Genomic DNA, 72,089 nt, shown 5'->3' on the forward strand with positions numbered 1-72,089 from the left:
ATATACATCTAATGATCCTTTTGGAGCCTACGATATTTTTGAACTTAATCGAAAAACTTTTAACGAATCCCTTTCAAAAATATGTCGGCTAAGGATGAAGCCGAATCTTTCTAGAATCCCATTAAAAATAATGCTAAAAAAACCAGTTCGCAACAACCCAAGTATAAGGCAAATGGTTCATCAAATAGGAGTATTTAGGTTAAAACGGTTTCTACGACACGTCTAAAAATATGTTGGCAGATAAAATTTGGGCAGCACTCTGATCGCCTCGTGTTCAAAGAAGAAAATCACGGACCTTTCCATGTTTTAAAGGGGAAGACGATCCATGAGCGCCAGATATCTCTCCTTGTAGGTGGAGAATATGTTCCTGTGATCATTCAATGGGCAGGCGTTTATCAAAGGGGCAATGTTCATACATAGCCTAAGGGGGAAACTTCATACTTTTATAACTGGACTCAGAGCTAATAAAAAATGGAATTTGATCCGTCTGCCCCACCTGTGCGGGAGTCCATGGTAACTTCACTTCCGTTTTCATGATTCCCAGAAGATATAAATCTAAGTTCCTTCAACATATATCCTACCTTCGCCAAGATCCAACATTTGAACTACATACTCACCCTGATCGTACAATAACCAAACAGCGCCTTTACCACTCTGCTGTAAGTGAATTACAGCGACGCCTTCTGAATGGTGAAAAAAATCTTCGCATTTGGAATTACAAAGTTGTACCAATACCGTTAGCCTCCAAACCTCATCGAAATGCTACACCACGTCTCCCATTTCCCCCTACTCATACAACCGGAGCTATCCACAAAGTACCTTCCCACCGAAACCATGGACACTTCAACTCTCAAAAACCTCAACAATTAGGGGTACATTCATCACCTACTCACTTTCCACCAAATCCCCAATGGTCCCATCATGCATCGCACCATCCTCAACACCTATCGAACCTCCCACTATTCGTCATGCCTACCATTCCTCAACCACACAGTTACTGCTCAACTATTTCCCCAAATTTTGTACCCTTGGGGTATGAACAATACTCACTCCCGTCGGCATCGTCCAACTCAGGGCAACAATGCCCCCCTCAACAATACTGACAAGCATTTCCTCAAAAAACCATACCGGCGCCACATTCTTTTACTCAAACAACAATTCCTGCATCACATTCATCTACTCAACCAACCATTCCTGCACTACATTCGTTTACTCAAATAACCATTCCTGGGCCACATTCATTTACTCAAACAACCATTCTGGCGCCACATTCGCACCCGATGGGTAACCTTCCTCCTGCGCCTTTCCCTTCCTCAAACTTTCTACTTTTAAACGCTCGAAGCCTCCGTACATGTGAAAAGCGAGGTGAGCTATCATTTTTGCCAACTTTACTAAATTGCCCGGAAACTGACTGGAAATCTCTAACTAACCCTGTGGATTCGTCCAAGCACGATAATGTTCTTGTTGCGGCTATTGATTCGACTCAGGATGGTTGTCTTCCTGCGGTTCCTGTAAATACTGCTAATACTCCTCAATCTTCTTGTCTGAACCCCCTTGCGGGGCTGTTTATTCCCAACTCACTGAGTGACTCTTCCCGACGTCAACCACTTTTGCTTCTGCTGACCAACCCCTGTACTCTAACCACCTACAAGACGTCGGAACTTGCCTCTATAATCTACACCAACCACGTCGATATAGTTGCTCTCACGGAAACTGGTCTCAAACCTGAGGTCTTTGATGGCGAACTGAGGCTGCCGCAGTTTACTATATTCCGCAGGGACCGCTCTGGTTCCCAAAAGGGAGGGGGTGTCGCTCTCATGTTTCCTACTTCCTGCACTGTGCTGCAGCACCATATCCTGTCACCATCTGACTCAGACACCCTCTCCTCCCAGTACGGGCTGGATTTCCTGATTTTTCAGTGTTCCGTCCCGGGACGTTCGTTCCTGTTCTGCTTTCTTTACCGGTCTCCCTCCTTTGACAACCACACTAAACTGCTAGACGTCCTACAAGCCACTCTCCGCTTCAATGCAACTCGTCACTCGGAGTTAATACTGCTGGGGGACTTTAACTATCCCTACGTAAACTGGTCCTTAGGACGCACTGTTCCCCCAGCTGATGCCGCCACTAAGCGTTTTTTCGAAATGGTCACTGACGCCAACTTAACACAGTCCATCTACACACCTGTTCGGTTGTACACATCGTAATTTTGTATAGTACATGTACCTATATTCGTTTTCAAATGTTTATATAGCGCACGCGCGCGTGAAAGTGAGTTTTTGGTTGCTGTTAAAAAAGGTGTTATTTTGCGCGTGTAAAAATAAATTAACGGCCAGTTCTGTTTTGAAATAAGAGGAAAAAGGTTTACCGGTTTTTATGTCGGAAAAGTTCGCGTCTTTTATTTCGCTGTTCACGACATTTTTTGGTCCGTCGAGCCGGATACATTCGTCAACTTGATTATGTTCCTCAACTAATCATCGGATCGGCTATCTTTCCGTGAGAGACAGTGAAAATTAGCGTGGATTCTCCGTTGGAAACCGTTTAAACCATCGATCATATCCCGATCGTAAACGAATCAACATAAGTCATCATGGATGTTCTGGTGAGAAGAAGAGCAGCTATCAAGGGACAGATCACCAGGATTGAAAATGCGGTGGGTCAAACAGCAACGAATCTATCTGACGTCGCCTTAAAGCTGTATGTAGACAAGGTGGAAAAACTATCGAAAGACTTGGATGAGGTTCACGATGCCGTAGTTGCAAATATCGATCCCGACGACGACGATTTCGCGGATCACGAAGATGAATACAACCCCCTAATCGCTCGACTCGAAGATCTGACAATCCTACTCGTCACTGAATCGAATGAAAGAGCAGCAAACATTCCAGTGAGACAAGTCAGACCAGCTAGTGATGTACGTTTACCGAAGCTGGAACTTCCATCATTCAGCGGTGGTTACGTCGATTGGCTTCCATTTCACGATCTCTTCACGGCCACCGTACACAACAACGAATCACTCACCGGAGCTCAGAAGTTTCAGTATTTGAAGTCATCGTTACGAAACGAAGCAGCGCTCCTAGTTCAATCTATTCCGGTAACTGACGCTAATTATCTGGAAGCTTGGGATATCTTAAACAATCGGTTCAACAATACCCGGGAAATCATCGATGCACACGTAAAACGTCTCTTCAGTCAAACTAACGTCATCCAAGAATCTTCATCCGCTTTACGAACGCTCATCGATACCACCGCCGAATGCATAAGGGCGCTCAAGGTTCTCAAAGAACTAGTACAACATTGGGACTCCATACTACTTCATCTTGTAAAGGAAAAACTGGACTCAGAATCTCGCCGACAATGGGAACTTTCCCTGAGGGGGACCGAAAGACCAACTTTCGAGGATCTCGTTACATTTCTTGAACAACGGGCCAGAGCCTTAGCAGCAGCTCCGCCTACAACTACTGCAATCAAGTCGAAGCCTCCATTACATCAGAGACCGAGTACAAAGGCTCATCATGGTGCTCTGAGCGAGACGTGTCACTTTTGCAACGAAACACACTCTGTATACAAATGTACCAATTTTCTGAATGCATCTTCGGACGAGCGTTGGAACATGGTCAAGAGGAGTGCCATGTGTTTCAATTGCTTACGAACCGGTCATCAAAGCAATGACTGCAAATCTGGTCATTGTAGGAAATGCAACGCACGACATAACACACTTCTACATCAAGAGAAGGAATTAACGAAGACGAAGGCAACCTCCGGTGTAGTTTCATGCCCATCTCGTGAAATAATTGGATCAACCCAAGTTATCTTGGCAACCGCAATGGTCCAAGTCAAGGGACTTGACGAGCAACTTTATCCAGCCCGAGCGCTTCTGGACTCGGGTTCTCAAGCCAGTTTCATCACGGAACAATTCACGAGGAAACTAAGATTGAAGCGAACACGTTTCAACGTCTCAGTTGACGGAATTGGAGCAACCGGAATGAACACCTCTCAAGGCAGTGTCATGGTGAATATTCAGTCAAATATCATTAACACGTCGGAGGTCATCGTCGAGGCAATCGTCCTGAAAAAGGTCACGGATTATTTACCTAACAATCCGTTCGATCCTGGAAATTGTCTACACTTGAAAGGCTTAACACTTGCTGATCCAACTTTTCATAGCCCTGGACCAGTGGATATTTTACTAGGTGCTGACGTGTATCTAGAGCTCTTACAAGATGGCATTTGCAAGGGGAAAGAAGGTCTTCCAGGTGCCTTTAATACTCTTTTCGGATGGGCAGTTTCCGGTCCATTGCTGATGGCCGGAAGAAGTTCGAAAATAAAGGTCCACCATTGTACATTGGAAGCAGATTTGAAACATCTTTGGGAGCTAGAAGACATCCAGCCTCGAAGAATACTATCTCCAACAGAAATTCAATGTGAAAAGAACTTTGAAGAATCACATACACGTGACTCTACAGGAAGATTCACTGTACGATTACCAAAGATAAACGATGCACCAAAACTTGGAGATTCTAAACAAATGGCAATCCGTCGATTCTCTCACTTAGAACGACGTCTACGTGTTAACCCGAATCTCTATGAGGAGTACCGCAAGTTCATGGGGGAATACATTGCCCTTGGACATATGGAACTCATTCCCTCGAATGAAATAAAAATCGAAACCAATCCATCTTACTACGTGCCTCATCATGCGGTATTCAAAGAAGACAGTACCACCACGAGAGTTCGTGTGGTGTTCGACGCCTCTGCCAAATCTACAACTGGAGTTTCCCTAAACGATCATCTGCTAGTGGGGCCAAAACTTCAAGATGATTTGGTCAACCTCCTTATTCGCTTTCGTCAACATTGCATTGTAATGAAAGCAGACCTTGCCAAAATGTTTCGTCAAATTAGAGTACATCCAGACGACTCCGATCTTCAAAGAATTGTTTGGCGAAACAACTCACACGAACCCTTGCTCGAATACCGTTTGCTAACGGTTACATATGGAACCGCATCAGCGCCATACCTAGCAACTAAAGTCGTGAAGCAACTCGGCCATGACGTGAAAGAGACACTTCCGTTGGCATCTTCGGCTTTACAAAATGACTTCTACATGGACGATCTAATGACAGGAGACGAAACGATTGAGAACGTTTTAAGACTTCAGTCAGAAATCATTCAAGCTACATCTCAAGCAGGATTTGAAATAAGGAAATGGGCGTCGAATGAAGCTGCATTATTGGATACACTACCAGCCAACATGAAGGATTTACAAAAGCCACTATGCATCGAGAACGACGAATCAGTCAAGACTCTCGGCCTATATTGGACTCCTTCGGCTGATAATTTCTCGTTTATGGTTACTTCTCCAGCGTCAAGAAGTTCAATCACTAAACGTACGATTCTTTCGGATGCAGCAAGGATATTCGATCCTCTGGGACTGTTGGCACCAGTAACCGTTCGAGCGAAACTGATGTTACAGGAAATGTGGCAGCTAAAATTGAATTGGGATGAGCAACTTCCCCAACCACTTGAAGCTAAATGGAGGTCGTTTCGAACCGATTTACCAGAAATTGAAAACATTACGGTTCAACGGCACATTTCGCAAGCTAATGCTACAGACATTAGCCTGCATGGATTTTGTGACGCATCGGAGAAAGCGTACGCAGCTGCCGTATACCTGAAGACGGTGAATAACAACGGACAAATCAAAATACAACTGATCGCTGCGAAAACAAGAGTCGCTCCGCTCAAACAAATCACACTTCCGAGACTGGAATTATCTGGTGCATTACTTTTGGCTTCTCTGATTCAACTGATCAGGGAGTCATTGAGATTGGATATAGCTGATGTTCATTGCTGGTCGGACTCAACAATCGTCCTAGCTTGGTTGAAAGCTCCACCGCAACGTTGGAAAACGTTCGTAGCCAATCGAGTGTCAGAAATCCACGAGAAACTACCGAGAGCGCAATGGCATCACATTTCAGGAGACAGCAACCCTGCAGATTGCGCTTCTCGAGGAATATCCGCTAGCGAACTGGGAAATCATGGTCTCTGGTGGCATGGACCGCAGTGCCTTATTTTCGCCGCAACAACGCAAGAACTACATGAACTCTCAGAGCCAAATGAATGTTTATCCGAGGAAAGACGAATTATTTCTTTAGTAACACATCATCAAATGGATTTCACGCTCCTTTCCAAATTTTCAGCGCTTAAAAAACTCATTCATATCACCGCCTACATTCTACGTTTTGTCTTCAATTCGCGAAATGCGACAGAATTGAGGATTACTGGACCTTTATCGAAGGAAGAGAACGATAAGGCGCTATCCCATTGGATTCGGGTCGTCCAAAGCAAGAGTTTTAACGAAGAGATAGCTTGCCTTAAACAAAACAAGGAATTACCACGGAAAAGTAAAATCCTTTCGATGCGTCCGTACATCGATCAAGATGGGATTCTTAGAGTTGGTGGCAGACTTTGCCACTCCAACTTACCATACGAACAAAGGCATCCGGCACTGTTACCGAGACAGAGCAAATTAACAGAACTTCTAATACAACACGAGCACGAAAAACATTTTCACGGAGGTGCTCAACTACTAACTTCTGTCTTACAGAAACGTTATTGGATCGTCGGTCTTCGTGATGCCATACGTTTCCATATCAGAAGATGTGTTTCATGTGTACGACAGCAGGCAGTCACTGTAAAGCAACTTATGGGCGATTTACCACCAGCGAGAGTAAATCCTGCTCGGCCATTTTTGAAGTGTGGAGTCGACTACGCAGGACCATTTACCCTTAAACTAATGAAGGGACGAAGTCACTTCAGGTTTAAGGGATACATTGCCGTCTTCGCTTGCTTTACCACAAGATCAATTCATCTTGAACTTGTCAGTGACATGACCACCGAAGCATTTCTGGCAGCATTGAAACGCTTTGTTGCTCGACGAGGAAAATGCGCCGATATTTACAGCGACTGTGGAACCAACTTTACAGGATCCGATCGAGAGATGAAAACATTCATCAAATTCATAGTCTCTACAAACAACAACGATCAAGTGTCACGATGGCTCGCAGACGAAGGAATTAATTGGCACTTCAACCCGCCTGCAGCGCCACATTTTGGAGGCCTCTGGGAAGCCGGGGTGAAGTCCGTCAAGTATCATCTGAAACGAGTTCTTGGCACCATGGTTCTAAACTTTGAAGAAATGCAAACGCTTCTTTGCCAAATCGAAGCTTGCTTAAAATCACGTCCTTTAACGGCGTTAAGCTCGGATCCAAACGACTTCAATGCGTTGACACCTGGACATTTCCTAATCGGAGATGCGCTCACCGCAATACCCGAACCAGATCTCACTTCTGAAAACGTCAACCGCCTGTCACGTTGGCAATTGGGCCAACAAGTACTGCAGCACTTTTGGAACCGTTGGCGAAATGAATTCCTCTCTCGCCTTCAACAACGTCCAAAGTGGACTACACCAAAACCGAATCTACGAGTCGGCGACTTGGTCTTGCTCAAAGATGAAGATTTACCTCCAACCAAGTGGAGAATGGCAAGAATCACTGAACTTCATCCAGGACAAGACAATCAAGTTCGCGTCGTAACTGTCAGAACCTCTGACAAATCACTGAAAAGACCCGTAGTTAAATTATGCCAGTTACCACTAGACTGATTTAATTGTATTCAAACTGTTTACTAAGGGTTATTTATGTATGCAAATGTAACTTTTCGGACTTTTACTATCTCATTTGAAATTCGTTATTTCAAGGCGGGCGGAATGTTCGGTTGTACACATCGTAATTTTGTATAGTACATGTATCTATATTCGTTTTCAAATGTTTATATAGCGCACGCGCGCGTGAAAGTGAGTTTTTGGTTGCTGTTAAAAAAGGTGTTATTTTGCGCGTGTAAAAATAAATTAACGGCCAGTTCTGTTTTGAAATAAGAGGAAAAAGGTTTACCGGTTTTTATGTCGGAAAAGTTCGCGTCTTTTATTTCGCTGTTCACGACAACACCCGTTTGGGATATGTCTTCCAGCGCCCTAGTACACTGGACCTTGTCTTCTCTATTGAAGAACACCTTGTCCACGATGTCAAACAGCTTCCTCCTCAATGTCATTCTCTTATGCATCGCCTGCCCAACACCATCGGTGCCTCACCGCCAATGTCGTGACTTCTTCAGAGGGGACTACGACTCGTTCGGTACCTTTATCTCCCAGGTCGACTGGCGAGCTGAATTTGGCTCTGGCGATGTTGAATTCTGCTGGTCCCGTTTTTCGGCCATCCTTCATGACGGTATTCAGCGTTTTGTTCCTCTTCGGGTCATCCGTCCTCTTCGTCCGGCTCATTTCTCTGCTCGTTTCCAGAAATCTTTACATTTTAAAACCACTACCTGGGCGCAGTACGTGCGTTCTAAACGCCGTGGGTACTCCCAATCTCGGGTTGAAAAGGACTACGCTGCGTACAAAAGTGCCAGGAATGCCGTAACTAATGCTAGTCGGAACTTTAAGCGCAAATTTGAAGCTGACCTCACTGCGCAAATTGCTTCCAATCCGAAGGTCTACTACAGTCATGTTAATAGATTGCGGCGAACTAAATTCACCATTACAGCGATGAGGGCCTCTGATGGCCAACTTGTCACTGAACCTAGTTTGATGGCTACTATCCTCACTGACCATTTCATCTCTGTTTCCATACTGTCAATCAATCATTTTCGCCCTCTTCTGTGCCTCCCACACCTTGCAGTACCCAGCCTTCTCTCGACTCCTTTTCTTGTACTGCGGCTGATGTACACAAACAACTGCTGTCGTTGAACTCTACCCAATCTGCTGGCCCCGATGGGCTATACCCGTTCCTGCTTAAACTCCTAGCCAATGCGCTCGCCTCTCCGTTATGCATCATGTACAATATGAGTTTCACTACAGGGATTGTACCCCAGCAATGGAAGAGTGCCAACATCTCTCCGATTCATAAAGCTGGCGCCCGTGACAACCCTGCCAATTACCGCCCTATTGCCAACACCTGTCACGTTGCTCGAATTGGAGAACGCTTGGTTGATAAACCCATCCGTGCCTTCCTGGAGGCCACCAGTTTTCTCCATCCGTCTCAACATGGATTTCGCGTCTAACATTCTTGCACCACTAATCTCTTGTCCGCCACCAACGACTGGATCACCTGGTTGGATGAGGGGAAGCCTGTCGATGTCATTTATCTAGACTTCAGAAAAGCGTTCGATACCATTCCCCATCCTGAATTGATTGCTGCTCTGCAGAAAGCTGGTATTACGGGAGCTGCTCTCACATGGCTCTCCAACTTCGTCATCGGGCGTCGGCATTCTGTTGTCCTTCAAGGGTATGCTTCACCACCACAAACTCCTCTCACAGGGGTTCCCCAGGGGAGTGTGCTTGGTCCGATCCTTTTCACCGTTTTCATCAATTCCATGCCGCAGGTGGTCCAGCACTCTCGACTCTACTTATTTGCCGACGACTCAAAATTAGCAAACCAGGTTTCCACCTCATTAGATCAACAGCGCCTCAATCAGGACCTCCAGGCGGTGGCGGCCTGGGCTAAAGCTCACAAAATGGAATTTAATGTCTCTAAATGTGGAGTGAACCACCTTGGGCGTTCTAATCCCTGTGCTTCGTACTTTTTGGGTGGTTCTACTATCTCGACCAGTGATTCTCCGGTGCGCGATCTCGGAGTTTGGGTGGACTCCTCCCTCAACTTTAGTCACCACTGCACAAAAGCTGTTAAAAAGATTAATTCTATCACCGGCTTGACACGTCGCTCTTTTTATTTTCGCTCCCCACGGCTGATACGTACCCTGTACAACTCCCTTGTCTTGCCCTATATCAACTTTCGATCCGAAGTGTGGAGCCCGCCCCTTCAAGGTGACCGGGACAACCTTACAAAAGCCCACAACCGTTTTCCTAAACTCACTAAGGGCCTCGAGTGCCTTCCTCCGGTTGCGCGGAATGAGGCCCTCAAGCTGGACTCCCCGCTTCTCAGACACGCGATTAATGACCTGGTGTGTATCTGGAGCATGTGGTCCGGTCAGTCTGCTCTCCAGTTGTCCGCTTTCTTCAAATTAGACACTCTTCGCAAGACCAGGGGTCATGCAGCAAAAATATTCAAACCACGGGCCCGGACCAAACAACGTCAATGGCACCTTGCTTTCCGTGCTATCCAAACTTGGAACTCCCTCCCCGCAGATGTACTTTCTGCTCAATCTCGTTGCACTTTCCGCAGCTGCACTCGGGAGTTTCTCCATTCTACCGTTTAATTTTTTTTTCTTGCTTTTTCACTTGTGGGTTATATACAAGCTATTCTAGCTTCGTAACTTGTATTTTTCTTAATAATAAATAAATAAATAAATATTATCCTCCTACAAGTAGACACAAACTAAGATCATATACACATATCATTCTTGTCAGCGGAGAGTCTATCCTTCTTGCCGGCGGTGAGTCTATAATTCTTGCCGGCGGAGGAGAGTCTATCCTTCTTGCCGGCGGAGAGTCTATCCTTCTTGCCGGTGGAGTGTCTATCCTTCTTGCCGGCGGAGAGTCTATCTTTCTTGACGGTGGAGAGTCTATCTTTCTTGACGGTGGAGAGTCTATCGTTCTTGCCGGCGGAGTCTATCTTCCTTGCCCGTGGAGTGTCTATCCTTCTTGCCGGCGGAGAGTCTATAATTCTTGCCGGCGGAGGAGGGTCTATCCTTCTTGCCGGAGGAGAGTCAATCCTTTTTGCCGGCGGAGAGTCTATCCTTCTTGCCGGTGGAGTGTCTATCCTTCTCGCCGGCGGAGAGTCTATCCTTCTTGGCGGTGGAGAGTCTATCCTCCTTGCTTTCGGAGTCTATCTTCCTTGCCGGTGGAGTCTATCTTCCTTGCCGGTGGAGTGTCTATCCTTCTTGCCGGCGGAGGAGAGTCTATCCTTCTTGGCGGCGGAGGAGAGTCTATCCTTCTTGGCGGCGGAGAGTCTATCCTTCTTGGCTGTGGAGAGTCTATCCTTCTTGGCGGCGGAGAGTCTATCCTTCTTGCCGGTGGAGAGTCTATCATTCCTGACGGCGGAGAGTCTATTTTCCTTGCTGGCGGAGTCTATCTTTCTTGACGGCGGAGAGTCTATACTTCTTTCCGGTGGAGAGTCTATCATTCTTGCCGGCGGAGAGTCTATCCTTCTTGCCGGTGGAGAGTCTATCCTCTTTGCCGGTGGACAGTCTATCCTCCTTGCCAGCGGAGAGTCTATCCTTCTTGCCGGCGGACAGTCTATCCTTCTTGCTGGCGGAGGAGAGTCTATCCTTCTTGGCTGTGGAGAGTCTATCCTTCTTGCCGGTGGAGAGTCTATCCTCTTTGCCGGTGGACAGTCTATCCTCCTTGCCAGCGGAGAGTCTATCCTTCTTGCCGGCGGACAGTCTATCCTTCTTGCTGGCGGAGGAGAGTCTATCCTTCTTGGCTGTGGAGAGTCTATCCTTCTTGGCGGCGGAGAGTCTATCCTTCTTGCCGGCGGAGTCTATCTTCCTTGCCGGTGGAGTGTCTATCCTTCTTGCCGGCGGAGAGTCTATAATTCTTGCCGGCGGAGGAGAGTCTATCCTTCTTGCCGGAGGAGAGTCTATCCTTCTTGCCGGTGGAGAGTCTATCCTTCTTGGCGGCGGACAGTCTATCCTCCTTGCCGGCGGAGAGTCTATCCTTCTTGCCGGCGGACAGTCTATCCTTCTTGCTGGCGGAGGAGAGTCTATCCTTCTTGGCGGCGGAGGAGAGTCTATCCTTCTTGGCTGTGGAGAGTCTATCCTTCTTGGCGGCGGAGAGTCTATCCTTCTTGCCGGTGGAGTGTCTATCCTTCTAGCCGGTGGAGAGTCTATCATTCTTGACGGCGGAGAGTCTATTCTCCTTGCTGGCGGAGTCTATCTTTCTTGACGGCGGAGAGTCTATACTTCTTGCCGGCGGACAGTCTATCCTTCTTGCTGGTGGAGGAGAGTCTATCCTTCTTGGCGGCGGACAATCTATCCTTGCTGCTGGCGGAGGAGAGTCTATCCTTCTAGGCGGCGGACAGTCTATCCTCCTTGCTGGCGGAGAGTCTATCCTTCTTGCCGGCGGACAGTCTATCCTTCTTGTTGGCGGAGGAGAGTCTATCCTTCTTGGCGGCGGAGAGTCTATCCTTCTTAGCTGTGGAGAGTCTATCCTTCTTGGCGGCGGAGAGTCTATACTTCTTGCCGGTGGAGTGTCTATCCTTCTTTCCAGTGGAGAGTCTATCATTCTTGACGGCGGAGAGTCTATTCTCCTTGCTGGCGGAGTCTATCTTTCTTGACGGCGGAGAGTCTATACTTCTTTCCGGTGGAGAGTCTATCATTCTTGCCGGTGGAGAGTCTATCCTTCTTGCCGGTGGAGAGTCTATCCTCTTTGCCGGCGGACAGTCTATCCTCCTTGCCGGCGGAGAGTCTATCCTTCTTGCCGGCGGACAGTCTATCCTTCTTGCTGGCGGAGGAGAGTCTATCCTCCTTGCCGGCGGAGAGTCTATCCTTCTTGCCGGCGGACAGTCTATCCTTCTTGCTGGCGGAGGAGAGTCTATCCTTCTTGGCGGCGGAGGAGAGTCTATCCTTCTTGGCTGTGGAGAGTCTATCCTTCTTGGCGGCGGAGAGTCTATCCTTCTTGCCGGTGGAGTGTCTATCCTTCTAGCCGGTGGAGAGTCTATCATTCTTGACGGCGGAGAGTCTATTCTCCTTGCTGGCGGAGTCTATCTTTCTTGACGGCGGAGAGTCTATACTTCTTGCCGGCGGACAGTCTATCCTTCTTGCTGGTGGAGGAGAGTCTATCCTTCTTGGCGGCGGACAATCTATCCTTGCTGCTGGCGGAGGAGAGTCTATCCTTCTAGGCGGCGGACAGTCTATCCTCCTTGCTGGCGGAGAGTCTATCCTTCTTGCCGGCGGACAGTCTATCCTTCTTGTTGGCGGAGGAGAGTCTATCCTTCTTGGCGGCGGAGAGTCTATCCTTCTTAGCTGTGGAGAGTCTATCCTTCTTGGCGGCGGAGAGTCTATACTTCTTGCCGGTGGAGTGTCTATCCTTCTTTCCAGTGGAGAGTCTATCATTCTTGACGGCGGAGAGTCTATTCTCCTTGCTGGCGGAGTCTATCTTTCTTGACGGCGGAGAGTCTATACTTCTTTCCGGTGGAGAGTCTATCATTCTTGCCGGTGGAGAGTCTATCCTTCTTGCCGGTGGAGAGTCTATCCTCTTTGCCGGCGGACAGTCTATCCTCCTTGCCGGCGGAGAGTCTATCCTTCTTGCCGGCGGACAGTCTATCCTTCTTGCTGGCGGAGGAGAGTCTATCCTTCTTGGCGCCGGAGAGTCTATCCTTCTTGCCGGCGGAGGAGGGTCTATCCTTCTTGCCGTCGGACAGTCTATCCTTCTTGCTGGCGGAGGAGAGTCTATTCTCCTTGCTGGCGGAGTCTATCTTTCTTGACGGCGGAGAGTCTATCCTTCTTGGCTGTGGAGAGTCTATCCTTCTTGGCGGCGGAGAGTCTATCCTTCTTGCCGGTGGAGTGTCTATCCTTCTTGCTGGCGGAGTCTATCTTTCTTGACGGCGGACAGTCTATCCTCCTTGCCGGCGGAGTCTATCCTCTTTGCCGGCGGACAGTCTATCCTCCTTGCCGGCGGAGAGTCTATCCTTCTTGCCGGCGGACCGTCTATCCTTCTTGCTGGCGGAGGAGAGTCTATCATTCTTGCCGGCGGACAGTCTATCCTTCTTACTGGCGGAGGAGAGTCTATCCTTCCTGGCAGCGGAGAAGGGTCTATCCTTCTTGGCGGCGGAGAGTATATCCTTCTTGCCGCCGGAGGAGGGTCTATCCTTCTTGCCGGTGGAGAGTCTATCCTTCTTGGCGGCGGAGGAGGGTCTATCCTTCTTGCCAGTGGAGAGTCTATCATTCTTGGCGGCGGATAGTCTATTCTCCTTGCTGGCGGAGTCTATCTTTCTTGATGCCGGAGAGTCTATACTTCTTGCCGGCGGAGAGTCTATCCTTCTTGCTGGCGGACAGTCTATCCTTCTTGCTGGCGGAGGAGAGTCTATCCTTCTTTCCGGTGGAGAGTCTATCCTTCTTGCCGGTGGAGAGTCTATCCTCTTTGCCGGCGGACAGTCTATCCTCCTTGCCGGCGGAGAGTCTATCCTTCTTGCTGGCGGACAGTCTATCCTTCTTGCTGGCGGAGGAGAGTATATCCTTCTTGGCGGCGGAGAGTCTATCCTTCTTGCCGGCGGAGGAGGGTCTATCCTTCTTGCCGGAGGAGAGTCTATCCTTCTTGCCGGCGGACAGTCTATCCTTCTTGCTGGCGGAGGAGAGTCTATCCTTCTTGGCGGCGGAGAAGGGTCTATCCTTCTTGGCGGCGGAGAGTATATCCTTCTTGCCGGCGGAGGAGGGTCTATCCTTCTTGCCGGTGGAGAGTCTATCCTTCTTGGCGGCGGAGGAGGGTCTTTCCTTCTTGCCAGTGGAGAGTCTATCATTCTTGACGGCGGATAGTCTATTCTCCTTGCTGGCGGAGTCTATTCTCCTTGCTGGCGGAGTCTATCTTTCTTGACGGCGGAGAGTCTATACTTCTTTCCGGTGGGGAGCTATCATTCTTGCCGGCGGAGAGTCTATCCTTCTTGCCGGTGGAGAGTCTATCCTCTTTGCCGGCGGACAGTCTATCCTCCTTGCCGGCGGAGAGTCTATCCTTCTTGCTGGCGGACAGTCTATCCTTCTTGCTGGCGGAGGAGAGTCTATCCTTCTTGCCGGCGGAGAGTCTATCCTTCTTGCCTGCGGAGGAGGGTCTATCCTTCTTGCCGGCGGACAGTCTATCCTTCTTGCTGTCGGAGGAGAGTCTATCCTTCTTGGCGACGGAGAGTCTATCCTTCTTGGCGGCGGAGAGTCTATCCTTCTTTCCGGTGGAGAGTCTATCCTTCTTGGCGGCGGAGAGTCTATCCTTCTTGCCGGCGGAGGAGGGTCTATCCTTCTTGCCGGAGGAGAGTCTATCCTTCTTGCCGGCGGACAGTCTATCCTTCTTGCTGGCGGAGGAGAGTCTATCCTTCTTGGCGGCGGAGAGTCTATCCTTCTTGCCGGCGGAGGAGGGTCTATCCTTCTTGCCGGAGGAGAGTCTATCCTTCTTGCCGGCGGACAGTCTATCCTTCTTGCTGGCGGAGGAGAGTCTATCCTTCTTGGCGGCGGAGAGTCTATCCTTCTTGGCTGTGGAGAGCCTATCCTTCTTGGCGGCGGAGAGTCTATTCTTCTTGCCGGTGGAGTGTCTATCCTTCTTGCCGGTGGAGAGTCTATCATTCTTGACGGCGGAGAGTCTATTCTCCTTGCTGGCGGAGTCTATCTTTCTTGCCGGTGGAGTTTCTATCCTTCTTGCCGGCGGAGAGTCCTCCTTGCTGGCGGAGTCTATCTTTCTTGACGGTGGATAATCTATACTTATTTCCGGTGGAGAGTCTATCCTCCTTGGGGCAAAGATTACGCGTGGAAAGGCGGAGGGGCGTGGTTTTCTTCCGGGAATCACGAGGCAAACAGCGCTGGTGCTGCTGCTCACATGTTCTCCGTTACAATGAGTTTATTCTTTGTAAAAATAATGGCCGGATATATTACTCGTAGTTTCAAATTTATATTACTCCGATATCGTTAACGTCTTAACTGAAATATGTTTCGATGGCAAATACAATTTCAGCGCGGCTAACGACAAATTAACATCGTTAAATCGTTATTTATCCTTATAGAATCCAAGCGTCTTAAGAGCGGACGTTGAGTTATTAAGGAGACTCTTACGTACAATAGAAGTTTCGGAAAAGTGGAGATTCCATTTTGGGGTAATTAGAAGGCGGCTATAGTTGTCCTTACTCCTTATTGGAGAATCTGCCTACACAAGGCGGACATTAGATGCCCTTATTCGTACACAGCCACTCCGTTCTGAATCGGCCCAGAAATAGAGAGATAATTTATATCCACCTTTGATTTTCCATTACTACTAAAAGCGAGCGTGCAGCCGAATATAAATCCTATACGATATTAACTCACGCATAAAGTGCAAGTTAGAACCTTAGAATGTATTTCACTTCAGCGTAAAAAATCTCGCGCTAAAAATTAAGCGTGTGGAATATATATTAAAATCTGTCGAAATGCACGATTACTGATTGACATACTTCATTTTATTTTCACACGTGTTATAAACTTAAATTTAAATTTGAGCTCTATCAGGAAGTAGTTCATCGGTAGGTCTAGTTACTTTCAAAATTGCCTTCAAATCGGTGAAATAGGCCTACGATAATGGATAACAAATTTTTACAGGGAAAGCCAGGGTCAAAATAGGTCGTGATTCTACAGGGAAATTTTATTTAACAAAGAGCTTAGAATTTACTTCTCAGTCAAGCTCGGGAACAATGTCCATGCGTTACCTGGTGTTTCTCTTGCGTCAGAAGATCAATCGGAATATCGCCACCTCTTGTTTTTCTTATCAATTTGATTTTGAACAATATTTATTTCACCTTTTCCAATTTGAAAGTGTTATATTTTATTTTATTTCGACAAGTTTAGTTCAGTACAGATAGTTTGAATTTAAAATTAATAATTTAACATTTATTCTAGACCAGAAGTATATAATATATCACTTACAGATAAATATAAAATATGGGAATCGTTTTTAACTATTTCATTGTTTTTGTTAATTACTTTGTATTTTTAAATATTTAACGATAGAATTAACAATCAAACCATTAGTCCTTCTTGGCTCGCGCTGACTTCAGTATACCGTTGCACAATGAAAAAATCTGGTTTCTAGCCGATGACTTCGTTGAGCAACAGTTGAGGAACATGACGTCGAAGCCCGGGTACCATACATTAAGAAATCGAACTCAACGTTTACCCAACGGTGAAGAGCCTTAGATTTCACTAAGATTATTAGAAGTTTAGATATAATAATAATCAGCTAGGCTAATACCCAAGGCACCACCTTAGGCCCAAGTCATCGAGCGACTTTTAATGCATTTAAACAGGTGGCCGGGTTACAATGCGTAGGAGGGTGGTGACAAGCCCTTCATGCCACGCGAGCCAACAGCTACACTCACTATTACCGTTTCGGCATATATTATTAACAAACATTTTACTACGACGTTACACTCAAGCTGGCCAAGAAAACGTTGCGTGTTAAAACAAATAGAAAAATTGCTAGTCTTGTTATCATACTATTTAAAACGAGGAAAATCAGTATTTATTGGCGAGTGTTACTTAAAATAATAGACCATTTTTATTATGATACCTTTCATTTAATGTTTATACAAACACGCCATTTCCTTTTTCGTATAATGCCAGTTGTGAAAGACCTCACGTATGACGCGTGTGATTCAGACAATTTTCATTGCACAAGAATTCTCTCACAACCATAATATCAATGATGTAGCCCAAATATTGTAATTAAAAAACCACCCTTTACCTATCGACTGGATTAACTGATTTGAATCAAGTTATTTTTGGAAGAAAATCATTGATTTAAACCACCTATTTGTATTTATAAACATGTAAAACAAGAAAAAGACGCCAAAACCCTTAAAAAGTCAATGAAATAAAAAATCAAATAAAATCAATAAAATTAAAAACATCAAATAAAATTAATAAAATTAAAAAATTAAAAACATCAAATAAAATTAATAAAATTAAAAAATTAAAAATTAAATCAATGAAATAAAAAATTTAACAAAATCAATAAAATTAAAAAATTAAAAATTAAATCAATAAAATTAAAAATCAAATAAAATCAATAAAATGAAAAAATCCAATAAAATCAATAAAATGAAAAAATCATATAAAATAAATGAAAAAATCAATTAAAATAAATAAAAAAATTAATAAAGTCAAACATAAAGGGGGGTAAACTGTCCATCCCGGAGCGGCCCCTCTTTCTACTATAGTAGAACTCAAAGTAAAAGGAAAGAAGGGGGTAATAGTCGGAATCTCATATTGTTTAAACGGGGAAAGCTATATCTGGTGCCCCCAATATTAAAGGTACTAACCAGTATAATTGGTATAACTATAAAGAAAATTATTAAAAAAGCATGGGAGGTGACAATTACGTTGAAAATTTGTTCATTTTCCATCATTGATCCTTGTTGCCCCAATTCAACGCGAATTAGAATTCCTAGGGCTGAGCCTACTATTGCGGCTCATACCTAAAAATTATGTAGTGCCCCGATATCCTTATGGTTAGTTGAACATAGTCATCGCGGTAAAATGTCTGAATATAAAGAGGTAAATTGTAAATTTATTAATGGACTAGTCCTTTTACTAAAGTTTTATAGTTTAAGAAAAATTTAAAATTGCAAATTTTAAGATATAAGCCATTAAAGCTTAATTTTAACTTTGAAGGTTTATTTTTTTTAACTTAAAGCTTGAATAGATTAGAATAATGAGAGGACCAAGTATGAGGAATACAATCGAGAGTCAATTTTGTTTTTTTTGTGAAGATTAAAAGGGCTTTGGTTGGAGACGGTCAGTATATTGTAAGTTACCCGCATATAAAAATATAAGTTAACTATTGACCCGAGGACTATTAAGAGAATTAAGAGGTATCAGGTATTTGTAAGGATAGAACTAAGATTTTTGGGAAGAATCCAATCATAGGGGGTATTCCCCCTAGTCTTAGTATTACTAAATATAGTGGCAGTCTTGATCCTTTATTTATAACTATAGTCTTGTTAAGTTAATTAATATTATGTTCATTTAAAAGATTTGACAAAATTGCTAGCGTGATTGCATAAACGAGGAAATAAATTTAAAAGACTTTTAAGCTTAGCTTGAGAACCACGAGGAGAAAGGCTAAGTGAGAGATGGATGAAAATTCTAAAAAAAAATTGTGGCTATTTGATTAAACCCACTTAAGGTCCCAAAAATTAAGGATAATACAATGTAAAATAAAAGATTTCTTCTTGTTATTAAAGTAGTTAATAGCAAAGGAGTTAATTTTTGCCTTGTTAGGATTATGAATATGCTTAACCAATCTACTCTTTCTAAAAGAGTAGGCACCCAAAAATGTAGGGAGCTGCTCCCATTTTAGCTATTAAAGCTAGCAGTGTAAGTGGTGAAGAGAAAAAATTCATTTCTAATTGTATTGATCTGATGATAAGTATGAAAGAGGCTACTCCTTGCATAAATAAATATTTTATAGCTACTTCTGAGCTCCCAATATTATCCCAATTAATGATTAAAGGGATGAGTCCAATTAAGTTTATTTCTATCCCAAACCAGACTAAAAATCAGGATGGTGCTCTTAGGGAAATTGTTGGTCCAAATATAACTATCACTAGAAAAATTAGATTAGCAGGTTTTATAGTTATAAAATCAGTCATTCTCATCGTTAAGTTATCGGCCTAAAAGCTTAATTTTAGCTTACTTTTAAGTTTTGGTGTCGTCGCAGAGTGCCTTTTGAAGACACAGGAGATAATTGTCTGATTCCCCTTATTTTTTCCTAATTCGGGGGAAAAGGCCTGTAGCGAATTTCGCTATAATAAATATATCCAAAATAAAAATATTTGAAACGTTAATATATTTATAAAAATTTAAGATGTAAAACATTGTAAAAGAATTACTATATATTTGAACTGTATTGAATAGTTGTGTAAATGTATCACGTGCTAATATTTATTGTTATGTGTCGTATACTTTTGATTAGTAATGTATTTGACGAAATTGCGCGGAATAATTGTTTAAGTTTGTGCGTGAAACTTTTTCACTCCACGCGCACAAAGAGGATTTGAAAATTCTATTTTGTCAGTTGAGAATTTGTTTTGAAAGGAGTGAGACGGTCGATCAAATTGAGTTTTTTAATATATTGAGAGTTGAGTTATTTAAACCAGATTAAACCGAGTTATAGTGAGATTTATAGTGCAAAGTGTCAATTATTAATTAAAATAGGAAACGCGCTTTTTCAGTCGGCCGCGATTCACCAAATAAAAAGTCTCTTCCAACCACCGAACCATATAGAGATTGTTACATTATCGCAACCGTACCAAGGCCTTTCCATAGATATAAGAAATGTACATAAAGGTCTAGATAAATTTCGGGGCGTCTAAGCCTAACATAAAATACGGAATTGACACCTAGCAGACACCGAGGAAGTCACGTGACCAAGAGCGCGAGCTCTCTTAGCATTTTAGTACTAAGCGCTTGACCTTTCCGCAGGCCGTAGTCTTTAGACACCATCTGTTGGTGACTTTTAGTATAATTTTAAAGCAGGAGACAATGGCTCTCGCGACGATAGCACGCGCTTTCTTACCGATAGATAGTGCCTTATAAGGATAGCCTGCAGAAATTACGCGTTTCTGCTAGCTGTCACCTCCGTATTCACTCCCTTTGAAATATTTTATCTAGACCTTTATATACGTTTCCTATATCTATGGGCCTTTCTATTAAGTAACATTGGCCTTCTTGTTTAGATTTATCAAGCGCGTCACTCGTGACGTAGAGTTGACGTTTCACTATGATAGCCAATAAACGTCAGCATACACTCTATTTATGTCTTATTCAACTTGTTTAAAAGGTCCACGCGCGCCTTTATATTTTAGCGTAAATGGGCTCGAGAGATTTCGCGCGTGCTCCCTGAAATAAAAAAATGCCCGAGCCTTTTTCGTTAAAATATTAAAGAGTGCGTGGAACATTTTAACAAGTCAAACAAGACATGAATTGAAATTCGACGAGCCCCCCTTTTTATAAAATTTTACCTTCAAAACTGAGCTGAACTCCCACGTATAACCTTCAAAATATTTATATCGACCTTCAAAATATTTCTCTCGACCTTCAAAATATATCTCTCAATCTTCAAAATATATCTTTCGACCTTCAAAATATATCTCTCGACCTTCAAAATATATCTTTCGACCTTCAAAATATATCTCTCGACCTTCAAAATATTTCTTTCAAAATGCCGGTCTCTTAAATTGTAAATTTGGACACCACTGTCCGATAAACGCCGTTCAATGTTGAGAACTCCTAGTTTAATAACCTCCTGGTATTAATATAACCTAACTTGCCCTTAGCGCAACCCAACCCTACACCTTTTCTGGTAGAAACTATATAAGAGGAGAGATAATTTTAGTCCGCAATGTAGGTCAGAAAGCTATTTCATATATCTGGGCAACTGGTCGTTGCTTATGGGCGGTCCTAATATACTGGGCGAAACTTGGCTGAATATCAGAAGGGACAAGTCGCGCTGCTGGGCTGCCGGTAATTCCCTCGTTTCTCATTAATAGCGGGAGAGGGCGCTCGATATATCTAGCAAGCACGCGGCGAAAAGAGCGACTCTCGACGCAACTCGACCATAAAACCAATTAAGTATCGATTAGGCCGAGCCCTGTTTCCAAATACGAGCCCGGGGACTTTCGATCTGTCCCGAACATCTGGTGACACCTATCGACGAGCGTCGCAACCAAAAAAGAAAAACTTCGCGCAAATCGCCTCGAAACAGTTCCCCAAGGTGAGGTTAGCCATCTTTTCGACGACACGAAAATTCGTCAGCGATAAATACGTTTAAAGGGAGTATATAGATTCAGATTGAATCTGCTCATTTCACTTTTCGGCCACCGGGATTAACAGAAACTTTTGGGGTAAATATTTCAATTTATAATATACCCCGTTTAATATCATTACCCGAATGATACGTTATGATTACATTGTTGTTTAACTTCAAAGCGAGTATGATATTTCTGCCACCAGGTTGAAGTTCCATATTTATGATAAACCACCTAATTTCACATTTCTACCAGCAGTTATCACGCTTTAGTCCCATTCGACCGAAATCCCATTCGACCGAAGGCGGTTTTTGAGGTGTCCCATTCGACCGAATTCCGCCGAAACGTGCGGTTTTTATGTGTCCCATTCGACCGAACGCTTTTATGTGTCCCATTCGACCGAACGCTGCTATATAAATTGGCTTTTGCTATGTTTTCAATTTAGTTACTGAAGTCGTTTGCAATGGAGCGGATAGCTAATAAAGGAGGGTATTTATATATCAATAATAATTATTTATTCCGTCTTAATAAAAAGAAAGATACAAATTGCTATTTTTCTTGCCGAAACGCGATGTGTAAAGTAAAAATAGTAACCTAACCTAACCTAACCTAACTTAACCTAAACATGGATCTTCGATAGTACATACCTTATAAATAAAATACCAAATCACCCCGCCAATTGGGCTACATTTTAAAATTCTTTCGGTCGAATGGGATTCGATCGAATAGGATTTCGGTCGAATGGGAATAAACGGTTATCACACCTGGAACATAACCACTAGTATTTCGGCCGCGCGCCAATTTCGCCAAAGGTACAAATCTTACTCCAACACTTTTGACATTTTCGGAGTTGCTTATTGGGTTGTTGCGAATGGAATAACTAAATAATGTTTCGGTCTTCGTAAACAACGGTCTGGAGGAAATATTCCCTTTGAAGGCTAGTTTTAACTAGGGTATAAACGCCGCTACGGTTTTCACTATCACGCGTAACGGAACGTAGCACAACCTTGGAATGTACAAAGTAAAAGTTTTCAAGCACGCAAAGAAAAATGTATTAATTTGAAGCGCCCATGACACTAGCACCATGAATGTATTCATTTCAAACATGGTTATCAAACTATATCATTATCCTTTCTTCCATCTGGGGCTAAGATAGGCGGTGCCTTTCCGCGTTTTACGTAATCAATTGAGCCAATTGCCCGATTTCAAAATTACGTTTTTGCGCGTGACAGTACCTTTACATTATGAGGTATAGCAGGCTTATTTACCTGCTTTAATACCCTAACATGACGGCGTATTTTCACGCGCAAAATGAATTTTAAGATCCCCCAATCGGGAGACAGGCGTTTGTCGTTGACTCGACCCACGAAACGTTTCCGGGATTTACCCGGCGAAGAAAATGACTGATTCATACAAAAAAAATACTTGATAATCATAAATAAAGGAATTTATTATTAATATAATTACCTATTTTCGTTCAATCAAAAAGATGTACTAAAATTTTAGAAACTAAATTTCGCGCTAAGCCTTGGCACTGAAAGCTAGTCCAGTTTCAAAAAGTTTCACTTCAAAACAATTTTTGACCAACGTCATAATAACTAAGCCCCTGCCATCCTAGCGACTGACCTCATGCAGTTCGATATTCATGGTTAAATCGTGGATCAAGAATCAAGTGGGACTCACTGTTTAGGCTTTAAAAAGCACGCCTGAATACTGAGAATAGGAAATTCACGAATAATTTTAGTTCAATGTGGATAAACTGGGCGCCGCTGAAGTAGATTTCCGTCGTAGTTTCATAGAAAAGCTGGAGAGTTCATGTTCAATTTTGACAAAATGGTGCCGTTGTTGTCGGTTAAATGATTAGGCTTAGCAAGTTTTTGACCTTTTATTTTTGAAATTGGGCCTTTAAAGGTTTAAGTAATGGTATTAACCATTGATAAAAATATAAAATTGAAGACACCTGTGTATATTTTAATAAGAATAAAAATAGCTACTTTATTTACCTGATGATGCCTCTGAATAGAGCGCGAAACTAGTCACCGTGTTGTACTTTTAAACTTTTACTGTGTAAATAAAGTAGCTATTTTTATTATTTTTATTCTTATTAGTATTAACCATTGTTTTAAGTAAAACTAACCAGTAAGCCGCGTATGGCTGAGGTTTTTTAAACAATTTATTAATGGAATTCATTTCATTTCTAAACTTAACATATTTAATGAACTAAGCCTAACCTAACTTTCTCGCAGAGTCGCACGTTGTCTCAAGGAGGATAGGAAGGGAGGCGAAGTAGGAGGGATGAACGCGCCAGTGACGTGTTGCCACCATTTTTCCGAAATTTTCCCGCCGAGCGCGCGCTAAACTTCTTACAAGGATGCTGGCGCGTTCATTCCTCCTACTTCGCCTCCCTACCTATCCTCCTTGGTTGTCCCAACTCGCAGTGATAGATGAACAGAATTCTTGAGGCGCTTCAAAGCGGCTGATGTATCTCAGTAAGCCTTCCGATTTAGGCCACGCCTACCGTGTCAAAATATCCCCTTAAATTCTTGGTCCATGGTTAAATGAATACATTCATAGAAGAACGCGTGAAGTTAATCATTAAAGCTTAGTTTGCACTAGCGCGCGTAAAATAAATTAATCCAACTTTGGGTCCGAACAATCGTTTTTCGCGCTTAAAAAATGCATAAAGCTTTGTTTCCACCAACGCGCGTAAGAGCGCGTCATAATGTTAATTTTTTGACGCGCGTAAGAACATTTGCACGTTTCAAAGCTGAGTGTCGCTTTTTGACGCGCGCTGGTGGAAACCAAGCTTTACGCAAATGTAAACCAAGTATAAAGCTTGTTTTCCACTAGCGCGCGTCATAATGTTATTTTCTTTACGCGCGTAAAAACGTTTGAACGTTTCAAAGCTGAGAAACGCGTCGTTGCGCGCGCTAGTGGAAAACAAGCTTTGTAGATTTTTTTCGCGTCGACTCTCACCGTCCTGCCTGGAATTTCTTCCTTAGTCAAAACAAGACTTAAATAACGAATAAATTAAGTATGGTTAAAAACCCTCCTCATAAGCCTATAATTACGTTCCATAAGTGTGTCATTTAGTCGAAATAATTACTGATAGCTATTACTGGAGTGACGTAGTATTGACGTCAAATAGATAAGCTCCTATACCTAGAAAAATACGCAACAAATTATCTGAATAAACCTCGAGACGGTTCCCTGTACGCGCTCACGACTTAGTTCCACCAGAAGTATATAAATGAAACAAGAAGTGTACGAAGCTTAATTTTTAGCCTTCCCCGTGCATTCCATGAAATTTTTTAAGCAGACGACGGTAAAATAGAGGTCACCAATGAGAAAATAGGTTAGAAAAAGTAGTGTTCCGAGGTCAGTAAACAAAAATGGCGTCACCCGATACGAATTTTCACGCTTTCCGGGTTTCAAACATTTTGTATTAATTTTAATCGCGATTTAAAGCAAATTTTAAAAAATAGCCCTAAAGAAATAGCATTCAGTAAAGATTTCAAGTTTGTTTTAAACGCTATTTCTGGTATATTTGAAGACATATACCTTGCAAAATACTTTTATTCCCAAAACTCCGACCTCAAATTTCTCAATACGTTCTACGCTCTTGAGAACACAGCCAACTGGCGCAGTCACTAGATGTCATAGCAATCTCGTGAGAGTCATTTTGCCCCATTGAAGTTTCTTATCTATATACGAAGTTATTTTATCTATGGGGGAGGCAAACGAAATTACATGGCGCACACTTCTTGTTTCATTTATATACTTCTGGTTCCACTAAAAATGTCTGGTCATTCTAGAAATAGCTCTTAGTAAAAATTTAAAATTCGGATCAAAGTCAAAAATCAATAAAATTTTTATACACAAAAAGTTAATATCTTCTATTTATTACATCGGTTTATATTAAATAGTTGGTTGTACTGTTAGTTCCTGGTAAAATATTACATTAAATTCTTAGTTTTTTTGAGCGATTCCTGACGTCAGGGGTAGCGTAAATATTTTTTGTAAGTCGCAAAAAATTATATTTTTGTTCGAGGTTATATTTGCTAATTAAAACGTTCAACTGTTTAATTAAACCCAAAATTATATAACACTCCTATTTTATTCAAACCAACGCATTAACCAACGTTTCTGACTTGTAAAATATCCTCCATACCGTGGTATCGACTCAAAGTCTTAAAAAAAAAACGATACACCTAATTAAAGACCAATTCAAATTATACCATAGAATATAGAAGAGGAATAGCAACTCGATTTTAAATACCATTTTGGGATACTTTAGGCCTATTAAATTCCTGTAATGTTATAACTTAAGCCTTGGCTATTTAAACCTTTTTCAAAGCTAGAGTTGCTATTCCTCTTTTGTATTTTCGTGTGAGGATATAAGTTTTATAATTAGGGCTGTGCGAGTAGTGGTTTTAGGCCATCGAGTTGGCTATCGAGTATCGAATTTTTAATATTTTTAGTATTGAAGTCGAGTAATCGAGTACATGATTAAGGGAAAGCTTTCTCACATTTGAGTCAAGTAATTATGAAATTAAATTTAAAAGGAGTATAAAGTAGCTTTCAATGCTAAAAAATATTCATTTAATTTAAATGAACCACAGTTTCCATAACTTGGTAGGTACCGTTAATTGCCCCCCAAAAAGTTATAAAAACCCCTCTTTGAACTTTGAAGCAACGAGGATAGAAAAAAACAAATACTCGACGAGTTTAGAGAGCAGCTTATTCGAGTAATCGGGTAACCGAATATTCAATTTGTTGGTACTCGGTAATCGAGGGGCAGGTCACTTCCATTTTGGGTGCGTCTTAATCATAGTAAAATGATTAAATCAGGGTAATCGTGATTAAATCAGGGTAATCAAGATTAAAAAATCTAATCACGATTTAAACGAGATTTAATCATTCTAATCATGATCTAATCATTTTAATCAGGATTTAATCATTTAAACGAGATTTAATCATTCTAATCATGATATAATATTTTTAATTAGAATTAATCATTTTAATTAGAATTAATCATTTTAATTAGATTTAATCATTTTAATCACGATTTAATCAATATAATCGATCGAACAGAGAATTTATCATTAAAATCAAAACTAAAGTACGATTTAATCATACTAATCACGATATAATTTTTTTAAACAGATTTAATCATTTTAATCAGATTTAATCATTTAATCATGATTAAATCAGATTTAAACATTCTAATCATGATTAAACGTGATTTAATCAACTTAATCGTGATTAACTTGAATTTAATCAAAATAATCACGATTAAATCGGATTTAATCTTTTGAGGGGTGCGTCGTTAATCAAGGAAGTGACCTGCCCCTCGTCGGTAATCGACGAGTATTCTCCAATTACTTATTCGAGGTCGAGTTCGAGTACTCGACCTTAAAAAAGGCCGAGTACCCAATGATGTTCGTGTACTCACACAGCCCTATTTATAATCCATCACAACCGCTATTAAATCACAAATAGATCTCACTTGTAAACTCGTTATTTTTTTATCGTATTCGATTTTATTTTCGGGAAAGTCGGGTTGGGCAAAATAGTCGTCGGCCGAGACCATCACTTTGATTGACTTCAAATCTTGACACAAATCTGAAGAAAGAAAATTAATCGTGTTAAGCAAGGATTAATTAATACAGGGACGTTTCGGCTCCCATGCTTCTATTTTTGTATTTATTTATTTATTTACTTGGAAAGCCTCAGGGGCTTATGCCCAAGCTTCGGAATACAAGGAGTAGGAAAAAACCAACAATAATATAACGACACTACAAAAGCGAGATACTTCCGGAAATATGCGATGAAGCGCATTGATTGATCGTTGTTAACTAGCGCCTCCTAATTAGTCTTTCTATAAAGTCATTACGCTTACCGAACATGTTTTAATATATCGCTTTCGTCACGAGAAACGTAGGAGTTCAGTTCAGTTTTGAAGTTTAGATCTTTTTAAAAAGGGCGACTCGTCGAATTTTAATGCATGTCTTGTTCAACTTGTTAAAATGTTCCACGCGCGCGTCTTGATATTTTAGCGTAAAAGCCTCGTGCGTGGTTTTTATTTCGGGGAGCACGAGCGGAAACGCTCGAGCCCATTTGCGCTAAAATATCAAGTGGCGCGTGAAACTTTAAACCAGTTGAATAAGACAGAGTTTATGCTAGCTAGGAGCAACAAACACAACACCCCACACACGGAGAACGCAACCCGTCAAAAGTTGTGGATTTTCTTGTGTACGTTTTTCATTGGCTAGACGCTTTAGCGCCTGCTGCCGTCGGAAGGGGAAAATTCGGAAAAGGGTGACTTAGTCCATTAAATATTTATGTCTAGAAATGAAATGGATTCGCTTAAATATAACAATAATAATAATAATAGTAATAATCAGCTAAGCTAATACCCAAGGCCTGGCAAGGCACCACCATAAACCTAAGTCAACTTCAGGTGACCGGGTTACAATGCGTAGGAGGATGGTAATAAGCCCGTCACGGCACGCGAGCCAACAGCTCCCTAAACTAACTATTACCGTTAACCTCGGCGAGTTTTTATGGAAAGGGGAAACGGAAGCTCTCAGGGGGGAACCCCTTTAACCAGTGGGGTGAAAACTTGCAAACTCAACGTGGAAGGAGTTGTTCCGAGTTTTCACCCAGCGCTACAAGCTGGGATCTCCAATACTGCCGAACCCCGTACGAGCATGCTGTCAGACATTTTGCAACAACTTTGGCATTATACCCAGAATTTCCTAGTGCGTTTTAAGAATTGATTGGTAGTCAGCATCGACTTAACGGATAAACCTAGCTTCGCATAAGGAAAATCACTCATCGAATTTCTCGTTTTTCCCGCTGGGAGCGCTGTTGTTTGACTTTTAGAGTGTAAAGTCTGTAGGAGCTTCTATTCCTACTGTTTTATGCAATTCAAAGAAGCTACTCATTGTGTCAAATTCAGGAAAAATACCTATCGTAATATCCCAGAAGTATAATTAATACCTACAATTCCATGAAACTTTATACTCCATTTAAGTTTAATTAAAGAATAATTAATCGTGACAAGGAATTCCCTTTGTTAGTTTCAGACTACTGGCGCCAAAAATCGAACCATTTAAAATAATCTTCTCCATTGTCAAATATGTATCGATCTATTTTCTAAGTTAGTATTTCAATTTGAAAATTGCCTTTTAAGACCTAAATCAGGTTTAGTGCAATTATGGTTTCATTGCCTAAAATCGAATACTCGCTTTTCAGTTGGAGAATGGCTTGAGGCGACATGGGCGTGTGCGTGAAATAGGCGGCTCTTAAATGTCTCAGTCCGACTTCGGCCAAGGCCTGGATGGCCGATTCCTCCAATTCACCGCAATGGTCGAATTCCAGGACTTCCAAATTTTGGCACTTCCGAACTGCCAAAGATAATACGTAACCCTCAGTACGCTTGTTCGATAAAATTAAAACCATGATCTTTTTATAGAGAGGTCCGAGCAATTCGCTGACAAAGTGCATTGAGAAAAAATATTATGATGTCTCGTCGCGCCATCTAAAGACCGCTAGTTTAACTGATCAGATTTTTAGTTATTTAAGAGGTTACCCAACGGCGAACACGTTTTTAAATCATGTAGTTTTCGTTAGTGACATCTGATGGCCAAATTCTGTACGTATGTATTGCAGTAGGTGGTTTCTTTTAGCCTGTTCTAGGACAAAAAGTGTACTCTTTTTACCCTAAAACGTTTTATTCGCTTGTTCCGGGGATGAGAATTACTCCGCCCCACAAACTATTCACTTGTTCCGGAGTATTAGGGCTACTCTTTCTACTCCTTCTGAAAAGGAGGTGTAAAGGAGTAAATCGGATTTTTGCATCTGCTAGCCAGACTTTATCTGCTAAAAAGGCCACAGGCAGCCATTTTGGAATACAGTTTTTACTCTGATTAAAACTATTCGCCGCCACAGAATCGGAGTAAAATGACGTCATTGCGTTACTCTTCTTACCCTACTCCAAAATCTTGGAACAAGCGAAAAGAAACCACCATTGATTTCCACTCGCAAACCCGTCGACTATATACTACTATGCGCCATTTATTAAATCTAAACCTTTCATTTCGTTACATAATTTATATTTAAACATTAAGATATAATAAGAAATAATTAATAATGCCAAATAATAATATTGGTACCATAAAATAATTTGCATATTTTCTTGTTGTTTAGGCAGAGAGTACAACAACAAAGCCACAAAAATTAAGTAGATGGCGCAAAAAGCCGTATCTTGTCCCGTATTTTGCCAACCTTTCCACCCACCCCACCTCGATTCTCTGGCTTCTTGGTTGAGAACCCCAAAAGATCTGGCAAAACGACTCCCGTTCTGTACTCCCTGGTTTAGGCGATAAACAGCACAGTGAGATTTTTCCGGACGGGTTGCCCAAAATCTCTTGAAATGCACTGACCTTTCCATTATAAGATCTACTTGCCTATAGCCAATAGCCCTTTCAGAGTGACGGAGGTTCCTCCAATGCACAGTATTCTTAACTGTGGCCAGCATTTAGCGACGGTTGATAAACAGCGATCCGAAAACCTATCCGGGTGTTTGCTAGAAAATATTTCAATATCGCCATTGGTTAATTTTTTTGCAACTCGCAGTTGTCCAACCCGAATCGCAAACCGGAGCTAAGCCATAATTTTTGAATTCACTGACGGCCAACACGGATCGCAAACCGGAGCTAAGTCATAATTTTTGCAACTCACTGCTGGCCAACACGGATCGCAAACCGGAGCTAAGTCATAATTTTTGCAACTCACTGCTTTCCAACACGGATCGCAAACCGGAGCTAAGCCATAATTTTTGAATTCACTGACGGCCAACACGGATCGCAAACCGGAGCTAAGCCATAATTTTTGAATTCACTGACGGCCAACACGGATCGCAAACCGGAGCTAAGCCATAATTTTTGCAACTCACTGTTGACCAACACGGATCGCAAACCGGAGCTAAGCCATAATTTTTGCAACTCACTGCTGGCCAACACGGATCGCAAACCGGAGCTAAGCCGTAATTTTTGCAACTCATTGTCGGCCAACACGGATCGCAAACCGGAGCTAAGTCATAATTTTTGCAACTCACTGCTTTCCAACACGGATCGCAAACCGGAGATAAGCCATAATTTTTGCAACTCACTGTCGGCCAACACGCATCGCAAACCGGAGCTAAGCAATAATTTTTGAATTCACTGACGGTCAACACGGATCGCAAACCGGAGCTAAGCCGTAATTTTTGCAACTCACTGTCGGCCAACACGGATCGCAAACCGGAGCTAAGTCATAATTTTTGCAACTCACTGCTTTCCAACACGGATCGCAAACCGGAGCTAAGCCATAATTTTTGCAACTCACTGCTTTCCAACACGGATCGCAAACCGGAGCTAAGCCATAATTTTTGCAACTCACTGCTGGCCAACATGGATCGCAAACCGGAGCTAAGCCATAATTTTTGCAACTCACTGCTGGCCAACACGGATCGCAAACCGGAGCTAAGCCATAATTTTTGCAACTCACTGCTGGCCAACACGGATCGCAAACCGGAGCTAAGCCATAATTTTTGCAACTCACTGCTGGCCAACACGGATCGCAAACCGGAGCTAAGCCGTAATTTTTGCAACTCACTGTCGGCCAACACGGATCGCAAACCGGAGCTAAGTCATAATTTTTGCAACTCACTGCTTTCCAACACGGATCGCAAACCGGAGCTAAGCCATAATTTTTGAATTCACTGACGGCCAACACGGATCGCAAACCGGAGCTAAGCCATAATTTTTGAATTCACTGACGGCCAACACGGATCGCAAACCGGAGCTAAGCCATAATTTTTGCAACTCACTGTTGACCAACACGGATCGCAAACCGGAGCTAAGCCATAATTTTTGCAACTCATTGTCGGCCAACACGGATCGCAAACCGGAGCTAAGTCATAATTTTTGCAACTCACTGCTTTCCAACACGGATCGCAAACCGGAGATAAGCCATAATTTTTGCAACTCACTGTCGGCCAACACGCATCGCAAACCGGAGCTAAGCAATAATTTTTGAATTCACTGACGGTCAACACGGATCGCAAACCGGAGCTAAGCCGTAATTTTTGCAACTCACTGTCGGCCAACACGGATCGCAAACCGGAGCTAAGTCATAATTTTTGCAACTCACTGCTTTCCAACACGGATCGCAAACCGGAGCTAAGCCATAATTTTTGCAACTCACTGCTTTCCAACACGGATCGCAAACCGGAGCTAAGCCATAATTTTTGCAACTCACTGCTGGCCAACATGGATCGCAAACCGGAGCTAAGCCATAATTTTTGCAACTCACTGCTGGCCAACACGGATCGCAAACCGGAGCTAAGCCATAATTTTTGCAACTCACTGCTGGCCAACACGGATCGCAAACCGGAGCTAAGCCATAATTTTTGCAACTCACTGCTGGCCAACACGGATCGCAAACCGGAGCTAAGCCATAATTTTTGCAACTCACTGCTGGCCAACACGGATCGCAAACCGGAGCTAAGCCGTAATTTTTGCAACTCACTGTCGGCCAACACGGATCGCAAACCGGAGCTAAGTCATAATTTTTGCAACTCACTGCTTTCCAACACGGATCGCAAACCGGAGCTAAGCCATAATTTTTGAATTCACTGACGGCCAACACGGATCGCAAACCGGAGCTAAGCCATAATTTTTGAATTCACTGACGGCCAACACGGATCGCAAACCGGAGCTAAGCCATAATTTTTGCAACTCACTGTTGACCAACACGGATCGCAAACCGGAGCTAAGCCATAATTTTTGCAACTCATTGTCGGCCAACACGGATCGCAAACCGGAGCTAAGTCATAATTTTTGCAACTCACTGCTTTCCAACACGGATCGCAAACCGGAGATAAGCCATAATTTTTGCAACTCACTGTCGGCCAACACGCATCGCAAACCGGAGCTAAGCAATAATTTTTGAATTCACTGACGGTCAACACGGATCGCAAACCGGAGCTAAGCCGTAATTTTTGCAACTCACTGTCGGCCAACACGGATCGCAAACCGGAGCTAAGTCATAATTTTTGCAACTCACTGCTTTCCAACACGGATCGCAAACCGGAGCTAAGCCATAATTTTTGCAACTCACTGCTTTCCAACACGGATCGCAAACCGGAGCTAAGCCATAATTTTTGCAACTCACTGCTGGCCAACATGGATCGCAAACCGGAGCTAAGCCATAATTTTTGCAACTCACTGCTGGCCAACACGGATCGCAAACCGGAGCTAAGCCATAATTTTTGCAACTCACTGCTGGCCAACACGGATCGCAAACCGGAGCTAAGCCATAATTTTTGCAACTCACTGCTGGCCAACACGGATCGCAAACCGGAGCTAAGCCGTAATTTTTGCAACTCACTGTCGGCCAACACGGATCGCAAACCGGAGCTAAGTCATAATTTTTGCAACTCACTGCTTTCCAACACGGATCGCAAACCGGAGATAAGCCATAATTTTTGCAACTCACTGTCGGCCAACACGCATCGCAAACCGGAGCTAAGCAATAATTTTTGAATTCACTGTCGGCTAACACGATCGCAATCCGGAGCTAAGCCATAATTTTTGCAACTCACTGTTGGCCAACACGGATCGCAAACCGGAGCTAAGTCATAATTTTTGCAACTTACGAAATCGAGTTGAAAACTGTTCGTAAAAACGTTACTTCGTGTGAATAGCCTTTTAAGACCGAGAACAGAGCGAATATAAACTATATATGAACTATAATCCAGTACTCAATATATTGACGAGTGACAAATTGATTGACAGCTCTGACAAATTGATTGGCAGCTTTGAAAACTTGCTTGTCAGCTCTGACAGCTTTAGTGACCACTCGGACAATTGTGGATATTGTAGCTTAGCTCCTTTTTTTATGCTCATTCTGTGTATTCTATTTTGGAACAGTCTGAGCCGTCGGTCAAGCTGTGCACGCTCTCACTCCTCAAGAAATCGACAAGTTCTGGCACGTGGGGTCGAAATTCGCGCACGATAAAATTGAATCTCCGTTCTTGGCCTTTAAAGCAAGTGGCCGCTCTCCAACCTAGTGTAAGCTTATAAGTGGATAATATGACACTTCCTATTCAACCAATGCAAATTTTCTTATGATAGTCTGTTTCGCCAATGACAACGTAAACCATTACGCACCGACGGACTGACAGCTCTCCGCGAACTGCTCCTAGTATTTGGAGGAAGCACGGAAAATCGGCGACGGTCCGCCGGCAGCTTTTTCGACAGACCAGCCAAGGCCTATTGAAAATTGAAATGCTTTGAAAAATAAATAACGCTTACTTTTGGAAAATAATGGCGAATTATTGAATCGGAAGATAACAAATTACTATTATAAACACTGGCTCCATTTCAGAAGTTAGTTTTTTCGAAATTTAAACCTAAACTATTTTTCCAACTGAAAGAGTAGGAAGGGACGAGTTTCCTATTCGGAAACTTCCATTTTCGCAATCACTCCACGACAGACTATCATTAACTGAATTAGTTCTGTGCCATTCTTATCTTTATTATCCACTTATGGAACTATAGTATCTAGATTTTTTCAATTGAAAAAAATAAGTAAAAATATGGAAAGGTACACACCTACATTTAAGTATTTTTTTAAAGATATGGGTTTATTTTCTTCGTTGGGTGATAAAATTAAATATTTATAATAAATTCGATAGATGGAGATATGTTTTTGGTGAAATAAAGAGCTGCCACTTGCTTTAAAGGGCAACGCAAGGGGCCATGTAGGGGGGCGCTTGGTTTGGAACTATGTTTTCTTCTACAAGTAGTAACTTGGTTTTCCAAGGAGTATTTTATACAGCGCGAAAACGTATTATCCTTGGAAAGTTGGAATTTTTTCATTTTGTTAGCTCACCACCAACAAACCCAGAATTTTAGGCTTAGCTTAATTTTTTATTATGGAGAAAAGAACTGAGTTCGTTCCCGAGAGTTTGACGTTGATATTTTCGATTTAAAAATGTTTTGGAATAAAATTATTTGCCAGTTTAATATTTTTAATTATGGAGGTTGAATCATTAGGCCTTGGACGCGGTAAATCTCTGCCACATAGCCGCTAGCATCATACACTTGGTCCTATATCCCGTCTCCCTTAACAATTTCCCAATCGTTATACCAGAACAGAATATTTATCTTTGTTTTGTTACATTTCTTTTGTGTAAAGGATCCGATTTGTCGGTAAGCTCGGAAACTTCACTTTCCTCGGCCATTTTCGCGACTATAGAACGCGTGTATTTTGCATAAAAACCGCGAGAGGCGCATTTATACAAAATAAATTCTGCTTTTTTTAAAGAGGGAAAGGCTATGTCAGATAGCGCATGCGTATTCGTTCTTTTTAACTTTAAGATAATTTACCCCCTGCATGGAAACGCACGTTGCCCTTTAAACTAAAATGTGTGTCGAAGTTATTATACTTAGGATAAACGGCTGGGATGATTAACGTTCGAATCTTCCTCGCACCGGCTCCCAAAGACCAAATGGCTTCGGCACTCGCTGGATAATCCGCGCTGATGAAGGCGAACTCTTGCAGATAGGGACAGTGGCAACTGGCCAGCCATAAAGTCCTTTAAAATTGATGCCCCATCAGTAACATTAAACCTAACATAATTTGACTTTACCACCTTTCGGTCAGATGCACTCCGCAATTGACGACTGAGAACGACGTTATCTTTCGCTGGGAAGAACGAAGCACCGCCTCCAATGCACCTTCGAGGCCACCTCTAGATATTAACGTTTGACAATTAACCAATGACATTGGTTTACCCCCATTTCGCCCAAAATAGTTCTCCCAATTCCAATTTCTCCCAATCCCATTTCTCCCAATTCCCATTTCTCCCAATCTCATTTCTCCCAATCCTATTTGTCCCAAAATAGTTATCCCAAATCCCATTTGTCCCAAAATTACACTTGGTATAAACATGAATCTAAGTTTTATATTAATATGCAAGTACATCAAATTTTGCCCATTTCATTTTACATCGAATCCCCATTTTATCGCTTCGAGGAATTCTTCTGGGGTTTTGGATCCTAACCTAATCTAACCTAACCTAACCTAACGCCAAGTCAATTCACATATTCACAAAACGGTAAACTTACTTTGTTTAGCGATTCCAAATAATGATTGGGAGAAAGGGGAATCCATATTTTTGGGAATATTGATCGTTGGCAGAAATGGGAATCCATTTTTTTGGGAAACTTGATCGTTGGGAAAAATGGGAATACATATTTTTGGGTTAAATGAACTCCGGTTCGGAGAAATGGAATTGGGACAAATGGGACACCATGTTTTTGGGAGAACTGATAACTTTGGGAGAAGGTAAAATTGGGTTAAATGGGAACATACCATGACCATTAACCAATCACCATTAACCCAATCACCATTAACCAATCACCATTAACCAATCACCATTAACCCAATCACCATTAACCCCATCACCATTTACCCAATCAACATTTAAATAATCACCATTTACCCAATCACCATTTACCCAATCAACATTTAACTAATCACCATTAACCCAATCACCATTTAACTAATCACCATTAACCCAATCACCATTAACCCAATCACCTTTAACCCAATCACCATTAACCCAATCACCATTAACCCAATCACCATTAACCCAATCACCATTAACCCAATCACCATTAACCCAATCACCATTAACCCAATCACCATTAACCCAATCACCATTAACCCAATCACCATTAACCCAATCACCTTTAACCCAATCACCATTAACCCAATCACCATTAACCCAATCACCATTAACCCAATCACCATTTACACAATCACCATTTACACAATCACCATGAACCAGGGTATAGATTGTGCGTAATGACGCAACGTCTCCACTCTGGCAATTTCCGCTAACACGTTTTGTTGGGGTGGCTTAACTTGTCTATTAAAAGAAAAGGATCCAGTTTTGAACTTGGGTAAACTATTTCAAGGCTTTAAACAGGCAAAAATAAACTTTTTAAGTTTCCAAAAATATGTGGATTCTACAATCGTTCCATGGTTCAGATATCTCCGATTATAATTAAATTTAATCAAAAAAATTGACACCGAAACTGAAATAACCATATTAGAGCGTTTATACGTATTTGGTACGTAATCCCCCTTCAATTTTTCAAATTTCTCTGTACAGTGGCGCCAAACATTTCTAAAGAGCGGCCAGAACTGCAAACGTTGGTGCCCCACACCAAATACCTTAGGTTATATTCCCTTAAATGTAAATATTATTTATATTAATTATATGCTTGAGTATTTTTTAAACGAAAATTAGGTAATATTAGGAATAGCATGGTGCTGTGCTCGATTCTGCATCCATTTTAATGGCTACCACAATGGTAGCTAAAATAAGCGGTTACTTCATTCTCTATTTACTTCTGTTATTAATGAAATTAGACTAAATTGTAATTAAGAAAAGCTGCAGCAAATACTAACTTTTGCTTCTGTGTCCCTTTGAGCTCGATATCTGCAAAAGTTAAAATTAAAATTAATTTCTCAAAATCTATTGTATAATGCCATAAGTAATATCAGAAGTATATAAATACATCTTAGGAGGAAAGTATCCGTCTAGGTTATATAGATTAAACATTTACCTTCCCACGCTCAGTTTCCAATGGGGGCATTTTTCCTGTCCAACCGCGTAAGTATACACCGCAGATTTACCGGGTATATTAATCTGCCTAACGAGGTAAAATTTAAAAATAGCACTGCGTAGGGATATTGCCTTTTATAACCCCAATTTTTCTCCGAGTAATAGTTTTCTCAAATCACTTTAATGACTTTTTTGCACTATTTTTCTTGAAGGCCAATGTTTCAAGCAAATAACATTAGCAGGTTAGGAATATCTTCTGTCGTAAGATAATTACTTTATACTTCTTTTAACATAAAGAAACGTAAGAATGTCACAAGAATAAATCGTTCGTGATACTAAGAACGAATTCAGGCCTTTTCCTCGCATATTTCGTAGCGAAAGTTCGTCTGCTTTAGATTTGCAGACGATGGTGGTCATCTATGTTTACGTTTTGTGACTAAAACAGACCAACTTAGGCTATGAAGTACGCGAGAATATTACTAGGTAACTGAATTCAATTTTGATAATACATCAGATTTTCACGGTGACGGTAAAAAATGTCGAAATAGCGCCATGCAGTGGCAACTTCCTGAACTTTACCACCTTTCAAATTGGCGCTTAATAAACGACCAATAGGAACAAGGATAACAATCTTCGGTATCAGAAGTACGTAATATATCTCTTATGAGAGAAGTATGCACCTCCCTATACTGCTAAAAAATTTATTTGCTTGAAGCGTGTATCTTGGCAGGCTTCCGCTGATTTTACAATAGATATTTAAAAGAATAATACTTTGTGTTTTTTTACGATAATTATTATGATTTATAAATAAAAAAATATCCCTCCAATTGAAATTTCATTTTTACATGGATACTTATCTCGTAAGATATATATTATAAACTTATGCGAATATTTCATCAGCTGTGAAACATTTTAACATAAGCCTAAAGCCCAGTTCACACTATACAATTAATTGGGCCACTTAACTGAAACCAGCTAATTGTAAGCAAGAAAATTGAATAGTGTGAACAGAAAAATTGTAACCATTGTTCCAACTTTTTCTGTTCACACTGTACAATTTTCTTGCTCACAATTAGTGGGTTTCAATTAAGTGGCCCAATTAATTGTATAGTGTGAACTGGGCTTCAGTCACACTTACACCTCGAAATCGCTTCAAAGCGCTTTGAATCGCTTTGTTACGGTTTTCAACCTGTTCACACTTTACAGAAACCGCTTCAAAGCGTTTCGAAGCGGTTTCGACGTGTACGTGTGAACGCGGCTATTTTCCAGTTGTTGAAACTTCATGAATACGACTAGAGCTTAGCGCCGCCGATCCAACGCCGCCATCGCCGATATTTTCTCAGGCGCCGAATCGCCGCCGCCGAGTCATTTTCTTTTCAGCACGCCGCCGACGACGCCCAAATTTTGGTTTTTTAGAGATTTTATACGTAACTTTATTTTTTTTCCTTCAAAAACATTTTGGAATATTTTCAAAATTTTCGCGCCGCCGCTACCGAAACAATACAAAGCCGACACAAATCAAATCGGCGCATTGCTCTAAATACGACCACCTTAATTCATATAAGTTTAAGTAACATAAGTAAGTAAGTATGACGTTTGTAGCCATGTTCACTCATTTTTTCTTACTACCATCTGTCTTCGTCACTACCACCTTAGTAGTAGATTATCGTTAATGATAGTCTGTCTCAGAACAATTGCGTAGTCGCAAGTTTCGGAACAGGAAATATATATTACTTCCGGCTCAATTGATTGGATAAATTACAGTCAGTTTAATCCCAAAATTGAAAATAACTAGCACCAGTAACGATTCAATTATCCATCATAATTTTTCCAAAGTAAGAATTATTTTTACTTTAAAAGCGTTTAAATTTTCACTAAGCCTAGGTTGATTCGTTAAAAAGGTCGGTGACGACGACTGTTTGGCTAAAGAGTTGTCAGTATGTCCTTATTGGTGAAACCATAAGCCTATCATAAGGTCCCCATAAGCAAAGGTCTACCATAGGGGCCCATGTTAACGGCGTTGTCCTGGAGAGAAGAATATTAACGTACGACGATAGGGCAGTAGCGCCATCTTTGTTTTCAAAATTTCTACATCTAAATATTCTCTTACTTGGTACGCGTCTAAATCTCTAATTTGAAAAATAAATACCTTCAGAAACAAGTTCTCTTATTTCTAAAAGCCAGTTTTAGGTTCTGATGAATCATTTAGGTTGGAAAGTGATTAAATTGTGCTTAAGCCTTGGCTATGGTGCTGAGATTTCTCCGGCGTGGTTCTAAGTTTAAAAACGTTTGCGCACGCCTTCTGCGCATTCATCATGCAACGCGCGAAATTCATTTGGGGAAATGCCTAGTTGAGGATGTGGCCACTAGGAGGTGCAGATTTTGAAAACCTACCTCTTAGTAACGGGGTTGTGATCGTCAAAAATTTAGCCTAGACCTTTGCTTATGGGGAACTTATGATAGGCTTATGGTGAAACAGATATAAATTAAAAGATTTATTTTTGGGAAAACAGGAAGTGTCATACTTATATTATTATGCTACTTGTGGTAGAAGTATTGACAAATCCATAATCAGATAATTTACTAGTCTTTGTGGATTTCTGATCAAATTCGCGCCAGCCGGTTACACTGGGAAAATATAGGTTGATGTTGATGTGGAAAAATATTACCTCTAGAGACTTGGCGAGAGTTTATAACTATCGATTTTATCCCCGATTCCATAATTCATCATTATTTTGACGAATTAAGTGTTAGTTTTCATTTCGAAAACGTTTGAAATTTCTCTAAGCCTTGGGTTAAAGCAAGCGGACGCGATCACCAAGATTTATCAATATCTGGAAAGGTTAGAGTTCATGGACTTTCGAGGTTTCCCTGCTCGTACGATAATAATTAAAAAAAACGTCAATTTCGCGATTTTGACCCCACCTATAATTAATTTGCTAAAAGACTTGAAAATTCGGCACACCACGCCTTGAAAATTAGTTTTTATAATTTTGATTAATTGTAATAAAAAAAAATATTTAAATAAATTGGATAAAATTCATTGGTTGATGTATTTTGCCCTGCACTTTTTTTCGTCCAAAACGTATTTTGAAAAAGCCAACGGGAAACTAACATGCCCATTATAGGGACATAAATTAATGTTTAATTATTAATTTTAAATTTAAACCAGCTGTACTGGAATTAAACCTTTCGAAATATGATATTTAAATATAACTATATCAATTTTGAAAAAGGCGGTAAAAACGAATAATAATAAATAACTTAAAAAGTTTTTTTTATTTAAAATTTCTATGGAACATTCCTCGTGCAGGGGGACATTTACTAGAGTAAAATTTAATGACCTTGAACCATGTCTTCAAGGTCATTTGAGAATTATCTCATCTCGAGAACCGTTGCGGTGTACGGATTTGGTTCCAATTAGAAAAATGTAGCTCGCCATATTATTAGTTCAAATAACTTTGATTTGACCAAATTTGTCCAATTAGAAGCCCAGAAATTGAAGTCAAGATAATTATAAATAATAAGAGATGGCGCTATTGATATTCAGACGTAAGAGGCACAACATGTTATATTACGCTTGAACTTTAACCTTTTTAGATAGTGATTAACCTGGCTATTAAATTTTATAAAGTATAGTTAACGAAGTTGCTACGTTCGATATTTTTAAGTTTAACTGTGAAGTGTCATACCTCAAGTCTATAATTATTTTCACAAGTGTGTTAAGTTATCCAAAATATTACTGATCGTTACGTGTGGAGTGACGTAGAATGGACGTTGTATCCATAACGTTAAGCTCCTCTAGCGGGGAGAATAAACCAGGCTTAATGGCGTGATCCACCAAAAATGTGTGATCATCCAAGAAATGGCTTTCAATAAAAATTTAACACGCGGAAGATAGGGAACTGGCACACTTATGTAAAACATAATAATGAACACATCGTCAGATTTATGCTTATTTGTTACTTTGCTTAAGGTTTAAAAATTATTCATTAACGTTTTACCTTCGAGTGTTATCGATGTTAAATCTTGGCACCATTTGGCTATTATTTCTAAAAACTGTTAAAAAAAAGGTTTTTAGCGACCAATACAACAAATCGGTATTTGTGGTGGCGCCATCTACGGCAGTTTCTAGAAAGTATTTAAAGGGAGTTTTTAGTAAAACGAAAATCTTCTGCTAACACGTACTACGAGTTTTTTTTAACGTTACTAGCTCTAGTTTGCCCTAACTTTTGATGTGAAATTAGGTGATTCACCGAAAAGATGGAACTTTATACTCTCTTTCAGATGCGTAGAAACGCTGCAAAACAGACTACAAAGCATTTATCTTTCCGATAGTAGATGTCACTAGATTCTACCTTGGTTCCAAAACCAGCTAAATCGACTTAAACGAATTTGGCTTTCGTGATTATTCCTTCGTTTACAGTAAAATTTTTAAAAATATATCCCATATAGTTTTAATATTATTGATTTTTGCTTTGCACGAAAAATACTTGAATTTTTTACTCAAAATACTTTTTTTGAGATACGTGATTTTGGAGCCAAGGTTGCGATTATTGATGTAGTGTGTTCAAAATACCTGGGGCACTATTAAACAGTTAGTTAAAGTCAGCTTTTTCCAGTACGATGGTAATTCAACTATTTCCTTCCACGTTTTGCAAACCGACCTGCAATTCCAAAGACTCAAGTTGTCGACGTAGTAAAAAACTAATTTGAAAACTTCTCCGTAATTATGATAAGTTTTCGGATCACTGGATACTTGAAAATCGCGCTTAAATGGACGATTTATTTGCGGAAGTACTTCCGAAGGAAACGGATCTTTATAAGAATCCGCAAAACTTGCCAAAGACGTGTCATTTAAAGAAATAGGCGAAGGAGCGATCGAAATCTGATTTCGTAGATGTCTAATTCTGTTAAAAGTGTTCCTAATGTCCGATATTATACCGGGCGCGTTCGGAAAGTGGCGCGATCTGTCGGGAGACACGGGCGTAGGTATAAAATTGTCTTTGGCCACAATGAAGTTACGATCAAATCGTGACGCGAAATTATCTCGAAGCAAGTATCCGACGGAATGGCACGATTCGGCGTGATGACAAAGAATTTTAAAAGTCACAAAAGTCAAATCGCATTTGGGACAACGATATTCCAACATGGCGTCTTTGATTTAGATTAGTCGTTACAAAGAAAAACTTACTAACCTATGAGCGTATAGAATACATGGCCTTTATTACAAAGATTTAAATAACGCACGTGTAAAGATTTTAAAAAGAAACAGAAATAGAGCCCTACGAAAATGGAGATACTTAGATTTTTGTGATGATGCGTTGTCATGGAAACGCAGACGAAAACATCGCCACCTATCGATTCAGTGGTATAATAAAACCTTCAAACTTTTCTTTTTATATACTTTTTCCTTCTTTTAGAACTTAAGAAAAATGTTATGAAATTTTAAATAAGTGCTATATGGATTTTATTTCGAAGTTTAAAATATAAATCCACTTTTGTCCCAAAGATGTCAGCACCTCCCCAGTAAAGTTAAAAACGAAACTTCGAATATAGAAGAGCCGAATTTTAAATATTTTGTCTTCTACAGTGCTAAATTCTGCGGTCAATTAATTTAAATAAAGTGCAAAAAGTGCTAAATTTAATAACAATGAAAATATATAACCATAAATTAACTTTCGGGTTATTGAACGATTTTCCAGCATTAATGAATTATTTGGTCCGTTATTTACTAATATAATGTTATTTTCCATTATTTATCAAAATACCGTTATTTTCAATTATTATCCGAAATACCGCTTTTTCCATTATTTTCCATTATTTACCAAAATATCGTTATTTTCCATTATTTACCAAAATACCGTAATTTACTAATATACTGTTACTTTCCATTATTTATTAAAATTCCAAGAAAACTTTTGATTATTAAAGCAATTTTCGGAACCCTTGGATTAATAAACGCAATTCCTCGAAATAATTTGATTAATAATAACAATTAATTGAAATCCTTTGATCAATAAAAGAAATCCATCGAAATTCTTTGACCAATAAAAGAAATTCATCGAAACCCTTTGATCAAAAAAAAGAAATTAATCGAAATCCTTTGATCAATAAAAGCAATTCCTCGAAATAATTTGATTTATAAAAGCAACTTTTCGGAATCCTATAATTAATAAGTGGACATCCCTCGAAATCAATTGATTAAAAAAAGCAATTCTTAGAAATCCTTTGGTTAATCAAAGCAATTCCTTGAATTTATTTAATTAATAAAATAAAATTTTCGGAATCCTTTTATTAATAAAAGCACTTACTCGAGATTTATTGATAAATTATTAATGACAGCTACTTATCGGAATCGTTTGATTAATAAGTGGACATCCCTCGAAATCATTTGGTTAATAAGTGGACATCCCTCGAAATCATTTGGTTAATAAGTGGACATCCCTCGAAATCATTTGATTAATAAAAGCACTTACTTTAGATCCTTTGATTAAAAAAGCACTTATTATAGATCCTTTGATTAAAAAAAGCACTTATTATAGATCCTTTGATTAATAAAAGCACTTATTATAGATCCTTTGATTAATAAAAGCACTTATTATAGAATATAGATCCTTTGATTAATAAAAGCACTTATTATAGATCCTTTGATTAATAAAAGCACTTATTATAGATCCTTTGATTAATAAAAGCACTTATTATAGAATATAGATCCTTTGATTAATAAAAGCACTTATTATAGATCCTTTGATTAATAAAAGCACTTATTATAGATCCTTTGATTAATAAAAGCACTTATTATAGATTCTTTGATTAATAAAATCACTTTTTGGAATCCTTTGATTAATAAAATCACTTTTTGGAATCCTTTGAAAAATAAAAACTATTTTTCGGAATCCTTTGATTAATAAATGGACTTCCTCCAAATTCTATTATTTAAAATAGGATTTAAGGGGAAGTCCACTTTTTAATCAAAGGATTCCGGAAAGTAGCTTTTATAAATCCAACCAATTCCTCGATATTTTGGATCAATAAAAGCAATTCCTCGATATTTTGGATCAATAAAAGCAATTCCTCGAAATCATTTGATCAATAAAAGCAATTCTTCGAAATCCTTTGATTTATAAAAGCAATTCCTAGAAATCATTTGATTCATAAAAGCCACTATTCGGAATCCTTTGATTATTAATACTACTTTTCGGAATCCCATTATTAATAAGTGGACAAATCCCTCGAAATCATTTGATTAATAAATGCAGTTCCTCGAAAACCTTTGAATAATTAAAGCAATTTTTCGGAATCCTTTGATTAATAAAAGCATCTTTTTGAAATCCTTTGATTAATAAAAGCATCTTTTTGAAATCCTGTAATTAATAAGTGGACATCCCTCGAAATCAGTTTATCAATAAAAGCAATTCCTCGAAATCGTTTGATTAATAAAAGCAACTTATCGGAATCCTATAATTAATAAGTGGACACCCCTCGAAATCATTTTATCAATAAAAGCAATTTTTAGAAATATTTTGTTTAATTACAGCAAATTCCTCGAAACAGTTTGATCAAAAAAGTAATTCCTCAGAATCCTTTGAATAATAAAAACAACTTTTCGAAATCCTTTGATTAATAAAAGCGATTCCTTGAAATATTTCGATTAATAAAAACAACTCCTCGAAATAGTTTGATCAAAAAAGTAATCCTTTGAATAATAAATACAACTTTTCGAAATCCTTGAAATCATTTTATCCAGAAAATCTACTTTTCGGAATCCTATAATTAATAATAATAATCAGCTAGGCTACTAACCGAAGCATCACCTTAAGCCCAAGTCATCTAGCGACTTACAATGCCTTTTAACAGGTGGCCGGGTTACAAAGCGTAGGAAGCAAACCTTTCATGCCACGCGAGCCAACAGCTCCCTACACTTACTATTAATCTCTACAAGTTTTTATGGAAAGGGGAAACTGAACAAATCGGGGGAAACCCCTTCAACCAGTTTGGAGATAACTTTCAAACTGAACACAGAAGGAGTAGTTCCGAGTTTTCACCATAAGTTGAGATCGAACCCGACTCCTCTTGCTGCGAGGCAAAAGCGCTAACCATTCCGCCTCCCTCGAAATCATTTGATCAATAAAATAATTTTCTCGAAATAATTTGACCAATAAAAGCAATCCCTCGAAATCATTTGGTCAATAAAAGCAATTCTTAGAAATCCTTTGTTTAAACAAAGCAATTCCTCGGAATCATTTGATTAATAAACGCAATTTTTTGAAATCCTATGATTAGTAAAAGCAATTCCTCAAATCCTTTAAATAATAAAAGCAATTCCTCGAAGTCCTTTGATTAATAAAAGCAATTCCTCAAATCCTTTAATTAATAAAAGCAATTTTTCGAAATCATTTAATTAAAAAAGCAATTTTTGGAAATCCTTCAATTTATAAAACCAATTTCTCGAATTTCAATAAAATTAAATAATCGAAATACTTTGTTTAATAAAAGCAATTCATCGATGTCCTTTGATTTATAAACCCTATTTTTGGATACGTTGGATTAAAAAAAGGAAGTTTTCGGAATTCTTTAATTATTAAATGCAATTCCCAATACCAATACTGATAAAAGGCCACTATCAATTGATCTTGGTTAACATATCAAAGTCTAAAAATTTATTGTCCATGAAAAATTTAAAAATTACATTTTATACCTGAAAAAGAAACAAGATTAATAAAAAAAAACCTTTTTTAATTTGTACATGGCAGTGAAGGCCTTCAACAGTTTCAAATTTAAACAGGTCTCAATTTAAAACTTCGGACTTACAAGTTCGTGATATTGGAACAACTTTGGGGGAGGGGGAACAAAACTATGTTAAAAAAACATGCGGTTTTTCGACGTATAGGCGTTGCAGCCGAAAATATTCAATAAGTCTAATTGACTAATTGGAAAAAATTAAAACTAAATGCTAGAAATTAAACCACTCCAAAAAAAATCATGAAATAGGATTGTTCACAATACGTTTGTTGATCCGAAGGGCAGATCACTCTTCTTTCGGGTGCAGACTTAATCGTGATTAGTCATGATTTAATCGGTGTTTAATCGTGATTTAATCGTGGTTTAATCGTGACTTAATCATGATGTAGTCGTGATGTAGTCGTCATGGAGTCGTGATTGAGTCGTGAGGTAGTCGTGAGGTAGTCGTGATGTAGTCGTGATGTAGTCGTGATGTAGTCGTGATGTAGTCGTGATGTAGTCGTGATGTAATCGTGATGTAATCGTGATGTAGTCGTGATGTAGTCGTGATGTAGTCGTGATGTAGTCGTGATGTAATCGTGATGTAGTCGTGATGTAGTCGTGATGTAGTCGTGATTTAATCGTGATTTAATAGTGATTTAATTATGATTTAATCGATTTAATCATCTTATTCGTGATTTAATCAGATTTAATCGATCAAAGGTACCCAATCCGCTCTTGGGTATTATATAATAGAAATTTACGCAGTGAGTTGTTCAGCTGAGATTTATTCAAAAAGATACTACACTTTGATCTTATAAAATCGGTTAGTTATATTCTATCGTAACGTGATTGCGTAGTCCGAAAAACGCAAGTCATCGCTTTCCACTGTCTTTGTTTGCAAAATTACGGGCAGGTTAGTTCGAAGGCGATAAATACGAAATAAAACACGTTTTAAAAGCTCTTATTTCATAAATTGGTTGACATAATTTCCAAAGATAGAGCGGCCCTTGGATATCTGCAAACTAACTTGTAAGTGCCAGGGTATAGAGGGCTTCGTTGCTGTTTGTTCTATAAGGATACTGAGCCTTATAAACTAGTGAGGCTACGTGTAAAACTTGAAAGCGTCATTTCAGAAGCAAACAAATAATAAATTCAAATTAAGTATATAATTATTTTTAAAGTCAAATTAAGAAATAAATTAATTTCAAAGTCAAATTAAGAAATAAATTAATTTCAAAGTCAAATTAAGAAATAAATTAATTTTAAAGTCAAATTAAGAAATAAATTAATTTTAAAGTCAAATTAAGAAATAAATTAATTTCAAAGTCAAATTAAGAAATAAATTAATTTCAAAGTCAAATTAAGAAATAAATTAATTTTAAAGTCAAATTAAGAAATAAATTAATTTTAAAGTCAAATTAAGAAATAAATTAATTTTAAAGCCAAATTAAGAAATAAATTAATTTTAAAGTCAAATTAAGAAATAAATTAATTTTAAAGTCAAATTAAGAAATAAATTAATTTTAAATTAATATTAAGAATTAATTTAATACTAGATTAAAATTAGGATTTTATTTAATACTAGATTAAGATTAAAATTTAATTTAATATTTCATTAAAATTATGATTTAATTTCATATCACATTAAAATTAAGAATTAATTGGATATTACATTAAATTAAGAATTAAATTTACATTACATTAAATTAAGAATTAAATTTACATTACATTAAATTAAGAATTAAATTTGCATTACATTAAATTAAGAATTACATTTACATTACATTAAATTAAGAATTAAATTTACATTACATTAAATTAAGAATTAAATTTACATTACATTAAATTAAGAATTAATTTGATATAACATTAAAATTATGAATTAATTTGATATAACATTAAAATTAAGAATTAATTTGATATAACAATAAAATAAAGAATTAATTTGATATAACATTAAAATTAAGAATTAATTTGATATAACATTAAAATTAAGAATTAATTTGATATAACATTAAAATTAAGAATAAATTTGATATAACAATAAAATTAAGAATTAATTTGATATAACATTAAAATTAATAATTAATTTGATATTACATTAAATTAAGAATTAATTTGATATTACATTAAAATAAAGAATTATTTGATATTGCATTATAATTAAGAATTAATTTGATATTACATTAAAATAAAGAATTAATTTGATATTGCATTATAATTAAGAATTAATTTGATATTACATTAAAATAAAGAATTAATTTGATATTGCATTATAATTAAGAATTAATTTGATATTACAATAAAATTAAGAATTTATTTGATATTACATTAAAATAAAGAATTTATTTGATATACATTAAAATTAAGAATTTATTTGATATTACATTAAAATTAAGAATTAATTCAGTATTTCTTTAAAATAAGGAATCAAATTAATTTAATATTGCATAAAAATTAAGAATCAAATTAATTTAATATTGCATAAAAATTAAGAATCAAATTAATTTAATATTGCATAAAAATTAAGAATCAAATTAATTTAATATTGCATAAAAATTAAGAATCAAATTAATTTAATATTGCATAAAAATTAAGAATCAAATTAATTTAATATTGTATTAAATATAAAAATTTAATTAATTTAAGATTGCATTAAAATTAAGAATTAAAATAATTTAATATTGAATTAAAATTAAGAATGAAATTAATTTAATTTTTAATTAAAATTAAGAATGAAATAGATTTAATTTTGAATTAAAATTAAGAATTAAATTAATTTAATTTTGAATTAAAATTAAGAATTAAATTAATTTAATTTTGAATTAAAATTAAGAATTAAATTAATTTAATATTGAATTAAAATTAAGAATTAAATTAATTTAATATTGAATTAAAATTAAGAATTAAATTAATTTAATATTGAATTAAAATTAAGAATTAAATTAATTTAATGCTTAATTCAAATTAATTCAAATTCCTGTAAACGTTGGTTGCTCAGTAGAAAACGTTTGGCGGCGGCGAATTTCTCGGACATCGTTACGCGTAAAGTTCCAAGGACTAGTAAAAACTAGCAAACAATTGACAGTTAACGTTATGATGAAATTTGGTCAATGGTGAAACCAACTAGTATTAAAAAAATAACGTCAGGATAATATTTAGAGCCATACTTATCTTATGATGCTACTTATAATTATATATATACCACGTAATAGAACTTTATTAACAGAAATGTTACAGAAATGTTTGACATAGGTTAGTGATGAGAGTCCTATAGAACGTGTCACACCAAAAGTGAGTAATGGATTAGTAATTTTATTTGCTAAAAACATAAACGCCTCTTTTTCAAAATACGCTTCGTCTGAAAAAACAGTACATGAAGAAATACGTTGAATAGATTCTTTCTGAAACAATTACATCCGGAATACATATTACACATGCATTTTCAACCTTCAAAATGTTGATCTCCAAAATATATTAAAATCTTATTACAAAAAATAACTACTACAAACAGAGCGATATCGACTTTCATAACGGCCATTTCGACCTTCAAAATGACAATACTTAAAATTATAAATTTGTGCACCACTGACCTCCATTAAAGGGGAACGGCCAAGCTTTTCCAAATATGGCCTTATATCCGTATCAAAAGATTAACAATACGTTCAATATACTAACACGTACCTTTTTTCGTCTTGAAAAAATAGCTTTTGGCCCAAAACGTTGAAACGAAAAATAACGCCAGGTTTTTGGGTTTGAATTTTCGCCGCCATGTTAGGGGCTACCGCCAGCGCCCCTAACCCCGTATGAGCGATTTGCGAACTATCCAAACTTTTAAAATCGCGCAATTTAGGCTTAAGTCTCTTAAAACTGGAACGCGCCGCGCGTGAAAAACAATTTTTTTTTGCGTCTTCAGCAGCGCGCGTTTTTACGTTGTTTTTCTGTCTCACCGACTTCTCACCAGGAGTCACGGCGGACGCGCGCTTTTCGATTTCCCGAAATTTCTTTATTTTATTAAAAATTAACCACTTAATATTTTTTGACGCGGTTTTCGCCATAAATTTTAGTTTTTAATGGGCTATAGGCCTATCTAACTGGTTAAAGTTTAACCGTTCCAATTTAATATCTTCTCGTCATAATTATGTTTATTACGTTAGGTATGGTATTAAGAAAGATAACTCAACTAATTACCTAGGATTTTAAAATTGGATATCTTGACCTTCAAAATGGCAATATTTTAAATTATAAATTTGGGAACTACTAACCTACATTAAAAACCCTATATTTTCTTGCGTTACTTACGGTATTACGAAAGATAACATAACTTGAACTTTCCAAAGGGTGATTTCAACCTTCAAAACAGCAATATTTTAAATATGGGTTGAAAAGCTCGGGTCATACTTCTTAGATTACGTTACTTATGGTATTAGGAAAGATAACATAACCAACTATCTTGAACTTTCCGAAGGGCGATTTCAACCTTCAAAACAGCAATATTTTAAATTTGGGTTGAAAAGCTCGGGTCATACTTATGAGATTACGTTACTTATGGTATTAGGAAAGATAGCTTAACAACCAAAGGTGACGGAGATTCCGAAATAAAAACTACATCGTTTCGATGCAATGTCACTTTGGCAGAACGGCGATGACACATCCCAAGCGCTGATGGAAGGGTTACTCTCGCGCTATCATTTTGTCTCACGGGCTCACTTCTATGTATACATTATTTAGTTCCGGCCACATTTCCTTCCCCCTCGCCTCGCCCGTCCAATTTCCTCCACCCGTCCACAACCCCCTCCCCCGCCCCCCGGCTGGGCACACACTGACAAATATCCGTTTTAGTAGGGTTCCTATCGATATTTCAACAGCTCCTCTCCACACTCTGGCAAAGACGTGTTTGCCAACATTCATTTATTTGCCATGACGCGTAAAATTAACCCTTTGTTGCCTTAAAGAGTTAAAAACTGCTTTCTCTCCTCACCTTATTCGCTTCCGATGTATTGTAAATGGATTAAACAAAGCCAGTCCATCAATCATTTCCATCGTTCTAAATTGAAAGGAGGGCTGATTTTATCTTTTTAAAACTATCCCGTTCTGTAGACTTCGTTTATCGCCATAACATGGGTGCCACCATGGCTTCTATTACCGTTCTCTATGGGTACATTTTGTTACTGTACGATTTTTCGCGTTTCCAATGGGCATCCGATGCATGATGCAGTGTTTTTTGATGTCTTGACGTCAAACGCGTCGACGTTTACAGTTAAGCTGGCGGAGGATTTAAAATTATATAACTGTAGTTTTAATCAACAATTCTTCTGGTTTGGTAAGCCCTATCATTTAATTGGAATGCCTCAGCTACGGCAATGGCTGTTTTCACTTTTTTAATAAAAGACTGATCGTTGCAAAAATAAAGAATATTGTCGTCAACAATTTCGTCATTAATTATTGAAAATAATATTTTTCACTTCCTCTGATTTTCGGGCCCCGTAACATTTATAGCCGCCATCTTTAAAAACAGCTCTGACTAGAAATAATACCATTCAGTAACTTCTCACGTCACTATGACGACAAGCGATCATCATGCAAACATCAAGTAAAAACCGATTTTTCTCTTTTTCGAGTATGAAGTTTTTTATTAAATATGAGTGCGAAAAACTTTTCATGTATTAGCTAAATTTTTGACCAAAACTTTTTAATACCAAATCTAACGATATCTCAAAGTTTGTTTTATTATTCCACTTATAATAGTTTAATATTTCGAACAAAATTCAAAATTCCCGTCGGTGCTCTTAATATATATACGAAAAATCGACCTCTTGGCTGGCTATTAAAAATTACCAAATTAGATAGAACCTTTCTTGCTGTTACTAGACACAAATAAAACATACTGCCAACCTAGAAACAACCGTAATAGCCTTGGTTTGTATAAAATGGCGGCGCCCACATTTTGGCGCGAAACACGTTTATAAATTCCACTGCAAGTGCTTTACTCTATTTGAGTATGCTAGATTTTCTTTAACCAGGGGAGCTCTTAAAGATAAATAACATATCACTTATCTGGCAAACCTGCAATCCTAATTGCTTGATTTTATGTAAAATAAATAAAAAATAACATTTTGAAGTATGCTATATTTAGGTAACCATAGCTAATCTTATGCTTTTCGCGTTATAAAATACCAACCCGAAAGGGCTGAACATAAACTGAAGTTTGAAAAATATAGAATAGTTATAGTTGCAAATTCTATTGAAGTAGCACTATACAAGGTGTTTCAAAAGGTTATGCCAAAATTATAAAGAGTTGTAGGGGGTGAGTATGTCTGTTTTTTTTTTTTTTCAATTTTCCTACGATGAGTTAAAGGAGCGCCAGAGAGCTTCAAAGTGTGGCCTACTAGCAAGTAGGCTGCAACAAGCGCAAAACCGAGCAGCAGGGAAATGCGAAAATTAAGGTTTGAGTTAGTGTGATAGGTAAAAAAGGACTTGGTAAACCAATCGAATCTGTTCCATTGCGCCGAATCCCATTCGAATGAAAAAGCCACACTTTGGCGGATTTAGGATTCGGTCTAATGGGATTGTCCCATTCGACCGAAAAACCCAAACATCTCTGGGCTTAGGATTCGGTTTTATCCGTTTCAGCATCTGCCAGAACAGCATGCAGTGTTACCTAACCTAACCTAACCTAACCAGGCCATTTTTAAAGTGGTCAACTCATTTGCCCACTACCACCACAATTTCCTTTCCTTTCCTAAGCCTAACTATTTCCAATAATTTTTTTAAAGCAGGCGAAAACTAAAAATTGTTATTATTTAAACACCCAGTTTTTATACTATGCTATTTTATTAAAGTAATTATTCTAACTTTACAACCACCGGTTCTACATTCAAAGAATCGCAACGGGCCTTTGCATTTATTAAGCCTGAATAAATCCCCGTTATGCAAGTAGACAAATCCACCTCTGTTTGCTATACGTTCCATTTCCACAAACTGCGAACTGGGCTTACCATAAAGGTATTACGTTTTAACAAAAAATACTTCAAATTTTATAGTATTAATAAAAAACATTTAAATAAAAGAAGACCAAAAAATTGTTTCCAACAGGCTTAAAAATATATTAAAACGCTTCCATAAAAAATCAAAAGGAGTAGAAAGAAAAACTATTTCTTTTTTGCGGTCGCTCAATTGTGAATATTGCGTCGGTCGATTAGAAAAATACAAAACCCGCCTTTGGGCTAATTTCATCAAAAACATTGGCGGAATTCGGCCTAATGGGGATTCGACGCAATGGGAAGATACCAACCAATCGAGGTAACCAGCGTAAAAAGGCAACTTAAACAGTATTCAAAGTCCTTGCTGCTTGGTTTAGCGTTCATTGCAGCCTACTTCCAGGGGCTAGTAGGCCACACTTTGAAGCTCTCTGGCGCTCTTTTAACTCATCGTAGGAAAATGGGAAAATACAGGCATACTTCTCAACTCACCCCTTAAAATATTTGCATAACCTTTGAAACATCCTGTATAGTATACTATAGGCACTAAGTTTAAATGGCTTAGTAGGGTGGTGGCAAGTTCTTTTTGTAACTCGAGCCAACCGCTCCCTACACTTACTACTACTTGATGGACTTGGTCGGTGTAACTGATGATTTACAGACGAATTTACTCCTAGTCCGAAAGGGGTAAAATGAAAGGTCAAATTTCGAAATAAAATAATTTGCGTTCAATCTTCGTGCATCGCATATGAATAAATGAAAAGAATTATACGCATTGCGGCATTTGAGAAAATAGCCGCTTCTATACCGTTAATATTCGTAGCTTTTCTGTATGGTTGGCAATTACGAGATGACAGGTCACGAAGAAAACGCCAGAATATTACGACAAGTTAAATCCCAGAGCGTAAACCCTTTCTAGTCTCGGGCAATGACGTAACCCTCTCTCTCAGTAATTCCCTCAACGACTCATTTCCAAAATTAACCCTTCACCGTCGTCAGTCATAAAAAATACCAGTCTGGGTCGGGGTGAGACTAAAAAAAACCTATGACGTAGCGTACTCCGACTGCCAATATTAAACTTTACGAAGATAATGGTACGCGCGCGCGCGAGGGAATAATTGCTTTCCGTATCAAATGAAAAAATGGGATTTCTTTTTTGGGTTCGAATCCCGGTTCGTTAGAACGATCAACGCGTACGTCAATCAAAACCAAGCATTTTTTATTATAACGTTATTGGAAATAATACATTTACGGGTAACCAAAACTCGAAGTCACTCTTACTATTTGGCGGGGGTTTTTCGACCTCCGCCGGAAACATAGTTCGCTAAATAAAGCGATTAATCTGAAATATTAGTAGATTAGAATTATGTGAAATTTATTGTCTGCCACTAATACGACGTAAGAGCTTGAAAAGGCTTGTAAAAAAATTGGTATTTTCATTAAAAACATTTCACACTTAAAAATTGAATTTAAAGTAAATACCACAACCACTGTCTTCCGTAATAATTTTACCACTAAGGACCAAAACAATTTCTACGTAAATTACCACGATGATTTTTCCACGCGAGCTTGAGTGCAAAGGCCGTAAATTACGAGACAATGTTTTATCGGTAGGTGCTTTATCTATTAATCAGATAATGAAGTTACTCAGGTAACATTGATTTCGAGTATAAACTTCTGTTTATACTTTTTAACGTAAGTACCATAACACACTTTAGTATGACACGATTTCCGTTAATGATAGTCGGTCGCGGAGTGATTGCGTAATCGGAAGTTTTGGAACAGCAAACTGGTAACATCGTATTGTTTTCGTTTCAAAAATTATTTCCAGAATAGTGCGATGCTTTCGGAGAGTTCTCAGTAGTGTTGTTAATTTTCCGGAAAAATAAAAATTGATAACATAAATTAATGTTTTTATCTTTTTATCGATATAAAATGTCTAAAATCAGTAAACATACTACAAAACATTAACATTGTTACCTTGTTAATCAGTTTAAACTAGTCTAGAGGTTTAGTTTTACTTTTAGATTCGAAAAAATGATACGAAAATGCCGCCTTAATTAATTTTGCAAACAATATTAGACTAATCATGGAATGATTTTTTTTCGGAAAAATACGGAAAGTTTTACGGACAAAAGGTCTTGGTCATTTTCCGATTTACAACACTAGTTCTCAACCCTTAGCGACGTAATGATTTATATGGTCATTGGCTAAACGGCCAAAATATACCTCTCCTCGGAAAAGTTTTTAATTTTAAGTGAAGCGTAACTGTATCCGTGGTTCTGCGGTAGAACGCTCACCAGTCGTGCAAGAGGGCTCGGGTTCGAATCCCGGCCGATTAAAAAATTATACTACACCCAATGAGAAAAAAAGGGTGCTTTTGGAAAAACCTTTTCCCTGATTCTAAGAAACTGGGTACGCAGTGATTACCCTTTGCCCCGAAAATGCGAACGCGTTCGCAGGCCTGACAGACTGACAGACAGACATAGTGGTTGTATAACCCCTCCTAGGGTACAAAGTCCCCTCGGAGAGGTAAAAATTGATTCAGACTTACGCTAATTACGTTACTTAATTAGGATTTTGAAATGAAGGAAATTAGATAAACACTATTTTGCATATTCTCAACCATAGAGTGGAAGACTATTAGCGAAACTTGTGAACACTTTTCGTACACAACGTCTTTTTTCCAGGCGTGAATTAAACAAGTTGGCCTAAAGGTAATGTACAATATCTAGATAAAAAAGTAAGTGTTTACTCTAAAAAAGTAAAAACAACGCCATCGCTCTTCGGACTACATTTATTCACGCCTCGAAAACAAGTTAGCCATTAGGATTCATATTTAACGCGCTTCCATAGGGCGTTCCACTCTATGCGAATGGGTTACTCTATGTTCTCAACCATATTTAATCCAAGGTTTCAACTTTCCACCAAAAAGTTTTGTTGTTTTTTTTAAGTGGCTCTCAATAAAAATATAACACGGTTTTCACTTCTCAAAGCCATCATAATCTCGAAACGTCGAATCGGGACAGTCACTCGCGGTGGTAGGATGGGGTGAGATCGGGAAAAGGGTTGGGTTCCCCTTCGAATGGCGTTTCTAATTAAACTATTCGGTCAACCGTCGAATAGCTCGCCAACTTAAAAAGGGTCGAAGCGGAGTACGGCTCCCTTGATGAGCGCCTAAATGGAATCTATTCGTCATCATTCTGCGCCATCGCTTTTTTGCGATAATTTTTAAAATGGGAGAGACAGTTAGCGGGGAGGACACTGAAAGGGTTTCGCAAATTTCCTCGGGGAAGACCATCTCCTAGTGACACGTGAAAAGGAATTTCACCCCTCTCGCGTCGGGTATTGTACGTACGGTAGTCGAATGACTGGGGATTTGTCAGCTAATTAGCTCGGATGTTTCACCTTTAGTCATCATCCTTCGGAATAAAATTCTTTTGCACGCGTTGATTTGGCATTCTATAACAATGACGCTTTTATTTTTCATCGGGTCACAAGCCGCTAGAGTTGAAACCAGCGAGTAATTGGATCATAATAAAATTGGATTCGCAAATAACGTTTTTGGTGTTAGGACCAAAACGTGTTGCGTGTTCAGTTACAAAAACTACTATTTGTAGATGTTTCTTAAATTTACTGGTCTAAACGAGTTTTGTGTGGAGCTAGGAGTCAGTAGCGGCACTAAGGTTTTTTCACGGGTGGGCTAAATATTTTGTGGCCCTTACCATTTTAGTTACCCCTTATAATTTGGTGGCAGCTGTGGCTTGCCCTCCAATATGTCTCTTATAGCTTCTACATATTTAAAAATTTGAAAATTTAACTCAAAGTATAAATTGCACTCTTCTCTTTTTTTTACTAAACTCGTCAACAACCAACAAAGGATTGTCTCTTAACCTATTAGATAAATCTCTATTTATAGAGAGCAAGGCTAAATTTGTTAATCGATTTTCAGACATTGTTGTTCTTAAAAATGATTCGAGTCTATTAAGTGTACTAAAACTACGCTCTGAAATAGTATTAGCAACAGGTATGCGTAATACAATTTGGAAATATTTTACGAGATCTGGGAATGCCTGCTCGTATGTCAATAAATATTTATAGCAATCGGAAACATTTTGCAAATTTTGAGGTTTAAGATATTCATTGGTTTCAAGCTGCGTTTGCAAACTTTCTGTGTTTATGTTTTCACCGCTTTTGGTACTAAATAACATTTTAGCAACGTTGACCTGATTTTTCAGAGACTCCATTTCAAAATTAAATCTTTTGTAGTTTTGACAAAACGCAGTAATTTTTTCAACGTTCAAAAACTCGCTCGAATTTTGGTCTGATGCGCAAAGTTCTTCATAAATAGAACAATTTTCTAACAATCTTTTTTTCATTTCTAATACGAATCTATCTAAAATTTCAAAATAAGTTGCTTTAAGTTGGTCGCCAATAGTTTTGAACTCCGTTTCCCGACTTCCTATAGTACCCGTTATTATGGTACCTTTTAACCTTTTGTTTTGAATAATTTTTCTTTTCATGGGTACTTTGACGGAACTATTCTTTTCTGGTACTGGAATTGAGGCTGAGAGAGCTAATTGTTTCGCAACATCCCAAATTTGATCGAATCTTTCAGAATTTCGGTCTGTTTCTAACTTTTTTATTGTGGCACCGCAAATTGCTACGGCTTGAGTTATAACTACTTTTGGATTTTGCAAATATTCAGACAACACATTTGTTACGCCTAAAATCTCATCTAATGCTACGACCATTAATAAAATGCTGAAATTTTGAAGCTGGGAATGGTACTCTCTACATTCGGCTGCTTCCTCAGATTTGCCACTTTCAATTAAGTTTTCTAAAGCTAAAACTACAGCATTATATCTAGTTGTAAAAAAATGTATACATTTTTTTACTGGACCATCTAGTGTCACAACTCTGGGGTAATTTTAATATTACATCGTATTCAAGCTCTTTTTGGGCCTCTTGAAAATACTCACTTCGAAGTGACGAATTACTTTGAAATGTATAAATTGCCTGTAACAACCCAAGTGTTTCACGAATTATTGGTACATTCTTACAGGTATCCACCTAAACTAAATTTAGGCGATGGGCGTAACAGTGCACATATGGACACATCCCACCCACAGCATCCTTAATCCTAATGTTCACTCCCGACTTACTTCCACTCATTACACTCGCTCCGTCATATGTTTGCGCTACACAGTTTGATATTTTTAACCCATTTGATAAAAGAATATTAATAATCAGCGTCAAATTTATGTAAATCAACAAAAGACAAAAACGTTTCAAGAACCTCTCCCTTAGTGGTGGTAAATCGAACACAAACACTTAGTTGTTCTACACCGCCTTTGTCCCTAGTTTCGTCAGCAATTATTGCGTAAAAACCACCCGAATCATTAATATCCTGAATAATCATTCTTTGAACAAGTGCACCACTAGTGTTAATAAGCTCGTTTGGTATTGATCCGTGGGTATATTTTGCTACATTGGGCATGCTATCTACTTTTTTCTTTAAGTCAGGTGAAATGCGCTTTAACAATTCTAGGATTTCAATGAAATTTCCACGATTTTGCTGATCGTCGTTCTCTCGATGCCCTCTTAACGCGATATCCTGTTGAGCGCATGTTAAAACAATTTGCACATGGGCGGATAAAACTTCTCTGTTTCGAATAGTATCTAAACGGTGTTGCTTATTTATCTCTGAAGTTATAGCTCCTCGTTTCTTAGACTGTAAAAAATGTATGTACTTCGTTTCCGCTAATTGGTCGGTCGATTTCTCGGAAGTAAAATGTTCGTGAAATTTCTCATTCATATTTTTCCAATTTTTAAAACCAGTTGTGAAATATGTTTTTTTACCACTGCTTGGAAAATGACGGCAGCAAAAACAGTATACCATGTCATTTTCTACAGAATATTCCAAAAAGGGATATTTTACATAATAAATACTATTGAAACTTCGTTTTTGACCCCTAATAATCGTTTGGGGAAATGATAAGAGCCTTGGTTGAGCGAGTGGAGAATCCATGTCGATACTAATGTCAAGAATAATTTGAGTTGCATTTAAATCAGATAGAGCAGGAGTTAAATGGTGCACGATACTGCTATTCTCATGGAGTTCTCGGGAATTCCTGGAAGCGACAAATGAAAGTGCAATGTCATTTGAATTGTTTGATTCACTTTCACTAGGAGCTCCTATTAAGATATTATCAATAACTGATTCTTCAATGCCTTCTACAACTTTATCGAAAACATTTTAACTCGTCTGCAACATAGAATGTTTATTTATAACATCGTTCGATTTATTAGTTGAAAGATTACTTTCAACGTGAACCCCTATAGCGTCCTTCAATAAGCTTATTTTATTGTCAGTACTATTTTGTTTTGGTTCGGATTCTAGCGATTTGTTTTCGTTGTGGGAAAGTTGATTTTTTAAAGATTCAGTAGTGGTTGGTAAGTCAAGTTTGTTCGCAATTGCATTTAATTGAGTTTGTTCTAAGACTGGAATTGATGTTTTGAAGTACTTATTTAAAGCCCCTTTTTGAGAATTTAAAAATTCTTGACTGGCTTTTCGCTTTTTGCGACTTTGGCTTCCGGACGGAAATTTTCTCCCACTCATTTCTACAATTTTTTTTAATTTGTCAATACTTAAATAGTTAAATTTACCGGATATAATTATCTAAAATGTATCTCTAAAATCCTTCTAATTCTCGAGGAATATTTATCTTAGTAAATAATAAGACTAAGTTTCTAAGATATTAGAAAAATAACTAATAATAGTAATTTGCCTTGACAAAGGCGGTTTGGAAAATATATATCTACTAGCTAGCTCTGAAAAATGCTTTTTGGAAAAATTAACTATTAATAGTTAATTAGCCTTTAAAAGGCTGTTGAAATAATTTGAAATAAAATCAAACTATCAACTAGTCATTTAGCTAAGTGTTTATATTTTAAAAAAGCGCATTAGGGCTTCTTTAAACCTCGAGGAGGTAGAAGTCCGCTCTTGCTAAAATATTAGAACAGAAAAGACTAAACTACTTATAATTCGAGAAAGACTTTCAAAATATATATCTACTAATAGTTAGCTAGCCTTGAAAAAGGCTGTTTGGAAAAATTAATTATTAATAGTTAATTAGCCTTTAAAAGGCTGTTGAAATAATTTGAAATAAAATTAAACTATCAACTAGTCATTTAGCTAAGTGTTTATATTTTAAACAAGCGCATTAGCCTTAGGGCTTCTTTAAACCTCGAGGAGGTAGAAGTCCGCTCTTGCCAGAAAGACTAAAGACTTAAAATTCGAGGAAGACTTTCAAAATAGACCTGACTCGTTCTGGAGCTCAAAACGAAATGGAAAGAAATGTTTTTTAAAAAAAAAGCAGCTTAGCGGTCGAGCCTGGCATTGACCATATTTCGCAAAAGTGGTGAAATCGAAAAACCGCAGAATTTTCCAGGAAGCGAGAAGAGCAAGGTCGTTTTATTGTTGTGGCTATCGTCGCGTTTACTGGACCCCTTTCTGAGCTTGTATCCGAGCGTCGGATTCCGAGCATTGACGTGCATGCCCGCTGGGGTATTTCCCGAAATTCCCCCAAGCCCCTTTCTTTTCTTTCAATTGTTCATTAAACTTTCTCTCCATTTCCGCTCCCTTCGCCTCCCGAATCTATCTGTTTATGGTCTACTATCTTTTTGAGTAAACGAATTGATTTTTAAAGATTTTCCCCCCCGAAAAACTTTACTTGGCAATAAAAACATAAAGAAATTTCAAATATGTGGCCTCTTAAATATAAATATGTGGCCCTTTTAATATAAATATGTGGCCCCTCTCAGAAATGCATTGGGGCTAAAGCCCACTTCAGCCCACCCTTAACGCCGCTACTGGCTAGGAGCAACAAACACAGCACCCCACACAAGGAGAACGCAACCCGTCAAAAGTCGTGCATTTTCTTGCGTACAGTTTTCATTGGTTAGACGCTTTAGCGCCCGCTGTCGTCGGAAGGGGAAAATTCGGAAATTGTCTTCCCCCTTTCCTAAAACGTTCTACGTAAAAGTTCGTCCAATGAAATTTGTACGCAACACTGCGTTAGCGTGTTTAAAGGCTAGCGGCGCTCTCCTTGTGTTTGTTGCTCCTAGGTGTGGAGTTTGTCAATAGCTAACATTTATGGATTTGGTAATCCTTCTATTAACTTGTCAGTGGCCGAATAAAGCTAGGTGGTACAATGGAAAACACGCGCGGATAATAATGAAAGTACCATACTTATGGTTTTTATGTAATTTATGAGGAGTTGTTTACGTGATACATTTCTCAACATCAAACTAAATCTAAACTAAACATTTTTCGTACTTCATTTTGCTATTTCTCACCGGCATTTTGAAAACACTTTATAGATTTCGTTTCGCGCTAGAACGGGAAATTGCGTGATTTTAAATCAACCATATCCTATTGTAGTTGTTTGCTAGTAGTTAGTATTTTCACGAAATATATCTTTCCTTGTCTAGTTCGGCATTGGATAGGTAGCCTACGTTAACTAAATATTTTTCAAATTATAGTAATATTATAAGTGGAATACTAACGCAATCAATGATATATCGATATTTCAATGCTTAAAATCGTTTGTTTCAAACCAATAATTGAGTGTAAGGTTTCGCTCAAATATCTGAATAATTGAATTTTGTCCAAACCTTCGACAATCTCATACTCCAAAGGAAGAAAGCACTCTAACAGAAAAATTTAAGATTAATGTAGGAGCGTGGAAGGAATTTTTTTAAATGACCACCAGGTGAGCGAGAATGGCGGACATAGTGAGTGGAAATGGCACGAAATAGAGCCTACACCGCCTTTAAGTAAAATACGATCTTGGAGAAACTGAAAGAGCTTATCTTCAACGAAAACTTCATTCATATTTCATTCTTCCCGTTCCTATTGAACGTCCTGGAGACGCATAAACTTGGCGCCGAGAGTCCATTTATTTTAACAAGTCCCGAGTTGACGAAACAAAGAGCGACTAAATCCCGACCCCTGGCGGCCACCTCACGTATTATTTACTGCCATCCCCCGTTCGCGTTTAAGAATATTAAAAAGAGACAATAGTCGGAACAAATCAGAGGGTTGCTGAGAGGGGGAAGATTTAAAATTGGAACGGACTCGACGCGTGCTCGGCGGAGAAGAGGGCTTAAAGGCGGAGTTATCGCCGGTCCCCGATGGATGCCGCTGTTCCGACGCCGATAAACTCCTCTTTAAAGATGAAAGTCGTTATTTCTCTCTGCGGGACAATTACTCTTCGAGCTTTTCAACGAGAGGGCCCCAAGTTACGCTACCAATATTGACCAATTCCAAAAATTCAACAGAAATTTATGCTCTCTGCCATGAACGTATTTCACTAGCCCGAAACGTTTGAGTTCTACTTTTTTTTAGAAGCGTCAAGTACTACACCTAGGTCAAACTGTAATTAGCCAATCGATTTGAAACAATAACTACATGTGTCGGGGGACCTACTTGTTTAAAATATTCTTTCTTAACAAAATAATTTAGAATATACCAAATTTTTTTACTATTTAAGATCAATTAAATTAATTTAATATTTAAATTCAGTTTTTATTAAAGTTTATTATAGAAGTTGTTTTGTAATAAAATTATTTAAATTCATTAACTAATAAACTAGGATCTGTAATTTCGGGGCACTAAACAGGATAACGACTCAAATACGCAACCCACCATCAATTATAATAAATTTAATTAAAAATTAACCCTTTTTATTTACGGTTTTACCTCTGGAAAGCTAAATTGCGACTATTAGTTAAAATAATTCATAATAAATAATAATAATAATTATCAGCAAGGCTAAACAGGTGGCCGGGTTACAATGCGTAGGAGGGTGGTGGAAAGCCCTCCTACGCATTGTAAACCGGCCACCGGTAATTGCCTTTACAAGTCCCTAGTTGACTTAGGCATTAGCTTAGAAATAATAAATAAATAAAACTTTGATATGTGGCGGAGCATTTTAAACGCCTTTCCCCGTCCAACCTGTGACATTTAGTAACGCTTATTCCCTCATCCTTACTGCTGTATATAATTTGTGAATAGGCCTTTCTGAAACGAGATTGGATAATAAACAATAATTTGGGTGAAGGAAATGATGCCATTAACACAAAATAGTGATTGTGAAATGAGATAAAGTTTGGAGGTTAGAATTGCAATGTACAATGTGTTCCAAGCATTATTAGAACATTTTTCTTGATCAAATAGTCGAATATATAATTAGAAATAATTCGTATTCGATATACTATTTGGTATTCGATATACTATTTGGTATTCGATATACTATTTGGTATTCGATATACTATTTGGTATTCGATATACTATTTGGTATTCGATATACTATTTTGTATTCGGTATACTATTTGGTATTCGATATATTATCTGGTATTCGATATACTATTTGGTATTCGATATACTATTTGGTATTCGATATACTATTTGGTATTCGATATACTATTTGGTATTCGATATACTATTTGGTATTCGATATACTATTTGGTATTCGATATACTATTTGGTATTCGATATACTATTTGGTATTCGATATACTATTTGGTATTCGATATACTATTTGTTAAACGATCCGTTTACAGGCCCTGTTTTTTTAATTAAAAATTATTCGACCAAACTATACGAAGTCTTAAATATTTACTTAGAATACAAATATTTGGTATTCCATTCGTTCTATGCAGGTGTGCAACTACCATATTTTGGTCTATCTTGTGTTTATACAACGTAAATGATTATCAGACGAGTAAAAGTTAAAAAGTGTCGTCTTCGTATCAGCCATATAAAGCGGTGAAAATGTGGTTGGAAAGGTAAATGCCCTACGACGAAAATAAACGGATCAGCCGCCGAATTAGTCACTCCGGAGGGAAGCGCCTCGGCCTGGAGGTAGCTAACAAGCTGGCCAAAGGACCAAGCTATCCCGCCGCTTAAGTAGCGCCTACATTTGCGAAACCGAATAATTGGGGATAAAAGATAGGTACTTAAAAACATTTTAATACTAATTTCATTTAATTAATTGAATATTAATATAATTAATTGAATATTAATTTAATTAATTGAATATTAATTTAATTAATTGAATATTAATTTAATTAATTGAATATTAATTTAATTAATTGAATATTAATTTAATTAATTGAATATTAATATAATTAATTGAATATTAATTTAATTAATTGAATATTAATTTAATTAATTGAATATTAATTTAATTAATTGAATATTAATATAATTAATTGAATATTAATTTAATTAATTGAATATTAATATAATTAATTGAATATTAATTTAATTAATTGAATATTAATTTAATTAATTGAATATTAATTTAATTAATTGAATATTAATTTAATTAATTGAATATTAATTTAATTAATTGAATATTAATTTAATTAATTGAATATTAATTTAATTAATTGAATATTAATTTAATTAATTGAATATTAATTTAATTAATTGAATATTAATTTAATTAATTGAATATTAATTTAATTAATTGAATATTAATTTAATTAATTGAATATTAATTTAATTAATTGAATATTAATTTAATTAATTGAATATTAATTTAATTAATTGAATATTAATTTAATTAATTGAATATTAATTTAATTAATTGAATATTAATTTAATTAATTGAATATTAATTTAATTAATTGAATATTAATTTAATTAATTGAATATTAATTTAATTAATTGAATATTAATTTAATTAATTGAATATTAATTTAATTAATTGAATATTAATTTAATTAATTGAATATTAATTTAATTAATTGAATATTAATTTAATTAATTGAATATTAATTTAATTAATTGAATATTAATTTAATTAATTGAATATTAATTTAATTAATTGAATATTAATTTAATTAATTGAATATTAATTTAATTAATTGAATATTAATTTAATTAATTGAATATTAATTTAATTAATTGAATATTAATTTAATTAATTGAATATTAATTTAATTAATTGACTATTAATTTAATTAATTGAATATTAATTTAATTAATTGACTATTAATTTAATTAATTGAAAATTAATTTAATTAATTGAAAATTAATTTAATTAATTGAAAATTAATTTAATTAATTGAAAATTAATTTAATTAATTGAAAATTAATTTAATTAATTGAAAATTAATTTAATTAATTGAATATTAATTTAATTAATTGAAAATTAATTTAATTAATTGAAAATTAATTTAATTAATTGAAAATTAATTTAATTAATTGAAAATTAATTTAATTAATTGAAAATTAATTTAATTAATTGAAAATTAATTTAATTAATTGAAAATTAATTTAATTAATTGAAAATTAATTTAATTAATTGAAAATTAATTTAATTAATTGAATATTAATTTAATTAATTGAAAATTAATTTAATTAATTGAATATTAATTTAATTAATTGAAAATTAATTTAATTAATTGAATATTAATTTAATTAATTGAATATTAATTTAATTAATTGAATATTAATTTAATTAATTGAATATTAATTTAATTAATTGAATATTAATTTAATTAATTGAATATTAATTTAATTAATTGAATATTAATTTAATTAATTGAATATTAATTTAATTAATTGAATATTAATTTAATTAATTGAATATTAATTTAATTAATTGAATATTAATTTAATTAATTGAATATTAATTTAATTAATTGAATATTAATTTAATTAATTGAATATTAATTTAATTAATTGAATATTAATTTAATTAATTGAATATTAATTTAATTAATTGAATATTAATTTAATTAATTGAATATTAATTTAATTAATTGAATATTAATTTAATTAATTGAATATTAATTTAATTAATTGAATATTAATTTAATTAATTGAATATTAATTTAATTAATTGAATATTAATTTAATTAATTGAATATTAATTTAATTAATTGAATATTAATTTAATTAATTGAATATTAATTTAATTAATTGAATATTAATTTAATTAATTGAATATTAATTTAATTAATTGAATATTAATTTAATTAATTGAATATTAATTTAATTAATTGAATATTAATTTAATTAATTGAATATTAATTTAATTAATTGAATATTAATTTAATTAATTGAATATTAATTTAATTAATTGAATATTAATTTAATTAATTGAATATTAATTTAATTAATTGAATATTAATTTAATTAATTGAATATTAATTTAATTAATTGAATATTAATTTAATTAATTGAATATTAATTTAATTAATTGAATATTAATTTAATTAATTGAATATTAATTTAATTAATTGAATATTAATTTAATTAATTGAATATTAATTTAATTAATTGAATATTAATTTAATTAATTGAATATTAATTTAATTAATTGAATATTAATTTAATTAATTGAATATTAATTTAATTAATTGAATATTAATTTAATTAATTAATATTAATTTAATTAATTGAATATTAATTTAATTAATTAATATTAATTTAATTAATTAATATTAATTTAATTAATTGAATATTAATTTAATTAATTGAATATTAATTTAATTAATTGAAAATTAATTTAATTAATTGAAAATTAATTTAATTAATTGAAAATTAATTTAATTAATTGAAAATTAATTTAATTAATTGAAAATTAATTTAATTAATTGAATATTAATTTAATTAATTGAATATTAATTTAATTAATTGAATATTAATTTAATTAATTGAATATTAATTTAATTAATTGAATATTAATTTAATTAATTGAATATTAATTTAATTAATTGAATATTAATTTAATTAATTGAATATTAATTTAATTAATTGAATATTAATTTAATTAATTGAATATTAATTTAATTAATTGAATATTAATTTAATTAATTGAATATTAATTTAATTAATTGAATATTAATTTAATTAATTGAATATTAATTTTATTAATTGAATATTAATTTAATTAATTGAATATTAATTTAATTAATTGAATATTAATTTAATTAATTGAATATTAATTTAATTAATTGAATATTAATTTAATTAATTGAATATTAATTTAATTAATTGAATATTAATTTAATTAATTGAATATTAATTTAATTAATTGAATATTAATTTAATTAATTGAATATTAATTTAATTAATTGAATATTAATTTAATTAATTGAATATTAATTTAATTAATTGAATATTAATTTAATTAATTGAATATTAATTTAATTAATTGAATATTAATTTAATTAATTGAATATTAATTTAATTAATTGAATATTAATTTAATTAATTGACTATTAATTTAATTAATTGAAAATTAATTTAATTAATTGAAAATTAATTTAATTAATTGAAAATTAATTTAATTAATTGAAAATTAATTTAATTAATTGAAAATTAATTTAATTAATTGAAAATTAATTTAATTAATTGAATATTAATTTAATTAATTGAAAATTAATTTAATTAATTGAAAATTAATTTAATTAATTGAAAATTAATTTAATTAATTGAAAATTAATTTAATTAATTGAATATTAATTTAATTAATTGAAAATTAATTTAATTAATTGAATATTAATTTAATTAATTGAAAATTAATTTAATTAATTGAATATTAATTTAATTAATTGAAAATTAATTTAATTAATTGAATATTAATTTAATTAATTGAATATTAATTTAATTAATTGAATATTAATTTAATTAATTGAATATTAATTTAATTAATTGAATATTAATTTAATTAATTGAATATTAATTTAATTAATTGAATATTAATTTAATTAATTGAATATTAATTTAATTAATTGAATATTAATTTAATTAATTGAATATTAATTTAATTAATTGAATATTAATTTAATTAATTGAATATTAATTTAATTAATTGAATATTAATTTAATTAATTGAATATTAATTTAATTAATTGAATATTAATTTAATTAATTGAATATTAATTTAATTAATTGAATATTAATTTAATTAATTGAATATTAATTTAATTAATTGAATATTAATTTAATTAATTGAATATTAATTTAATTAATTGAATATTAATTTAATTAATTGAATATTAATTTAATTAATTGAATATTAATTTAATTAATTGAATATTAATTTAATTAATTGAATATTAATTTAATTAATTGAATATTAATTTAATTAATTGAATATTAATTTAATTAATTGAATATTAATTTAATTAATTGAATATTAATTTAATTAATTGAATATTAATTTAATTAATTGAATATTAATTTAATTAATTGAATATTAATTTAATTAATTGAATATTAATTTAATTAATTGAATATTAATTTAATTAATTGAATATTAATTTAATTAATTGAATATTAATTTAATTAATTGAATATTAATTTAATTAATTGAATATTAATTTAATTAATTGAATATTAATTTAATTAATTGAATATTAATTTAATTAATTGAATATTAATTTAATTAATTGAATATTAATTTAATTAATTGAATATTAATTTAATTAATTGAATATTAATTTAATTAATTGAATATTAATTTAATTAATTGAATATTAATTTAATTAATTGAATATTAATTTAATTAATTGAATATTAATTTAATTAATTGAATATTAATTTAATTAATTGAATATTAATTTAATTAATTGAATATTAATTTAATTAATTGAATATTAATTTAATTAATTAATATTAATTTAATTAATTGAATATTAATTTAATTAATTGAATATTAATTTAATTAATTAATATTAATTTAATTAATTGAAAATTAATTTAATTAATTGAAAATTAATTTAATTAATTGAAAATTAATTTAATTAATTGAAAATTAATTTAATTAATTGAAAATTAATTTAATTAATTGAAAATTAATTTAATTAATTGAATATTAATTTAATTAATTGAATATTAATTTAATTAATTGAATATTAATTTAATTAATTGAATATTAATTTAATTAATTGAATATTAATTTAATTAATTGAATATTAATTTAATTAATTGAATATTAATTTAATTAATTGAATATTAATTTAATTAATTGAATATTAATTTAATTAATTGAATATTAATTTAATTAATTGAATATTAATTTAATTAATTGAATATTAATTTAATTAATTGAATATTAATTTAATTAATTGAATATTAATTTAATTAATTGAATATTAATTTAATTAATTGAATATTAATTTAATTAATTGAATATTAATTTAATTAATTGAATATTAATTTAATTAATTGAATATTAATTTAATTAATTGAATATTAATTTAATTAATTGAATATTAATTTAATTAATTGAATATTAATTTAATTAATTGAATATTAATTTAATTAATTGAATATTAATTTAATTAATTGAATATTAATTTAATTAATTGAATATTAATTTAATTAATTGAATATTAATTTAATTAATTGAATATTAATTTAATTAATTGAATATTAATTTAATTAATTGAATATTAATTTAATTAATTGAATATTAATTTAATTAATTGAATATTAATTTAATTAATTGAATATTAATTTAATTAATTGAATATTAATTTAATTAATTGAATATTAATTTAATTAATTGAATATTAATTTAATTAATTGAATATTAATTTAATTAATTGAATATTAATTTAATTAATTGAATATTAATTTAATTAATTGAATATTAATTTAATTAATTGAATATTAATTTAATTAATTGAATATTAATTTAATTAATTGAATATTAATTTAATTAATTGAATATTAATTTAATTAATTGAATATTAATTTAATTAATTGAATATTAATTTAATTAATTGAAAATTAATTTAATTAATTGAAAATTAATTTAATTAATTGAAAATTAATTTAATTAATTGAAAATTAATTTAATTAATTGAATATTAATTTAATTAATTGAATATTAATTTAATTAATTGAATATTAATTTAATTAATTGAATATTAATTTAATTAATTGAATATTAATTTAATTAATTGAATATTAATTTAATTAATTGGATATTAATTTGGTTATTAATTTAATATTACTTTGGTTATTAATTTATTATTAATTTGGTTATTAATTTAATATTAATTTGGTTATTAATTTAATATTAATTTGGTTAATAATTTAATGTTAATTTGGTTATTAATTTAATATTAATTTGGTTATTAATTTAATATTAATTTGGTTATTAATTTAATGTTAATTTGGTTATTAATTTAATATTAATTTGGTTATTAATTTAATATTAATTTGGTTATTAATTTAATATTAATTTGGTTATTAATTTATTATTAATTTGGTTATTAATTTAATATTAATTTGGTTATTAATTTAATATTAATTTGGTTATTAATTTAATATTAATTTGGTTATTAATTTAATATTTATTTGGTTATTAATTTAATATTAATTTGGTTATTAATTTAATATTAATTTGGTTATTAATTTAATATTAATTTGGTTATTAATTTAATATTAATTTGGTTATTAATTTAATGTTAATTTGGTTATTAATTTAATATTAATTTGGTTATTAATTTAATGTTAATTTGGTTATTAATTTAATATTAATTTGGTTATTAATTTAATATTAATTTGGTTATTAATTTAATATTAATTTGGGTATTAATTTATTATTAATTTGGTTATTAATTTAATATTAATTTGGTTATTAATTTAATATTAATTTGGTTATTAATTTAATATTAATTTGGTTATTAATTTAATATTAATTTGGTTATTAATTTAATATTAATTTGGTTATTAATTTAATATTAATTTGGTTATTAATTTAATATTAATTTGGTTATTAATTTAATATTAATTTGGTTATTAATTTATTATTAATTTGGTTATTAATTTAATATTAATTTGGTTATTAATTTAATATTAATTTGGTTATTAATTTATTATTAATTTGGTTATTAATTTAATATTAATTTGGTTATTAATTTATTATTAATTTGGTTATTAATTTAATATTAATTTGGTTATTAATTTAATATTAATTTGGTTATTAATTTATTATTAATTTGGTTATTAATTTAATATTAATTTGATTATTAATTTATTATTAATTTGGTTATTAATTTAATATTAATTTGGTTATTAATTTATTATTAATTTGGTTATTAATTTAATATTAATTTGGTTATTAATTTAATATTAATTTGGTTATTAATTTAATATTAATTTGGTTATTAATTTATTATTAATTTGGTTATTAATTTAATATTAATTAGGAGGGCTCCATATACCTAGAACAAACAGCGACGAAGCCCTCTATATCCTGGGAAACTGTTTGCAGACATCCAAGGGGGCCGCTCTACCTTGGACCACGGTGTCAACCAAAACAAAATTGTTCCCTTTTATCAGATTATAAATTCGGCGTCATCTATGACTGAAAATGGAAAGTGGATGCGCGACTCCGAGAGACCGAGTATCTGCACGAGAGAGCGCGTGCTAGAGAGAGAGCGACTGAGTTTCGGATGTGAGTCAACTCCTCTCAACGGATAATTTTCGCCGACTATCGTAGAACAGGAAGAAGAGAAAACGGATAAGGGCTTATCTGGGTCCTCCTTTCGGGTACCTTCGTTTCGCGGCGTTATTATTTACAGGTTGCGAGCGCGCGCACCCCGAAAAGCCGGCCAAATCCGTAATCGCAATTGACGTGATTAAGTGGCGTTTCCCTTATCGGCTGCGCACCCGATAACCACGCCATCTGCCGCTCGATTGAAGCGTCACTCTCCGCGCCACAAATCAGAGGGAGGCGCCCTGATTTCTGCTTAAGATAAGGGGTTTGTTCTTCTCGAACTTGGGTGAATAACGCTAATCGAGCCCGACCACGCAGCCCTTTGGTCGCGACGATATTTAGCTTTATATATTTAAAAAAAAATAAAACAGGGGTGCGCTGGTGCTGGTTCCTTCCGACTACCGTTAAAACACCCGCATTCAAACGGCATCACCCCTATCGCGCGGTGTATCTACCCTGACTTAATTGAAAGGAATTGAATTCTAATAAAAAGTTGTCCAAATTTGGATTTAGTTGAATTTGCGGTCGATAGATCTATTATATTTTGAAGGTGGATTTATAGAGATATCTTCAAAGATGCTACAATTTAATCTTCAAAAAATGGCTAATGAAGATTATTATGAAATTTACAAAAACAAATATGTTAAGAAAGTTATTTATTTTGTTG

At 35.4% G+C, this 72,089-nt stretch overlaps 2 protein-coding genes across 2 annotated transcripts; both read right to left on the reverse strand.

Annotated features, from left to right (window-relative positions):
- Positions 1-25,399: 25,399 nt before the first annotated feature.
- Positions 25,400-28,989, reverse strand: LOC149940593 (F-box only protein 41-like). The gene is made up of 3 exons (XM_090179703.1): positions 28,739-28,989; positions 26,995-27,110; positions 25,400-25,675 (listed from the first exon to the last, which is right to left on the reverse strand). The coding sequence occupies exons 1-3, from the start codon at positions 28,950-28,952 to the stop codon at positions 25,619-25,621; spliced, it is 387 nt and encodes a 128-aa protein (XP_090035829.1). The 5' UTR covers positions 28,953-28,989; the 3' UTR covers positions 25,400-25,618.
- Positions 28,990-29,965: 976 nt separating this feature from the next.
- On the reverse strand, positions 29,966-41,224 carry LOC149940594 (uncharacterized). The gene is made up of 5 exons (XM_090179838.1): positions 41,181-41,224; positions 37,020-37,050; positions 35,194-35,292; positions 34,987-35,136; positions 29,966-30,078 (listed from the first exon to the last, which is right to left on the reverse strand). Exons 1-4 carry the CDS (start codon positions 41,213-41,215, stop codon positions 34,987-34,989), a joined length of 315 nt encoding a protein of 104 aa, XP_090035964.1. The 5' UTR covers positions 41,216-41,224; the 3' UTR covers positions 29,966-30,078.
- Positions 41,225-72,089: the final 30,865 nt, after the last annotated feature.

Source organism: Leiobunum rupestre, chromosome 6, assembly GCF_980474605.1.
Source record: "Leiobunum rupestre chromosome 6, qqLeiRupe1.1.hap1, whole genome shotgun sequence".
In the NCBI taxonomy this organism is placed as follows: Eukaryota; Metazoa; Arthropoda; class Arachnida; order Opiliones; family Sclerosomatidae; genus Leiobunum; species Leiobunum rupestre.

Excerpts from the sequence above, each read along its gene's own strand:
- LOC149940594 (XM_090179838.1), bottom strand. The coding sequence starts at position 41,215 with ATGGTGCCAAGATTTAACATCGATAACACTCGAAG. Across the intron at positions 35,293-37,019 it reads AAAGGGACACAGAAGCAAAA|AGGTGGCCTCGAAGGTGCAT; the intron begins GTTAGTATTTGC and ends GTTAATATCTAG. Across the intron at positions 35,137-35,193 it reads GGAGTGCATCTGACCGAAAG|GACTTTATGGCTGGCCAGTT; the intron begins GTGGTAAAGTCA and ends TCAATTTTAAAG.
- LOC149940593 (XM_090179703.1), bottom strand. The coding sequence starts at position 28,952 with ATGGTTTTAATTTTATCGAACAAGCGTACTGAGGGTTACGTATTATCT. Across the intron at positions 27,111-28,738 it reads AGCCATTCTCCAACTGAAAA|ATTTGTGTCAAGATTTGAAG; the intron begins GCGAGTATTCGA and ends TTCTTTCTTCAG. Across the intron at positions 25,676-26,994 it reads AAAAAATAACGAGTTTACAA|ACTTTGAGTCGATACCACGG; the intron begins GTGAGATCTATT and ends TTTTTTTTTAAG.